This window comes from Leopardus geoffroyi, chromosome D1 (assembly GCF_018350155.1).
Source record: "Leopardus geoffroyi isolate Oge1 chromosome D1, O.geoffroyi_Oge1_pat1.0, whole genome shotgun sequence".
Lineage (NCBI taxonomy): Eukaryota > Metazoa > Chordata > Mammalia > Carnivora > Felidae > Leopardus > Leopardus geoffroyi.
Window position 1 is genome coordinate 12,331,816 of NC_059329.1, and position 72,089 is coordinate 12,403,904.

The 72,089-nt window shown below is 37.0% G+C and overlaps 1 protein-coding gene and 1 long non-coding RNA gene across 2 annotated transcripts; one reads left to right on the top strand and one right to left on the bottom strand.

Moving 5' to 3' along the window:
- Positions 1-6,748: 6,748 nt before the first annotated feature.
- Positions 6,749-16,148, bottom strand: NXPE1 (neurexophilin and PC-esterase domain family member 1). Its single transcript, XM_045486550.1, is given in 12 exon segments — positions 6,749-6,870; positions 6,873-7,179; positions 7,181-7,258; positions 7,596-7,811; positions 10,091-10,164; positions 11,791-11,852; positions 14,070-14,253; positions 14,256-14,395; positions 14,397-14,503; positions 14,505-14,597; positions 14,599-14,826; positions 16,095-16,148. Coding segments are annotated over 12 exon segments (1,665 nt in total).
- A 4,023-nt stretch (positions 16,149-20,171) lies between these two features.
- Positions 20,172-26,787, top strand: LOC123600688. The gene is made up of 3 exons (XR_006713740.1): positions 20,172-20,276; positions 20,590-20,682; positions 26,743-26,787. It is a non-coding gene; the product is annotated as an uncharacterized LOC123600688 (long non-coding RNA).
- Positions 26,788-72,089: the final 45,302 nt, after the last annotated feature.

Consider the following 72,089-nt stretch of genomic DNA (forward strand, 5'->3'; position numbering starts at 1 on the left):
AACATATTTCTGTATGTTGATTTCACATTCTGTGAACTTACTGAATTCATTTATCAGTTCTATAGTTTTTTTTTGGTGGAATATTTAGGGTTTTCTCTATGTAGTATCATGTCATGATAAAATTTTCCTTTTTCCTTACCAATCTGGATGCATTTTGTTTCTTGTTCTTGTCTGATTGCTGTGGCTAAGAATTCCAGTACTGTGTTGGAAAAAAGTGGTATGAGTATAAATCTTTATCTCATTCCTGACCTTAGAGAAAAAGCTCTGTTTTTCGCCATTAAGGATGATATTAGCTGTGGGTTTCTCATATATGGTTTTTATTATGTTGAGGTTTATTTCCTCTAAGCCTACTTTGTTGAAAGTTTTTATCTTGAAAGAATATTGAATTTCATCAGATGATTTATCTGCATCTATTAAGATAACCATATGGTTTTTATCCTTTTCTTGTTGATGTGAGGTGTCATGTTTGTTGGTCTGCACATAAATCCCACTTCATTGTAGTGAATGATTTTTTAATGTATTTTTGAATTCAGTTTGCTAATAATTTTGTTGAGAATTTTTGTATCTATGTTCATTAGAGATATTGGCCTGTAATTCTCTTTTTTTGTAGTATCTTTATCTGGTTTTGGCATCAGGATAATGTTGACCTCATAGAATGAATTTGGATGTTTTCCCTCCTCTCGTTTTTTGAATAGTTTGAGAAGAAAAGCTATTAACTCTTCTTTACCTTCTTGGTAGAATTCACCTGTGAAGCTGTCTCTTCTTGGACTTTTGTTTGTTGTGAGTTTTTTGAAAATTGATTCAATTTCATTGCTAGTACTTGGTGTGTTCAAATTGTCTTTTTCTTTGTGATTCAGTTTTTGGAGGTTATATGTTTTTAGGAATGTATTCATTTCTTCTAAGTCATCCAGTTTGCTGGCTTATAATTTTTCATAATCTCTGATAATCCTTTGTATTTCTGTGATGTTCGTTGTTAATACTGCTCTTTGATTTGTGATTTTGAGTGCTCTTCTTTTTTCTTTTAAGTCTGTTTATTTATTTTTGAGAGAGAACTTGAACAGAGGGGAAGGGCAGAGAGAGTGGGAGACAGAGAACTTCCCAAGCAGGCTCTGTGCCATCAGCATGGAGCTTGATGAGAGGCTCAAACATATGAATTGTGAGATCATGACCTTGCCGTTTACTTAATTGACCGAGTCACCCAGATGCCCCTTTCCTTTTTTTTTGATGAGTGTGGCTTAAGGCTTATTAGTTTTATCTTTTCAAAGAACAAGCTCCTGGCTTCGTTGATTTGTTCTTTTTTTTTTTTTAATTTCTATTTCATTTGTGTTTTAATCTTTGCTATTTCATTCTTTCTCCTGCTTTTGGGTTTTGCTTCTTCTCTTTCTAGCTTTAGGTATAAGGATTGGATTTTTATTTGAGACTTTTCTTCTTGAGGTAGGCCTGTATTGTTATAACCTTCCTTTTAGAACAACTTGCTGCATCCTAAAGATTTCACACCATTGTCTTTTTATGTTCATTTATCTCCATGTATTTTTATTTGTTTTAATTTTATTTATTTTTTTAGATGTTTTCTTTATTTTTGAGAGAGAGACACACACAGAATCCGAAGCAGGCTCCCTACTCAGCGCTGTCAGCACAGAGCCTGATGCAGGGCTCGCACTCATGAACTGCAAGATCATGACCTGAGCCAAAGTCAGATGCTTAACCAACTGAGCCACCCAGGGGCCCCTCCATGTATTTTTAAAATTTCCTCTTTGATTTCTTCATTCATCAGTTGGTTTTTTAAAAATTTTATTTTAAAATCTATTTTTTCTTCCACATTTTAATGTAAATATCAGTTAACATACAGTATAATATTAGTTTTAGGCATAGAATTTAGTGATTCAACACTTAAATACAACACCTGGTGCTCATCAAGAGTGCCCTCCTTAGTTCCCATTACCTATTTAACCCATAACCCCTGTCTACCTCTTCTCTGGTAACCATCAGTTTGTTCTGTATAGTTACGAGTCTGTTTCTTGGTTTTCCTGTCTTTCCACCTCTGCCACCATGTTTTGTTTTTGTTTTTGTTTTTGTTTTTGTTTTTTGTCTTGTTTCTTAAATTCCACATATGAGTGAAATCATATGGTATTTGTCTTTCTCTGACTTATTTCACTTAGCTTAATACATTCTAGCTCCATCCATGTCATTGCAAATGGCAACATTTCATTCTTTTTGATGGCTGAGTAATAATATTCCATTGTACGTATATACCACATCTCTCCTTTATTCATCAAATGTTGATGGACATTTGGACTCTTTCCATAATTTAGTGATTGTTGATAATGCTGCTGTACACATCAGGGTGCATGTATTCTTTCAAAATAGTATTTTTGTATCTTTGACCCATTGATTGTTTTGTATCTTTGACCCATTGATTGTTTTGTATCTTTGACCCATTGATGTTGATAGCATGTTCTTTAACCTCCATGTGTTTGTGTTCTCTCCAGATTTTTCCATGCAGTTGATTTCTAGTTCATACCATTGTGGTTGGAAATTATGCATGAAAAGATTTCAATCTTTTTAAATTTGTTGAGACTGTTTTTTTTTTTGCCAGTATATGATCTATTCTGGACAATGTTCCATGTGTACTTGAATGTGTATTCTGTTTTTGGGTGGATGGAATGTTCTGAATATATATCTGTTAGCTCCATCTAGTACAATGTGTAATTCAAAACCATTGTTTCCTTGTTGATTTTCTGTTTGGATGATCTATCCACTGATATAGGTGAGGTGTTAAATTCCCCTACTATTATTGTATTACTACCTGTTTCTTTATGTTTGTTAACAGCTGCTTTATATGTTTAGGTGCTCTCATATTGAATGCACAAATATTTACAATTGTTATATCTTGTTGGCTTGTTCTCTTATGATTATGTAATGTCCTTCTTTGGCTCTTGACAGTGTTTGTTTTAAAGTCTCTTTTGTCTGATACGAGTTTTGCTACCCCAGGTTTTGTTTTCACTTCCATTTGCATGATAAATGTTTTATCATCCCTTCACTTTCAATCTACATGTATCTTTAGGTCTGAAATTAGGCTGTTGTAGACAGTACATGAATGGGTCTTGTTTTTTATTAAGTCACCCTATGTCTTTTGATTGGAGCATTTAACCCATTTATATTCAAAATAATTGTTAGGTATTACTTATTGCCATTTTGTCACTTGTTTTTTCGTTGTTTTTGTACTTTTTCTCTGCCCCTTTTTTCTCTTGCTCTCTTGTGGTTTGATGGCTTTTTTAAGTGACATACTTGGATTCCTTTTTATTTTTTGCAGGTTTTTTGATTTGTGGTCACCATTAGGTTTATATATAATATCTTGTGCATATAGCAGTCTATATTAGGATGATGGTCACTTATGATTGAACCCATTCTAAAAGTGCTCTAAAAGAGAGAAGTTTTACTCTCCCCCTACCATGTTTTAGGTATATGGTGTCATACTTTATGTTCTTTTATTTTGTGAATCCCATGACTGATTTTTACAGATGTACTTGATTGTACTCTTTTTGTGCTTTAACTTCCATATGGGATTTGTAAGTGATTAATCTACTACCTTTTATGTTCATGTGTACCTGTGAATTTTTTTTCCTTACTTCTGCATATGGTACTTTCTTTCCACTCAAAGAATCCCCCCTTTAACATTTCTTATAAGGCTGGTTCAATGGTGATGAATTCTTTTAAGTTTTGTTTGTCTGGGAAACTCTTTATCTTGCCTTTTATTTTCAATGATAGCCTTGCTGGATAGAGTATTCTTGGTTGCAGATTTTTTCCTTTTAGCACTTTGACAGTATCTTGCCACTCCCTTCTGGCCTGCAAAACTCTGCTGAAAGATCAGTGTATAGCCTTATGGGGTTTCCCTTGTATGTAACTGTTTTCTTTTGCTGCGTTTAAAATTCTTTATGATGACTTCTTGCCATTTTAATTACTATGTGTTGTGTGGTGTAGACCTCCTTGGGTTGATTTTTTTGGGTTTCTCTGTGCTTTCTGGATCTGGATGTCTGTTTCTTTTTCCAGTTTAGGGAAGTTTTGAGCTACTATTACTTCAAATAAATTTTCTGCTCCCTTTTCTCTTTCTTCTTCATCTGGGATCCCTGTAATGCAAATGTTATTATGCTTGATGGTGTTGCAGAGTTCCCTTAACCTATTCTCATTTATTATTGTTCTTTTTTCTTTTCCCTGTTTAGCTTGGTTGCTTTCCATTATTCTGTCTTCCAGCTTGCTGTTATGATCTGCTTCCTTTACTCTACCATTTATTACCTGCAGTGTATTGTAAATTTCAGCTATTGAGTTCTTCAACTCTGGTTGGTTCTCTTTCATATTTTCCGTCTCTTTGTTGAAGGTCTTACTGAGATCCTCCACTCTTAAGTCCAGTGAGTACCTTTATGACCATTACTTTAAATTCTCTATCAGGTGTATTGCTCATCTCTGTTTTATTTAGCTGTTTTGCTGTGATTTTGTTCTATTCTTTCATTTAAGACATGTTTGTCTATCTCCTCGTTTTTTTTTCATTTTTTTTTAACGTTTATTTATTTTTGAGACAGAGAGAGACAGAGCATGAACAGGGGAGGGGCAGAGAGAGGGGGAGACACAGAATCCGAAACAGGCTCCAGGCTCTGAGCTGTCAGCACAGATCCCCACGCGGGGCTCGAACTCACGGACCGTGAGATCATGACGTGAGCCGAAGTCGGACGCTTAACCGACCAAGCCACCCAGGCGCCCCGCTCCTCCTCGTTTCTTCTAATTCACTGTTTCTGTTTCTATGTGTTAGGGAAGTCAGCTACATTCTCTTGCTCTTGAAAGTAGTGGCCTTAATAAAAAAGACAGTGTCCTGCAGTGCAGTGTTCCCCTGTTCACCAGAACCTGGCACTCAGTCATGTTTCCTGTGTGTGTTGTGTGTACCTTACTGTTGGGCTGGTGTATGTTTGCCTTTAGTCCAGTTATCTGCAATTGTTCTCTTTGCTCATTGTAAGCAGAGTTTAGTCCTTGTGTTATTAGTGGGCCAGTCTGGGGCTGCCTTGGGCTTGAGTTGAGTCAGACCAGGCATTTGCCAGAGCTGAGGTAGAACCAAAATGCAGTGTGTTGTTCCTGTGTCATCCTCCTATGAAGCTTTTGTTGGTGGGTGGGGCCTGTAGTGAGACCAGATGTCTACCCCCAGCCCACTACTGGGTCCATAGCTGGAGAGGTGTGTGTGGTTATCTTCCCCCCTTGCTGGGGCAGGAATCACTTTGGTGTTGTGCTAGCTCCTTCTTGGGGCTGCTTGCACACTGCCATGTTTGTAGCACTGCTTTGGATGGACTCCTGCCAAGGGCACATTGGAGGAGATGGATCCACAAGAGAACACAGGGGCAGACCACAAGGTACCAACAGGGCCTGCCTGTTCTGCCACAAGAGGCGATCTGCAGCCACCTGGGAAAACTCCCACTGATGCTGGATTGTACGGGGTGAGTCCACAGAAGAGTGTGGGCATAGGGCATGCTGTTAGCAAGCTAGGTGGAGGGTTTTCATGCTGGGCTGTTTCTGGCAGATGTCTGTGTATCTAAGCTGGGAGGTGGGAGACGGAATGGCATCTCCCAGCTCTTTTGTCTTAGAGAAGTCTCCCAAAGATCTCTACCCCTTCAGCACATACTCTGAGTTTAGTAAACAAATTTCCCTCCTGTATACCCCAGGCATTTTTCAAACTGCTGCTTGTCTATTGTATCTCAAAAGGGCTGTTTGTTGTGCTGCCTCTTTAAAGGCAGGGACTCCCTTTCCTGTCACCCTTTGGCTCTCCCTGAGCTGAGCCTGCTGATTTTTAAAGTTCCAGGTGTTAACACCACTGATTGAGGGGGCTCACAAAGTTAGGCCTTTCTGGTTTTTAAAGCCAAATATGGAGATTCATCTTCCCAGTGTAGTTCCCCATGCCTGGGTACCCGGTGTGGGGTCTGTTCTTTTCCCCTCTCCCATTGGTGAGTTTGGCTCCTGTGTTTCCACCCTTCTTACCCTCTTTGATGTGGCCTTTTTTATACATTTAGCTGTGGAGAGTCTGTTCTGCCAGTCCTTGGGTCCTTTTCTGGGTTATTTATACTGATGTGGGCGTTACTTAGATGTATCCATGGGACAAGGTGAGCCTAGGATCTTTCTACTTTGCCATTTTCCCTGGAAGTTGAAGAATGGTTTTGTATTTTTTTTTAAGCTGGGAGAAAATCTAAAGAAGAATAAAACTATACGAAATTTGGCTATCATTGTCATAAAGTTTTATTGGAATATAGCCATACTCATTCATTTACATGTCTATGGCTGTTTTCACCCTACAATGGAAGAATTGAGCAGTTGTGAGAGAGATGAATGGACTACAAAGTGTAAAACATTTATTTTCTAGTCCTTTACAGAAAATGTTAGATAATGTATGTTTTAGACCATCAAGACGATCACATGTTTATTCTCTTTTACCCTAAGAAAGTGTCAAGTTAGGATGCTTTCAGCCACAAGTAACAGAAAGTATGACCCAAACCTGCTTAAGGAATATGAACATTTATTATCACATGTAGACAATCTCCAGGGACGGTATAATCATTCTTCATGTCTGATTTTCTTGGCTTTGCATCCTACATTGTTTGTGTTTGTTCTTAAATGCCCTTCCCCTGTCCAGATGGATTCTTTGAAATACAAATCAAATTATTTGTAGAGATTGGTTCTAGGGGTTTTGTATATTTATGCTTTAGCAAATGGAGTTTTAAAACATGTTGATCTGATTGCTAATTACATAGTCATGTAGGTAGACACTATTAGTGCCTTGTGTAATAGTCATGTCCCAGGCATCAGTGACATACACACCGAGATCTTTGAAAATGTCCTCATGGTACGATATTGAATGCAACCACGGAAGTTTCCAAACCTGACTGTGTGTATGTGCATCTTCTTGTTTTCTGTCTTAAAGATCACTTTAGTGGCTGGGCTTCTTAGGAATAGTAGTGTAATAGCTTCTCGAGCATTCATGGCCCTGCAAATGAAAATGTCAATGGGGAGGGGCCTGAAGTGTTGGCCACGTGTGATGACGATGGCTGTGCTTTTGTCATCTGATATCCCATCAGTTTCCTGAGGAATATAACCCTCGTCTATCCCAGAGTAGAGCTGAAGGGTGACAAAAGAGTACCTATATTTTTTGCCACTGAATCTGAATGTGTCTTTCTGCACCCAAGAATAAATGCTTCTTAAAAATTCCAGTTCCGGGAAGATGAAAAAAGTTTATAAAAAAATAAAATTTTAACTTGAAGGCAATGATTATTCTATCATTTAAAATAGTCATCCATCTAGATTATTTCTTACTGGAACATCCTACGCTTTGGGGTAGATTATCTGTTCGTATGTGTGAAATATCAATCAAAATGTAAAGTTTTCATTGGAATTCATAAGGAGAAACACCATTTCTTGTGAAAATGGGAATAAAACGTTTTAAATTAAAAGGCTCAAACCTAGAAAGTGAAATGAAGTTGAAAATAAGACAATCAAAGTGAGAGAATAGAGATCTCATTAATAGTACTTTAATATCAGCCTGAATTTCTAAAATAATATAACATAATTACATACTTTTTTACAAGTTTGGATAAGTATTCGATCCAGTGATGCAAGGTAGAGTCTCCCAGGAGATAAATGAATGTTCCTTTCAAAGAGCCATTTATCTCCATTGTATTTAACTGAATCTGGTTACAAAATGTAATCCACCTTCCTTCTGAAGTATAACCACTGGGGACAGGAGTCTTCATTCTGACTTCGCATTATCCTTTTAATTTTTCACTCTAATAACAGAGACACTTGTGGTAAGTGATTTTATTGGCGTAAGTTAAATATCTAATCTTTCTCTGTCCTTCACTTTTTGATTTCTTTCTCATACTCCTGTTTCCTAATTCCTTCCTCCTACTATTCTTTGATCACCAGCTTTGTTTTAGCCACTTCTATGTATTTCTTTGAGATTTTGAGTCATCTTGACTCCTCCTTGTTGGTTTTCTCCCAAATCTGGTTGTTAGCTAAGTTTTGAAGTTTTGCCATTACTGCAGACTGTTTAGTGACTTAGGCTTTTGTCTCTAACCTGAATATTAGTGATCTGACAGTTGGTGTCCTTGTACCAAATTACTTACCTTTGCTCCATTAGTGAAGCAGTGGTCTTATTTTTTCTATGAAATTTTTATAGGAATATTTTTTTTGTTAAAAAAATAGCTTAAAATATAGTATGTCCGCATTTTAAAAAGTCCAAACACTATGAAATACGTAGCTTGAATGGATATATTTAGATAGGATTTCACAAAAACTAACATACAGCCGACAGTGCAAAGCAATATTCTGAGATTTTCCAGCAAGTTCCATTAGATTTAGAGGCTCTGTTGGCACAGAGTCTGCTTTCCAAGGCATTGCTGGTAGCAGTGCACCGAAAGTTTTGCTATGGCATAATGAAAATCCTCAGATATTTTACCTGTCTTGTTTCCTTTTCACTCAGTACATGGCCCCCTCCCCTACCACTGAGTTCATGCCTTGTATTTTAGGTTTGTTACAAAACATTTCTATACTGATATCATATTCTGTATTATCTAGAAAGCAAATAATAATGACTTAAGCATATACATTTATTTATCCCTCACAAAACAGTCCTAACTTGAGCAAGCCAGGGCTGATATGATATTACATGCTTTCAAGGACACTTTCTGTCTTGTTCTGCTACCTTTTTTTTTTTTTTTTTTTTGAGAAGGTATGATAATCTTAACTTTTTAATTTTTTATAGCTATATTGAGATATACTTGGCATACAAATTACTGCATGTATTTAATGTATACAGTTGAATGAGTTTGAACATATGCATGCACCCATGATACCACCGTCACAATGGAGGTGCTATTCTTAACTTATGACTTCAGCCTCATGGTCTAACATGGATCTTTCATCTCTCAGCATTACATCGAGAGTTCAGCCGGTAGGAAGCAGAGGTCAAGGTGTTTTACTTTTAAAGGCATGACCCAGAAGTTTCCCCTATCACTTCCACTCATAATCCAGTCAAAAACCTAGTTATGGCTACCACCAGCTTCAAGGAAGACAGCCTGTAGTTGGGTGATCACGGGCCTAGCTAAAATTGCAGTGTTTTATTACCACAGAAGGAAGGGAGAATGGGTCCTGGAGGACCACACCCAGTCTTTGCTTTACTCTGCATGCTTAGCACCCCCAGAGGCCTTGCAGTCTCTGGCTGTCTGTCTCCACAGAATATTCATAAGCATGGTTGTACTGTGTTTGTAACCTACAGACAAAGTGGAAAAATGGTGCTAGTGGAAGAATTGGAAAATTCTGAACTAGCTATTCCAGGATTACCTGAAAGAATTGTTAAGTCGTAGTGATTAGGCTTGCTCATGAGAGTTTCCATAATCCTATAAATATATGAAAACTTCAGTGTGACATGTTTGGGGTTCTATGAGGTTTGATAGCATTGCGCCTGGATGACTGACGATCATAACCCTGGAATCTTAATAATCCTAATGTACTGGCATACTTTGGTAGGAAGATAGCCTTTGTGCTTATTATTGTAAACCATATCTTGTACAATATACATGTGTCAGAGTATTCATTTTGCCATGTGTCAAACTAAGTGCTTTGAAAGACTATCTCAAATATATAACAAATTTTTTTAATTAAAATTAAAATTTTTTTTCATTTTATTTATTTTAGAGGAAGTACAAGCAGGAGAGGGACAGAAAGGGAGATAGATTCCTAAGAAGGCTCCATGCTCAGGGTAGACCTGTTGTGGGGCTCTGTCCCACCACCCTGGGATCATGACGTGAGCCAAAATCAAGAGTCAGATGCTCAACTGACTCTTGAAGGTCCAATGAGGTCCTAGGTGCCCCTATGACAAATTTTCTTATGATTAGTCTTAATGTTTATTTTGCTTAACATTATTATCAATATACTGTTAAGCCTACTCCAGAATTATTAAGATTCCATTAGACTTGTTGATTAAAGATTATGGCAGGGAGACTAGCATCCCCCCCCTCTGCTAAGATATCTGCATTCTAATTCCTGGGACCTGTGAATGTGTTACCTTCCATGGCAAAAGGGAGTTTCCAAATGTGATGAAAGGCATGGATTTTGGGATGAGAGATAATCCTGGATGATCTAGGGGGGACCAACCTAAATCTCATTAGTCTTCAAAAGTGGGAGAGGGAGGGCAGAAGACTGGATCCGAAAGATGTTATGGGGGACTTGGCCTGCTGTCGTAGCTCTGGAAAATGGAGGAAGGAGGCTGTGCGGAACAAGGGCACCTCTAGAAGCTGGAAAAGGTGAGGAAGCTGATTCTGCCCTACAGCCTCCAGAAAGGAATGCTGCCCTGCTCAACTTTTATTTTAGCTCAGTGAGACAGATATTTGAATTCTGAACTACAGAACTGCAAGATGAGATATTTGTATTATTTTAAGCCATTATGACACCTTTTCAACATCACATCATCCCGTCCAACAACAAAATGTATATAAATAGAAGAAAAAAACACCCTTATTTTATATCCCTTAGTAACATTAAAACATTTTTTCTGTAGGTCATACACATTTTGTCAAATTTGTGAAATGGCCCTTTAAAGCACAAAGTGGATTGTATCACTTTCTTCCTTAGTTGATTTTTGTAGCTTTCAAAAGCCTTCTGAATGAACCCTCAAATTCTCAGCATAGTATATGAGAACCTCCATGATTTAGTTTCTTTTTTCTAGTCTCTTCCTTTGCTGTATTTCCTCAAATACTTCCACTCCATTGGCCTATTGATACCAAATTAAACTTGAATTATTTCTAACAATAAATTTTTTTAGTAATTTCCCATGCAGTGTTTACCCTTTGTCTCATGTAATATGCATAAAAAATTAAAAATTACTCAAATCTAAATTATACCCTAGATTATTATTTGCTAAGCCTGGCAATCCTACTCATGATCCTTATGAGTTTTCTCTTTTGCCTCATTCTTTGTCTACAGATATCCTTCAGGGCTAAGTCAAATATAAACTTAAACATAAGCCCTCTACCTTTTACTTTCTTTATAGAATTGCTACATTGAATGTCTTTCAGACTGCAACCTTGCTGAACATTTATTTTTCTCCATTTGCCCATAATGCCTCATATCTATTAGAACCTTGATAAACATTTGCAGAATACATGAATAAATATTAGGCAATAAATCATTAGTTGAAATAAATCTCAAAATGAATGTTATTGGTAAACTCAGATAAGCTTTAAAGAAAGTTATTTTAAAGCCTAGTCTAAACATTATTCTAAGTAACATGGCTTTACAGTTGCCACTAAAACCCATTTAATAAAATGGAAACTCCATATAAAATTGCTAAGTGCATAAACTAAAGGTTAGGAAGTTATGCCAACAGAGAATTCGGCCAACCAAACCAAAATGTTCCAACTCTGAAGCCGTGGGTAACCATCAAAGACATTTGCACAGTGCCCCAGACAGAATCACCAACTCTAGGAGATGCACTACCATGTTTAAATATGAATGTAGAATATTGATACTTTCCCTTTAGGAACAATGGCTATGAAATCTGCTATAAAACGAGTTGGAAATAATTTCTTTGAACTGATTTCTCTCTTTAAAATACAAGGTGATTGATACCACAGACACCTGCTAGGACTTGAGCTCCAGGAAATCCATGATTACTAGGACTGGTACTGATCACCATCCCCCTGTGTAAGAATGACTCTTGGAAGATCCAGGACAAGCACCACCTACCATAGGACAGAGCAAACTTACTGTTACACTGGGAGATGTCAATGACTTTAGGAGGTTTCATCATTTCACCTGCCACATTGCACCTTCAAAAAATAAGATCATAAATTGGCCTTCTGTCTGTCCGCACAATACAGGTAATAGAACTCTTTTGCTTGTAAGAAATAACTTAAAATTTTCTACAACTGGCAACTATTATTGTTGTGAGTTTTGCATATATTGGGCATTGTACGTGGATTCGCATTTTGGAAAACTCTCTCCCTTTCTGAGAGCACGTCAAGTCCAGGGCCACTCTGCTCATCTGCCACATGCAATCAGTGTGTCCTCGAAATTTGGGATTCAAAATATTTACCTGATATGCAAGTTGTCTTCTCTCGTTTCCACATCATTTTTTGAAGTTCATGTACTATTTTTCTTGGATTAATGTGGGCCTCTAAATAACCAAGCTGTCTCAGTTTTACCCCACCTAAATTTTTCAACACAACTTCCAGAACACCCTTTCTAGTTGCAAATGTAACTATTCATTACTCTTTAAAATCCCAACCGCTTCCTTGAGGAGTTCAGGCTCTTCAGCATGGTCCGCAGACCTTTTGTCACAGGGTTGCCGCTTATTTCTTTGTACATGTTTCTTGCTGTGCTTACCTCCCATTTTTTCCTAGAAATTTGCCTTCTGACAATTGTAAACCTTATCAAGGAAGGTAATGCATTTTTCTGATCTGCTATTTCCCTATTATCTATCGAAGTGGCTGGCAGAAAGTGGTGTTGAGTCTGATGCATGAATCCATGTTCATTGTATTTCTTTCCTCCAGCTGATGAAAGACTACCTTCCTGCTTCAAAGCTCTTATCCTCCCTTTGACTCACTGTTTCAAACCTGTGTACATGTGTATGTAAGTGATAGCAAGCAGAGAGGGGATAAAGGGGGAACGGGGATCCAGGTGCTAGGTACAACGGATAGAAGTGGTAGTTAATTTCCTGCTGTGGATGACTCCTTAGGTTCAAGTCAGAAGAAGGAAGAGATCACATTTTCATCCATTACTGTGACTTTAGGCCTCAGGATGGTTAGTGGGTAGGAAAAGATTTGGTGAGGTGCACCATCAGAGATAAAAGGGAAAGACCAGAAACCCAACTGAATTTTTACTTCTTTCAGAGACCACAGATCAACACCTGGAAAAGTACGTAAGACCCGAAATGTGTGCTGTTTTTCCGTGTTTGCTATCCATACTTTACTTCCTCTCAGCATATTTTTTGAAAGTGTAAGGGAGGAAGACTGCAAACTTGACTTTGAAAACCACCAAGAAAGGTGTTGAGAAGCTAACATTACAGTCTGTCATCAACCTTAGGAAAAGTGAATCCCCAGGAATGAAAAGAGGAAATGGACTGAGCCCTTGAAACTTACAGGAAGTTATTAAAGGAGCAAAGGAGTCTGGAACTGACAGGTTTTCTCAGGGCTCGGACCGTAAGTTCAAGGATTTGTGGTGGTACCTAGTTACCCTTCGCAAAGTGGCTTATGAAGAGACCCTGATACTTCATTCTAAGCAATGAAATTTTCCAGCTTACTAGAGATCCAGGAGGCCAGGAAGTGAGCATCTGTTTGTGAGTAAGGGAAGAAAGGCATGGCCTTGATGCAGCTCTGATAGGAGAAATATGCTTTCAACCCAGTTTGTGGAGGACTGTTAGGGGGATTTTAAGAATCACTACATCGCAACCTGGGGAGTATGGACTCCTTCAGCCTGAGCAGTACATGCTGAGGAATATCTGATCTTGAGATCAAATGGAGATGACCAGTAGAAGTTGGATTTTTGGAAAGGTTATTTAGGATGCAGTATAGACAACAGATTAGGGAGGGTAAAGTTGGTGGGAGGAAAGCTGTGACAAGTAATCTAGATGAGATGATGATGATCTGAACTCAGCAGCACTAGGCTTGGAGAGAAGTGGATAAATGCAAAAGATATTTAAGAGGTAGAATTTACACAATTTGATATAGGGGATGAACGTACATGGACGTTCCATACTTCATCAAAGGATCCTTTTTTTTGGCATAACATTTTAAACACATATCAGAATACCTTTACACTGAGCATATTTTGTAAGACCTAGGTCTGTGGTAAAGGATGTGTGTTTTCACGGGAAAGTACAGGTACATATGATACGGAGTTCCACTTTGGGCAGGAACATTTTGGTGAGAATGCCAACCTTGGGAGTGGAAATCATAAAAAGGGGTCTCCTAAACACTCCACATATCGAGTAGGACAGCTATCTGAAAGTGTTGTGTTCAATATTAATTGAATGTAGCTCTGCCCACAGAACTTCCCGGGTATCTAAAAGTATATTGATGTGTACAAAAAGGCTTTTTTCCTTCACAGCAAGATAAGACATTTCTCAATTCCTGGTGGCCCTGTGAGTCAGAGCCTCACAGTGTGTGTGCTGAGGTTTCAGGTAGTAGAAGGCTTCTTGGTCTTGGGTATACAAGTACTCCCACAGCTCATACGTGAGTTTGGGGTCAGGCCAAATTCAATGAAGACATGAGTAGTTCCATTAACAAATTTACCATTGAAAATAACCCTATCGTAGCCTTGGCTCCTTGCCCTCCAGAATACTCCTTCACTGGGGTGGATGATCAGGAGAGATGGAGACCTGGCCTTCCCAGAACAGACTGAAGCTGACAAGGTAGGTGCTGTTGTTGAAGTCTGCCTCCATTCGTGTCGTGCCTGCTTTTTGAGATGGGGAGCACATCCCAGATCCCAGCCCTCAGGGAATCACCACCAATTTCCTTCCTGCATCCCAAGGGGCCCCTCACCTCCGTTAGGATGTCTAACTGCCCCCCCTCCCCCGCCTACTGTGGAGAATGGTGCTGTGCTGTGTGCAGCACTAGGGGTGGTGTTCATGCGGGTGAAAGATCTGGGTGGGGTCAGCGGGTCTGGTTTCTGTCTGATTCCCTTTATTCTTTGCTCAGTCTCTGTTGGTGACTTTAACGGGATCAGTGATAGTTCAGAGTATAAGGATTTCATTGAAGTGTTCCATTGATAGAATGAGATCGGTAAGTTTAGACCAGACCCAAGCTGACATTACCAGGTATGTGACATAATGAAATGAACCTCTTCAAGTCATTTTAGTTATGAATTGTAATGTTTATTTGCCTATTATCATCAGTATTATTGAAACTGATAATTTTGAAAGACATGTAAATAACTTAAAAATTTATTTTCAACTTTAGTTGATATACAATGTTATATTTCTGTCAGGTATATGACATAGCGAATTTGCCATTTCTGTACATTACAAAATGTTCACCACAGTCCATGTAACCATGTGTCACTATACAAAGTTGTTATTTATTTATAAACTATTATTTATAAATGAAAGATGGTACTTCTTAGTCCCCTTTATGTGTTATGCTTATCCCTACTCTGCTCTCTCCTCAGGCAACCAATAGTTCTGAGTCGATTTCTGTTTTTATTTGTTTATATTTTAGATTCCACATATAAATGAAATCATACGGTATTTGCCTTAATTCACTTAGCATAATATCCTCTAGTTCCATCCATGTTGATGCAAATGGCAATATTCCATTCTTTTTCATGGCTGAGTAATCTTCTATTTTGTATGTACCTTGTATCTTCTTTATCCATTCTTCAATTGATGGACACTTAGCCATATCTTGGCTCATGTAAGTAATGTTTCAGTAAACATAAGGGTGCATATGTCTTTCTGAATGAGGGTTTTCATTTTCTACAGGTAAATACCCAGAAGTACAGTTACTGGATGGCTTGTCTATGTTTTTTTAAAGCTTATTTGAGAGAGAGGGTACAAATGGTGGGAGAGGCAAGACAGCTCCACGGTGACACCCGTGAGCCTGATGCAGTGCCCACACCCATAAATTGCGAGATCATGACCTATACCGACTGAGCCACTCAGGTGACCCAAGGTATTACTATTTTTAACCTTCAAGGAATCTTCCTATTGTTTTTGCCTACAGGGGGCATTTATATTCCCACCAGTAGTGCACTAGAGTTCCTTTTTCTCCACATATTTGCTAACACTTGTCATTTCTTGTCTCGGTGCCGTTCTGACAGCTGTGAGGTGATAGCTCATTGTGCTTTTGATTTGCATTTCTCTGATGATGAGTGACGTTGAGCATCTTTTCATGTGTCTGATGGTCATGTGTATGACTTATTTGAAAAATGACTATTCAGGTCCTCTGCCCATTTTTTAAATAAGGTTAGTATTATTTTTGGTGTTGAGTTGTGTGAGTTCTGTATATATTTTGAATATTAATACCTTATTGGATATATCATTTGCTAATACTGTCTCCCATTGAATAGGTTGCCTTTTCATTTTGTTGAAAATTCCCATCACTGGGCAAAATCTTCTGGTTTGACATAATTCCAGTAGTTCATTTTTGCTGTGTTTCCCTTACCTGAGGAGATGTCCATAAAATGTTGCTAAGGCTAGGGTCCAGGTTATTTTTTAAGTGTTTTATGGTTTCAGATCTTCCATTTTGAGTTTATGGTGTAAGAAAGTGGTCCAGTTTTTGCAACACTATTTATTGAAGAGACTATGTTTTCTCCTTTGTATATTCTTGCCTCTTCTGTCATATATTAATTGACCATAAATGCGTAGATTCCTGGAATCTCTACCCTGTTCCCTTGATATGTGTTGATATTTTTGACCACTGTAGCTTTGTAGTATACATTTAAATATGGGATTCTGAGATCTCTTGTTTTATTCTTTTTCAAAATTGCTTTTGCAATTTGGGGACTTTTGTAATTCCATGAGTATTTTAGGAGTGTATGTTCTAGTTCTGTGGGAAAAGAAACTGTTGGTATTTTGATCAGGATTGCATGGAACCTGTAGATTGCTTTGGGTAGAATGCACAGTTTAACAATATTCTTCCAATCCATGAGCATGGTTTCCTTCCTCTGGGTCTTAGAGTTTTCAAGTATAGGTCTTCCACCAACTTGGTTATATTTATTCCTAGGTTTTTTATTCTTTTTAATGCAATTTTAAGTGGGATTATATTCTTAATTTTGTATCCTGAATTTTGATGAATTCATTAGTTCTAACAGTGTGTTGAAATCTTTAGGGTTTCCATATATGGTATCATGTCATCTAGAAATAGTAACAGTTTTGCATCTTCCTTACCAATTTTAGATAACTTTATTTCTTAGTCTTCTCCAGTTGCTGCAGCTAGTACTTCTAGTAGTATGTTGAATACAAGAGATGAAGCTGGACATCCTTTTCTTGTTCCTGATCTTAGAAGAAAGGCTTTAGTTTTTCATCACTGAGTATGATGTTGGCTGAGGATGTGTCATGTACTGCCTTTCTTATGTTGAGGTATATTCCCTCTACACATACTTTGTTAAGAGTTTTTATCATAAATGAATGCTGAGTTTTGTCAAGTGCTTTATATGGTTTCAGGAGTAGAATCCAGTGACTGATCTCTTCCATATGATACCTAGTGCTCATCCTGAAAAGTGCCCATGGTAATGCCCGCCACCCATTTAACCCACCCTCCCTTCCAGCAACCCTCTGTTTGTTCTCTGTATTTAAGAGTCTTAGGGTTTGCCTCCCTGTTTTTATCTTATTCTTACTACCCTTCCCCCATGTTCATCTGTGGAGTTTCTCAAATTCCACATATGAGTGAAATCATATGATAATCTTTCTCTTATTTTGCTTAGCATAATACCCTCCAGTTCCATCCACGTTGTTGTAAATGGCAAGACTTCTTTTTCATCATTTGTCAGTGTGTGTGTGTGAAATATACATGTGTATATACGTATATTACATCTTCTTAATCCATCACTTGATGGACATTTGGGCTCTTACCATAATTTGGATAGTGCTGCTATGAACATTGGCATGAGTGTGCCCCTTCAAATCAGTATTTTGTATCCTTTGGATGAATGCCTAGTAGTGCAATTGCTGGGAACAACACTAAAAGGCAACCAACGGAATTGGAGAAGATATTTGCAAATGCCACATTGGATAAAGGGTTAGTAACCAAAATCTATAAAGATCTTACCAAACTCAACACCCCCAAAGCCCAAATAATCCAGTTAAGTGATGGGCAGAAGACATGAATGGACATTTCCAGATGGCAAACAGACCTATAAAACATGCTTAATATCACTCATCATCAGAGAAATACAAATCAAAACCAATTCTGACCACCTCACACTGGTCAGAATGGCTAAAATTAACAACTCAGGGAACAGTAGAGAAAGGGGAACCCTTGTGCACTGTTGATGGGAATGCAAACTGGTGCAGCCACTCTGGAAAACAGTCTGAAGTTTCCTCAAAAAATTAAAAAAGTGACCTCTTTTCATGTCCATGACTCATTTAGCCCATCCTTCCCCCCACCTCCCCTCCAGCAACCCTCAGTTTATTCTGTATATTTAAAAGACTCTTATGGTGTGCCTCTCTCTCTGTTATTATTTTTCCTTCCCTTCCCGTATGTTCATCTGTTGTTTTTAAATTCCACACATGAGTGAAATCATCTGTTATTTGTCTTTCTCTGCCTGACTTATTTTGCTTAGCATAATACTTTCTAGTTCCATCCACATTGTTGCAAATGGTAAGAGTTCATTTTTTTTTATCCCCAGTTTCTTTTTTCAAATAATGAACTCTGTTTTAAAGTATTTATTTCATTGTTTTTTTCCTTTTATTAATTTTGGGTGTGTTTTTTATTTTTCTGACTCCATTAAGTGTTGCTTCTGATGGCTCTATTGTCATATATGTCCCTCTAGGAACTGCTTTTGTGTCTCAAAGATGTTTGACCATGATATTTCCAGTTTTATTTGTGTCCTCATGTTTAAGTTCCTTCTTGTTTTCTCCATTAATTAACCCATTGGTTGTTCAGTAGTATGTTGTTTCACATCCATGTTTTCTTGTTTTTCTAGTTTTATTTTTGTAATTGATTTCTAGTTTCATACCATTGTGTTTGGAAAAGATCCGTCTTTTTGAATTTATTTAAATTTGTGTTCTTACATGTGATGTATCCTGGAGAGTGTTTCATGTGCATATAAAGAACGTGTGTTCTGCTATTTGTGGATGGCATGTTATGTGTATATTTTAAGTTCATTTGGTCTAATGTATCATTTAAAGCCACTCTTTCTTATTGACTGTCTGCGTGGATGATCTTTCTATTGCTGTAAGTGGGGTGTTCAAGTTCCCTACTATCAGTGTATTATTGTCAATTTCTCCCCTATGTCTGTTAATTTTTTTTTTATATATTCAGGTGCGCCTATGGTAAGTGCACAGATATTTACAATTGTTGTATCCTCTTGCTATCACTTATTATTCATTGCCCTTGTATATTGCTATAGTCTTTTTCTTAGTTGATTATGTCTGATATAAGTATAGCTACACTGGCTTTCCCCCCCTGCTTCTATTTGCATGGAATATTTTTATATATTCCTTAACTTTCAGTTTGTATGTGTCTTTAGGTCTGAAGTGGGTCTCTTGTAAACAACATATAGGTGGATCTTTTGTTTTCTTTTTGAAATCCATTCAGTCTCTCTATTTTGGTTGGAACATTGTCTATTTAATTTAAAGTAATTATTTAATATATATGTGCTTGTTCCCATTTTGTTAATTTTATTTTCCTTTTTTCTTCTCTTTCTTCCCTTGTGATTCCTTTCTTTTATAGTTTGATTTGTGGTTACCATGATGTTCATATATAACATCCTATGCATATAGCACTTCATGTAAAGGTGACTGTTGCTTAAGTTTGAACACATTCTAAAAGAATTATGTTTTTACTCCCTCTTCCATGTATATGAAATATTTCCTATCTTTTTTGTATCTCTTAACTAACTGTATATAAAATTGATATTAGTATTTTTGTAAAGTTTTGGTCTGCTTTTTCTCTATTGGCTCTTTTTTCTTTCAAAGAAGTCTAATATGTCTTATATGGCCATTTTAGTGGTGATACACTCTAACTTTTGTTCATCTGGAAACTTCTTTATGTGTCCTTCAATTCTGAATGCTAACCTTGCTGGTTTCAGTATACTTGGTTGTAGGTTTTTTCCTTTCAGTACTTCAAATATACCATACCACTGCATTCTGGCCTGCAAAGTTTCTGCTCAAGAATCAACTTAAAGCTTTAAATGGGTTTTCTTGCAAGTAAGCAATTGCTTTTCTTTTGCTCCTTTAAAAATTCTGTTTAATTTTTATGTTCATAATTAGTATCTGTCCTGATGTGGGCCTTTTTGGGTGCACGCTGGAGCTCGATGTCTGTTTCATTCCCCAGTGTAGGGAAGTTTTCAATGTGAATTGCATTATCTTTGATGTTGTCCTAGAGGTTTCTTCTTTTAGATCACTGATCTGTCCTGCATCTTGTTATCTGCTATTGATTCTCTGTACTATATTTTTCATTTCAGTTGTTGTACTTTACAGCTCTGATTGGTTATATTTTCTGCTTCCTTGCTGAAGTTGTCAAGCTGCTCATCCACTCTTCTCTCAAGTATGGTGGTCATCTTCATGGCTATTGCTTTGAACTCTTGATCAGGTAGGTCATTTATCTCCATATTGTTAATTCTTTTTCTGAAGTTGTGTTGTTCTTTCATTTGGAACATACTCCTCTTTTTCCTCATTTTGTCTGACTCTGTTTGTCTCTATGTATTAGGTCAGCTACGTCTCCTGGTCTTAAAGTTACTGGCCCTATATAGAAGAAATCTTGGGGTTTCCTTTAGTGCAGTACTTACTGTTTAGTAGAACCAGATGTTCCAGTGGTGTCTCCTATGTTTGCAGCTGGGTGAAAGTCCTGGGTACAACTTGCCACGGGGTTGGTGGTAAGCAGGGCTGCCTCCTTCTCTCACTAGGGCAAGACTTGCTTTGGAGTGGTGCTGGTTCTGGATGGGGTTGACCACAAGGCATGGCAGGGTAATAGTCGCTATACAGGAACACCTGCAATGGTAAGTCCACAGGATAGATGTCGAATGACCAACTGGCACCTACCTGTGTCAGGCCAGCTAGGCTCAAGAGGGGCAAGAAAAGTGGTACCTGCCAGCACTTCTGTACCCAGAGATAGTTCCTGCCCCCCTGGCACATGTCCTAGTCTATAAATGTCCTATATGTGTAGCTTGGGCACTTTTCAAACTGCTGCCTCTGTGGTCTCATTGTACTTGAGCGCTTTAAGGGTGTATCCCTCTTTCTGATAGCCCTCCACTCTTACTGAAGTTAACCCCCTGCTTATTTTCAAAGCCTGATGTTATGGGGCTCATCGAGCCAATGCAGATCCTGTGACTGAGCGTGCCCAATGAGGGACTTCAAACCCTCATCCTTCAGGGAGGACCTCCACCCCTGTGATATCCTTCCTGCTGGTTGGTCACTGAGGGTTTTGTCAGGACTGCATCTCTGCCCATCGTACCTTTCTAGATGTAGCTTTGTCTTCGTATCTTTAACTGTGGAAAAGCTGTCCTGCCAGTCTTCGAGTTGTTTTCAGAATGAGGTGTACTATATGCCGTTGCAGCCTTGTGTCTGCAGGAGGAATTGAGCTCAGATTCTTCACCTCTCTTCTTGACCAGTAAAAGACTATTAGACATAGGTAAAAAAAAAAAAAAAAAACTAGATTGAGGTAGAACAGAACTTAGTTATGGCAGGATATGAGTTGTATAAGTAAAGGAAGAGTAAATGCACCTGAGTCGATTAATTATTCATCAGTATTCTCTGTGGTATATATTTTAACTTCCATATTTTATGGAAGGCTTGAAGAGTTGTGGGTAAATATATTGAATCTAAAAGATTATTGGTCTGGCTGAGTTCCCTTCCTCCCAGGGACACACTGAGGCAATAACTACATATAATGCAACTCACTCTGAAAATGACCTGTGACTGGCAGAATAGATCTCCACAACTGAAGGTATAAAGAGAAGGTCACGTTGACAAGAATAGGAGGGGGAGGGAGGTGGTCGTGAACCAAACTCCCAATGTGGTGACCCCTTGCAGTAGAAATATCCCAGGTGTGCAGTTACTCCCTGAAGAACAAGGGGATCAAGCTCCACATTAGGTGCCCGCAGCCCTGGAAAGCTTTCACTAAAAAGATAAGCACCCATCATGTCTGGCTTTGGCAGATCCTGAGGGGGCTATAGGAAATAAAGACTCCTCTTTTAAAGGACAAGCACACTCTATCTCTTGCACAGAAGCAGCACTTTGAAACCCGTCTGGATTATATGTGAAGGAGGCTCACTGACTAATTTTAGGGCGTGTGCTGGAGGGGCAGAAATCTGTAGGAGCTTTTTTGGGAGTATCAGGGGGTGCCATTTTTCTTGCCTTCCTTCAGCCTAGCCTTGCAGGAGGCAGTTCAGGCACTTTCCATCTACCTTGCTACCAGTTCTCACCCCACCCTGGTATTTTTGGGCAGATCTACATCACCCAAGCTGCCCCCCACCGCAGGTGTCCCTTCGTAATAACTCCTGCCATAGTGGTGGGGGAAGGGAGCTAACCCCACCTCCTGGCAAGCTGATAGCCATGACTACTGGGGGCATGCTGGTGGGCTGGACTGGTCGCCTAGGGGGCTGGCTGGCAGCCACCCCCCAATAGTTGCTGAATTACAACAGGAGGGCACATGCAGCCCATGCAGGAGTCACCCCTGGTGATCAGAAACTACTGAGCCTCCCAGGACATTTTCTACATAAGGCTGCTACTTTCAAGAACAGGAAATAGAGCTGACCTACTTAATACAGAGAGGCAGACGAAATTGCTTCAAACAAACAACTGAGGTAATCTACCTGAGAAAGAATTCAAAATAACCGTCAAGAAGATGCTCACAGAACTCGAGTGAGAAAGTTAGTATAGAGATAGAAATAAAAGCCCAACCCATCAGAGCAGAATAGAATAATAACTGAAACAAAAACAGAGTAGAGGATGAAGAATGGATCAGTGATCTAGAAGACAGGAAATTGCCCAAGCTGAATAACAAAAAGAAAACAATGGGAATAGGTTCAGGGATCTGGGACAGCATCAAGTATAGTAGCATTCACATTACACACCCCTCTGGAGAAAGAGAGGGGCATACAATTTACTTGAAAACCTGGGCAATGAAACAGATATTAAGGACCAGAAAACTCAACAAGATGAACACACAGATGTCCACACAAAGACACATAATAAAGTGTCAAAAAACAAAAAAAGGTGCAGGGAGATCTTAAAAAGAGCAAAACAACAAACTAGTGTCTTACAGAGAGCCCTAGAAGGGATTCAACAGAAATGTTTCAGACCCGACTAGACTGACATGGTATATTCAACATGATGAAAATACCTACAAGCAAAAATACTCTAACCAGCAAAATGATTCAGAATTGTAGGAAAGTTTATCACCATTAAACTGACCTTACAAGAATTAGTAATGACACTTTTCAAAGGGGAAAATAAAGGGCCATAAGTACAGTAAGAAAATTATGACAAAAATATTTCACTGGCAAAAGGAAACATAATGAAGATAGATCAATAACATATGAATGTTGATAGCATGAAATACCCATAATAACTAGCTAAGAGCTACAGAAAATAAGATGTGAAATATATATTAAACTTTCAGAGACATAGAAAAATATAGTGCTTTTAAGTTGGAACACATTTTAAGTGGCCATCCACTTAAAATGGATTGCTATTCACTTAGGGGCTGTATATGAACTATATTATAAACATAAAAGCTTCTAATAGATATAGAATAAAGAAAACGGAATCCATAATAATAAAGAAAGCCTTCAAATCACAAGGGAAGGAAGCAAGAGAAGGACCAGAGAAGAGCTACAAAAATGACAATTAACAAAAAAGCAGGAAGTTCATACCTATCAATAACTACTGTAAATGGACTAAATGTTCCAATCAAAAGACAAAGGGAGACTAAAGAGATTAAAAAATAAAACCAAAACCCAAAGACCCATTTATATGCTGCCTACAAGAAGCTCATTTCAGTCTTAAAGACATACAGAAAGAAAGTGAAGGAATGGAAAAATATATTCCAGGCAAATGGAAACAAAAAGTCAGGGTAGCAATATTAATAGGCAAAATAGACTTTAAAACAAAGACTGTAACAAGAGGTAGAAGAAAATTACCTAATGATAAAGGGATCAATTCAACAAGATTATAAATAGTTGTAAATATTTATGCACCAAACATGGACTCACCTAAATATATAAAGTGATATTACAGACATAAAAGGAGACATTGACCAGAATACAATAATAGTCGGGTACTATAACACCCCAGCATCAATGGATAGATCATCAAGGCAGCAAGTCACTTAAAATCAACACTGACTTTGAATGACACATTAGACCAGATACACTTAACAATTATATACAAAACATCCCAATCCCCACACAGCAGAGTACAGTTTTCAAATGCATATGGAACAATGCTCTAGGATAGATCACATGTTAGGCTACAAAGTAATTCTCAGTAAATTCAAGAAGATAAACCATTGGCCAGATTCATCAGGAAAAAAGAGGACTTAAAGCAGAAGTTAAAGAGGAGTATAAAGGTCTACTATGAAAAACTACATGCTGAGAAACTGGAATAAATGGAAAAATTTCTAGAAAAATACAATTTTCCAAGACGCAATCAGGAAGAAATAGACAATCAGAACAGACTGGTTACTAGTAACAGAATTGAATCAGTAATCCAAAAATCTCCCCAAAAAACAAAAGTCCAAGACCAGATGGCTTCACAGACTAATTCTACCAAATATTTTAAGAAGGGTTAATAGTTATTCTTTACAAAATGTTCCACAAACTTAAAGAGGAAGGAATTTTCCAAATTTATTCTGTGATGCCAAATTTATTCTCTGATACCACAGCTAAAGACACTATAAAAAAAATCCGCCAAACTACATAATATCCCTAATAAACATAGATGCCAAAATTCTCAACAAGTAATTGAGTCCAGTAGTATATTAAAAGCATCATTCACCATGAACAAGTTGGATTTACTCCAGGGATGCAAGGATGAGTTAACATCCAAAATTGATCCATGTAATATACCACATTAACAATAACAAAAACATTAAAAATTATATGATCTCAACAGATGGAGAAAAAGCATTTGACAAAATTCAACTTGTGTTCACAATAAGAACTCTCAACTAAGTGGATGTCGAGAGTACGTACCTCAGCGTAATAAAGGTCATATATGACACACCCACATCTAACATCATAATCAGTGGTAAAAACGTGAAAGCTTTTCCTCTAAGATCTGGAACAAGACACACATGTCCACTTTCACCACTTCTATTGGAAGTTCTAGCATCAACAATCAGAAAAGAAATAAAATGCATCCAAATTGGTAAGGGAGAAGTAAAACCTTAACTAATTCCAGATGACATATGACTGTATAGAGGAAATAGACCCTGTAAAGAAAAAAGCCCAAACAGAAGAAATGAATTCATTAAAGTTGCAGGGCAGAAAATTACATAAATCTTTACATTTCTGTACACTAATAACAAACCAGAAGAAAAAAAGTTAACACACATAAAGCTTAACCAAAATATGTCCCCACTGCACCCCAGCAACAATCAATAAAATCCTTGTGGCTGGTAGAAAACAGTAGAGCAAACCAAGAGGGACAAAAACAAACAAACAAACAAACAAAAACCCAAGGAGATGAGATGTTATAAAAAAATAAAGCTTAAAGGAAACCAAGATTCAACCTCTGACAAGATCAGTGAAGAAATAGAGATGCAAATAAATAAAACCCCAAACAAGAATCTTTTCATGTACTTCTGGAAAATTTTAAAAACCTTAATTTGCACAAAAGGGAATAGAAAAATTGGATAGAGAATAACCATTCAATACACATAAATAATAATCACAGTAATAATGTAATTGTCATAATGATAAACATGTTACCATTTTCCCCACTTCTAGAAGTCACAGGCTGAGATTGTTTTATCAGCGGGTGCAGATATCCCTAGGTTACATAATGAGAAAAAATTGTCCAATTAATATTATGAGTTAGAAATATGTTTTATGCTAAGACTTCACAAGCACAATATAAGAAAAATATAGGCCTATTTCCTTCCCTTCTAAATATGTTGAACATGGCTTTAAGATTCTTTTATATCTATCAATGTAGATACAGATGTAGCCTGAGTATGTATGTGTGTTTATTCATCATGGTCAATTATGTATTAATTTAGGATTAACAAATGGCCCCAGAGAGAAAAATCTTACAGTATAATTTATTCTTAGTGGTTTAAAGACAAACATTTCATGTTTTTTACTGTTCTCAAATTAGGAGTACAGTTGCCAAAATAACATTTGCTATATTTCGAAACTAATGTAACATTAAAATTCAATTTAAGAAGTTAAATATTTTTAAAAAATTAAAAATAATGTTTATTTTTGAGAGAGCGTGAGTGGGGTAGGGGAGGGGAAGAGAGAGGGAGACACGGAATCTGAAGCTGGCTCTGAGCTGTCAACACCGAGCTTGATGTGGGGCTCCAATTACATTACTGTGTTATCATGACCTGAGCCCAAGTTGCACACTTAACCGACTGACCCACCCACGCAGCCCTAAATACCTTCTTTTTGAGGTCAGAAGAAGACAAAGAGGTTAGCAATTTTAGAAACCCTGAATCAAACAAAAAATCAGAGGTATGAGAATTTTAAGGGAAAAAGCAAACTGTCCTTATTTTTGCAGATGTTGTGATTGTCCACAAAGAAGACCAAACGTAGCAAATTATGTGCATTAAGAGAGTCAGTAAGGAACTGGATACAAAATAAACTTGCAAAAATCAATAGCACTTACCTATACCAGTAATAATCACCAAAACAATATAATAGAAGGTAAGTTCTGAACTTGATGGAGGCATTTTGAAAAGACCTGAGTGAAAAACTCTAACACTTTTAATATTATAAATTTGTTAATTTTCCCTTAAATAACTTTAAAATTCTATGTGTTTCTCTTGATGTATTTAGTTCTCAAACTGTTGATGGCTTTCTACTTAAAGTTTTTTTATGTTTATTTTTAAGAGAGATCACGAGTTGGGGAGACACAGAATCTGAAGCACCCACCACGCTCTCAGCTGTCATCACAGAGCTGGATGCGGGGCTCAAACCTATGAACGGTGAGTGAGATCATGACCTGAGCCGAAGTCAGACACGTAATTGACTGAGACGCCCAGGTGCCCCTTTCTACTTACAGTTTTTGATTTCTGGTCTAATTTCACTATATCAGAAAGCATACGCTGAACAATTTTAACCTTTAGAAATTGAGACTTGCATTATGTGAAGGCTATGGTCTAATTTCAGAAATGATCTAGGGGCACCTACAAGAATGTGCAGTTCACAATTGTATTTCACATAGGTTTCATTTGTTAAAAATTACTTAGAGAGGTTAATGTCTATTAATATGGCTGTAGATTTGTCTCTATTTTTTATCAATTTTTGCTTTATATATTTTGAGGAGATAGTATTAGTACATGCATCATTATAACTTCTTGGTGGATTATCTGAGTATATTATCTTCCTGATTATATTTTCCTGGTATATTATCATTAAGAAGGTCTGTTTGGGGGCGCCTAGGTGGTTCAGTTGATTAAGCAGGTAACTCTTGATTTCAGCTCCGGTCATGATCTCATGGTTCCTGGGCTTGAGCCCCATGTCGGGCTCTCCACTGACAGCATGGAGCCTGCTTGGGATTCTCTCTCTCCCTGCTCCTATCCTGCACGCATGCACATGTGCTCTCTCCCTCTCTGTCGAAATAAACTAAAAAAAAGCTTGTGTAGTTACAATAACGAAAGGCAAAAGAGGCTTTGAGAAAAGAAGCATTTTTTTAACGTTACTGTTTAAATTCCAGTCCGTTGGCATACAGTATCATATTGGTTTCAAGTGTGCAGTATAGTGCTCATCCCCACAAGTGCACTCCTTGATCCCCATCTCCCACCACCCCCTCCCATCTGGTAACTATCTGTTCTCCATAGTTAAGAGTCTGTTTCTTGGTTTGCCTCTCTTTTTGGTTAGTGTTTGGTTTATTTTGGGGGTTGAGGAGAAATGGTAAATACTCCCCTCTTTTACTTTCAAACATTAAGTTCTTTATAATATGGCACTTGTAATCAACATAAAAGTTTTATTGTTTTAATATGGTGAGACAAATCTTGGTTTTTAGTATATTTAATCTTTTTTTTTCCCTACAGGACCCGCCTATCTTACTGTCTCCTTTTGGATTTATCAAGTATTTTTTTAAATTAAAAAAGGTTTATTTTTGAGAGAGAGGGAGAGCATACGAGTGGGGGAGGAGAAGAGGAAGAGGGATAAGAGGATCCAAAGTGGGCTCTGTGCTGACAGCCCTGTGAAGGGCTCCAACTCATGAACCGTGAGATCATGACCTCAGCTGGTGTTGGATAGTTAACCAACTGAGCCACCCAGGCACCTGATTAATCAAATAGTTTAAATTATTCCATTTATTCCTCTATTTAACTAAGGGTTTTACATTATCTTAGTATCTTTTATTGGCTATCTTAAAAATTACACCTTGCATCCTTGATTATGATAGAAACTTAGAATTCTTTAACACTACTTACCTTTTTTGTATTTTGTTATTTTTTTCTAGTATTTTAATTCTATGTATATTTTAAAAACAACAGCATATTGTTTTTTGAAGCAATCATTCACTTATATCTACCAACTTTTTTTCCATTTTGAGTTAAATTTTATGGTGTGAGGGAATGTGGATCATTTTTTGCAGATGGATATACATATGTGTTCTAGCAACTTATTAAAAAGATTATTCACCACTGAATTTCTTTGGCACTTAAATTGAAAATCAATTGGTCCTGTATATTAATGTTTATTTCTGACCTATTTGTTCTGCTCGATTTATTTTTATGTCTGCCTTTGTGCCAATACCACACTGTGTTAATTACTGTGGCTTTATAAGAAGGTTTTAAAAAAAAACCACGTTTATTTATTTTGAGAGGGAGAGAGAATCCCAAGCAGCCTCCGCACTATAAGCACAGAGCCTGATGCAGGGATCTATCTTATGGGATCGTGACCTGAGCCACCTAGGCGCCACTATATAACTCTTGAAACCAGAAAGAATAAATCTGCCAACTGTGTCCATGTTTAAAAAAAAAAATTCTATGTATTTCGAATTAAGTTCCCAAGAGGATTTTCTTGGGTTGGGAGAGAAAACCTGATTGTGAATACCTGGGAAACATTTAAAAAATATGACTACCCCTACCATAAATTATAGTAATAAAACAGTATTGTAGTATCAAATAAACCAATCAAATTGAATAGGTCTCTGGAAACAGACCTGCTTATAGATGGCAGTTTGCCATATGGCATTGGTAACATCACAAATCAGAAAATTATATTTAGTGAACCATAATGGAAAAGTTGTCTCACTTGTGACAAATTGGAAAAAACAAAGATTCCTATCTCATGCTGCATACACAGAAGCTCAAATGAAATAAAAACCTAACTATGAATGAAAATGCAATATAAAGAAGTTTATAGTTTCTTTATGATCTCAAATTAGGAAGTATTTCTTAAAAAGATCTCAAAACAGAAACTATAAGTATTTATATATTCAGTTACTCAAAGTTAAAAGTTTTTTTCACTGATGACAGACTGGGATAATATATATGGAACATTTAAAAGTAATGAAGAATTAGTATGTAGAGTGTAAGAGTTACTACTGAAAATAAAGAAACATGTCAGTAAGCTCAGCAGAAAAATAGACACATGTTTATCACCTTATTGGGCACATTAGGAAAGAGATGCATTTCATTTAGGAGAATAGATAAGTTACACTTTGTATGTTCATTCAGTAGAATACATGCAGCTCTCAGAGATCATGAATTATATTTACATGTAGCAATGTGATTAGACATCAAAGAATAATTTTGAATGAAAAAATTAAAGCATTTATGTAAGTAAAATAAAAATACTAACACAATACTGTATGCCTTTCAAGGTCACATACATGCCTAAATGTATGTGTTGAATAAAAACTGGAATGCTATGAGGAATAATAGTATGTAATGGGAGAGTATGGAGAATGAATGAAAAAAGTACAACAAAAAAATCATATATGGCCATGTACCTTGTGATAGATTGACTTTCCTTCAGATAACAATCATCAACTCTGAGAAAATACTAAAAACAAGTACCTGAAGGCTAGGTAGAGTGAACAGGGGCAGGCAAATTTTGATAGATGAAACTTGGAAGAAGGAGCCACGAAAAGGCAAGTTTTCTGTTTCTGAAGCTTTCACCTGAGAACAGTTTACAGAGAAGCATGGAGTACTAAAATGCAATAGAAACCTACTATTTTTTAAAATGGCTTCAACAATTTGAGAGCAGAGTCTGCAGCAACCACAGTCACTGAAAGAGAATGAAATCCCAGAACAGTAAGAACCAGAGAAGGGCATGCCCCAAATTGTGAGTATGAATGGTACTCCAATCTCTACTGATCCCTGAAGCATGCCTTTGGGGTAGACACAAAGCAATTTATTGCTAAAGCCAAAAAACTCACCTGAGATTTGAGTTACTTCCAACCACAGGTGAAACAGTATTTGCAGTTTCAGTTGAACCAAGTTACTTGATTGCCAGAACAAAAATTTCAACCCAATCTGAGGAGTAAAATAGAATCTAGGTCTCCATAAAGTAACTATCACAATGTCCAAGATACAATTCAAAATTACTCAGCACTGAAGGAACCAGAAAAAATGTAATCATTCTGAAAAGAAAAGACAATTAATGGAAGCCAACCCTTAGATAATCTAGATGTTGGCATGATCAGACAAGGACTTTGAGACAGCTATTATAACTATGCTCAATGAAGTAAAGATGCTGTAATGAATGGAAAAATAAGGAATCTCGGCAAAGACAGAAATATTAAAGAACCAAACAGAATTACAACAAAAAACAGTATCTGAAATAAAAATACACTCCTTAATCCACTTTACTAAATTGCCTCCCCACTTCTCAGTGTTTCTCTATTAGATCAAGGTTATGCATATCAATTGTATTCAGACTTTATATACATTTATTAACTTCAGGTCTGTTTGGTTTATAAGTTTCTGAAAGATATAATACAATTTCCCACTATGGCTGTGGTGATATCAATTTGAGCTTATAATTCTGTTTTTGCTAGGATCATCCAAATGTGTGATTATTATACATTTTTTGTAGATTGTTCCTTATGTAGCATCTCATTTTATGATTATTTATGTCTTTTCTTTGCTCTTTAACATCAACAATTTACACCAGAAGTCATTGGTGTAAAATGTTTAAGAAACTCAAAGGAAGGAAATATGAGCCAGAAATTTTAAAGTAAAACAATTTGACTTTCAATTTAAAAAGCACAATTTCTTTTAACACATTAAAATCTAGGAACTATTTCCCTTAAGGTCTTTCCTAAGGAATTTATTGAACAGAGTGAACTTCAAATAACCAAAATGACTGGACAATTTGATATAACAATTTGTGTTAAGAAAAAATATATATTTACTCACAGACATAAATCTAATGATTACATGATATAGGGTATGGTATGCAATGGCTATGTATTCTAACGTAATTGCAGTAAAACTATAAAAAAGTTGGAGAATGGGAAGAGATGGAAAAAGCAGAATTAGGTAGCTGACAGAGTCATTAGCTGAAGTAAAAGGATATTACTTCAAGTCAGATAAGGAAGAGTCAGGGTTGGGAAAAAATGATGTTACTAGCTCATTTCAATATTGCTGATGGTAAGGGACCAATAGACATTAACCAAGTGACAAAAAGGGTTATACACAAGGATTGGAATAAAAGTAACCATTAGAACAAAAATAGAAACATCTCTAAGTAACAGAAAAATATTCAAAAATAAAAGAGCAAATAGATATTATAAAGATGTAAATATATATAATTATACCATAAAACAATGCCAAAATTAGCACCAAACATATCAATTGCATCAGTAAATATAAATGGATTTGTCCTAACAACAATTTTCAGATTGTTCAATATTTGCAAAAGATATATCCAAGAAGGAGTTAATATCCAAAATATATGAAGAACTTCAACTCAACACTAAAAACAATCTGATTCAAAAATAGGCAGAAGACCTGAACAGACATTTTTCCAAGAAGACATCCAGATGGCCAATAGACCCATGAAAAGGTGATATCACTATCACAGAAATGCAAATTACAACCACAATGAGATATCACCTTACACTTGTCAGAATGGCTAAAGTAAAAAAACAACAACAAAAAAACAAACACCTTGGCAAGGATGTAGAAAAAAGAACCCTCATGCATGTTGGTGGGAATGTAAATTGGTACAGATGCGGTGGAAAGTAGTATGGGGGTTTCTCAACAAGTCAAAAATAGAAATACCATATGATCCAACAATTCCACTGCTGAGTATTTACCCAAAGAAAATGAAAATATTAATTCAACAAGATATATGCACCCCTATGTTTATGGCAGCATTATTGACAATAGCCAAGATATGGAAGCAACCAAAGCGTCAATAGATAGATGAATGGATACATCTATCCACACACGTTAGAATATTAGGCAGCATAAAACAGGAGAAGATCTTGCCATTTGCAACAACATGGGTGGACCTAGGACTTATGCTAAGTGAAGTATGTCAGACTCAGACAAGTAACATGATTTCAATTATATGTGAAATCTAAAAAATCAATAAACAAAAAGCAGAATCAGTTGTATAAATACAGAGAACTGATGGCTGCCAGAGGGAAGGGGGTAGCGGAATGAGCAAAAGGGTAAAGGGGAGTGGGAGATACACTCTCCAGTTGTGGAATGAATAGAAGTTACAACATAGAGAATATAGTCAATGATATCGTAATAGCATTGCATGGTGACAGTTGCTAACTACACTTGTGAAAAGTATAGCATAATGTATAGAGATGCTGAATCACTGTGGCATACACCTGAAACTAATCTAACATTGTGTGTCAACTAAAATAAAAAAAACCCCCAAAAACCTATTTTCAGATTGTTTAACAAAGCAAAATTCAACACTATGGTCTATATAAGACCCACCTGAAACGAAAATTCAGAAAGAGTAAAAAAAATAAGAGTGATACTTAATAATGAGAGATTGAACATTTTCTTTCAAAACTGAAAACAGGAAAGAGTGCTCTCTTTCAGGTCCAAGAGTGCAGAAATAAATAAATAAACACACACACACACACACACACACACACACACACACACACACAAATTGCAAAGGAATAAATAAAACTGTTTACAAATGACATGGTTATTCTATGTAAAAAAACAATACCTAAACAATCTACATAAATATTGGAACAAGTGAATATAGCATAGTGGGAGAATATGAAAGATATAAAATTCATTTGTTTTTCTATATACTAGCATTAACAATTGGAATTTGAAATAAAAAAAATACCATTTACAATAGCACCAAAAAAATGTGAAGTACTTGGGTATAAAGCTAAAAAATATGTACACGATCTATATGAGGAACTACAATACACAGATGGAAGAAATAAAAAGACGTTCCAAGTTAATGGGTTGAAAGGCTCAATATTGTTACATCAATTCTTTCCAGCTTGATCTATTGATTCAGTGCAATCTTAAATCTCAGAAAGTTGCTTTGTATATAGTGACAAACTGATTCTAAGATTTATATAGAAAGACAAAGGTGTTAGCATAGACAGCACAATTTTGAAAAAAAAAGTTGAAAGACTCACATTACCCTATTTCAAGTCCTAGTATAAAGCTACGGTTATCAAACAATGTGGTATTGGTAAGGAATGGAAACACTGAAGGGAACAGAATAGAGAGCCCAAAAGTAAACCTATATAGGAATTCTGGGGAAGATGGTGTAGGAGAACCCTAGGCTCACTTTGCCTCATGGATACAACTAGGTAACTCTCATATCAGTGTAAATAAGCCAGAAAATGACCCAAAGACTGGCAAAACAAACTACACTACTGAAGGCAGAGAAGAGGCCACATTGAAGAGAGTAGGAAGAGTGGAGACATGGTGGAAAGCTAAATCAACAGTGGCCATCTACAAGTGGGAGGGAGCTGGGGACACAGGAAAAAGAAACAGATTATCACACTGGGAAGCCCTCATGGGGAAGAAGAATCCCCATAGCATTTGGCTTGGAAAAGTAGAGGGGCCGAATTTTCTGAGTTCTTAAAACCAGTGGGACTGAAAGCCTGGTACATTAAAAGTCAGTAGGCTTGGGGCGCCTGAGTGGTGCAGTCGGTTAAGCATCCGACTTCAGCCAGGTCACGATCTCACGGTCCGGGAGTTTGAGCCCCGCGTCGGGCTCTGGGCTGATGGCTCGGAGCCTGGAGCCTGTTTCCGATTCTGTGTCTCCCTCTCTCTCTGCCCCTCCCCCATTCATGCTCTGTCTCTCTCTGTCCCAAAAAAAAAAAAAAAAAAAAAAGTCAGTGGGCTTGTCTCTTGGAGAGCCAGGGTGGCCATAGAAAGCTGAGTCCCCACGCTTGCAGAGACAGCAGGACAAACTGCCTCTAACTATATAGATTAAAAGCAGAAGTTTGAAAAATTTCTGAGGTACATGGGAGAGAAAGAGTTATTTACTCATCTCAGAGCATGTCCTGGGAGGGCAGCATTCTCTGAGGGACTTGACTAGGAACAAAGGAGCTGGCAATTGTCATCTCTCTCCCCTGCCCCTCAGCATAAATACATGGCCACCTTCAGGAACCATAATGGCATGGACATTCACCACTTGTTTACATCTTGCCATGTCCCTTCACGCCAGGACTGCCTCAGTTCTGGGGCTGTGGGTCCCCTTCCCCAGAAGACTGGTGGTGCAAGCCAACGCTGTGCCTTCTGACTTTGTACTTTGTGGGACCTTGGTCTGTGTTGGTGGCCAGTCAACTGTGGAGGATACCTCATCAAAAGGGTATGCCCTGCCTACTACTTTCAAGAGCAGGAGATGTGGTTGACTTTTCTAAGTCACAGAAACATCAGAGAATTAGACAAAATGAAGAGACAGTGGAATATGTCTCAAAGGAAAGAACAGGAAAAAAATTACAGCAAGAAACCTAAGCAAAATGGAAAATGTAATATGCCTGATAGAGAATTTGAAGTAATAATCATAAAGATATTCAACTTGAGAAAGGAGTAGAAGGCATCAGTGAAATTCTTAACAAAGAGATTAAAAAAGAACCAGAGATGAACACAGTAATTGAAATTAAAAATACACTAGATGGAATAAATAGCAGACTAGAAGAAGCAGAAGAATGAATTGGTGACCTGGAGGACAGAGTAATGGAAAGTAATCAAGCTGAGCAGGTGAGGAAAAAAAAAAGTATGCAAAATGAGAGTAGACTTCGGGAACACAGTGACTACATCAAAGGTAATAACATTTGTATAATAAGGATCTCAGAAGAAGAGAAAAAGGGGCAGAAATTTTATGTGAAGAAATAATAGCTGAAAATTCCCAAGTCTGGAGAAGGAAATGGAAATTCAAATGCAGGAGGTAGAGAGATCCCCCTACAAAACAACCCAAGGAGGTCCATACAAAGACACACAATAATTAAAATGGCAAAAAGTAAGTAATTTTAAAATCAGCTAGAGGGAAGAAAACAGTTACATACAAGGGAACCCCATAAATCCATCAGATTTTTGAACAGAAACTTTGCAGGCCAGAGGGAGTAGCATAATATAGTCAAAGTATTGAAAGGAAAAAAACGTGCAGCCAAGAATGCTCTATCAAGAAAGACTATCACTTAGATTAGAGAGATAAAGAGTTTCTCAGAAAAATAAAAACTAGAGGAGCTCATGACCAATAAAATACTCCTGTAAAAAATGTCAAAGGAGACTACATGAGTGGAAAGGGAAAACCATAAGTAAGACTAAGAAAAACAGGAAGCACAAAAGAAGTAAAAATAACCAAGGAACTCACAATATAAAAGCATGTAAAATATAACACTATATACCTATAATGTGGGGAGGAGTAAACTTAAGTGACCATCTACTTGATATAGACTGCTATATGCTGAAGATGTTATATACAAATGTAGTGGTAACCACAAATCAAAAACCAGTAAGAGATATGCAAAAAATATAGAGAAAGGGATCTAAATACACCCCTAAAGAAAGCCAACTTATGGTGAGAAAAGTGATCAAGGGAAGAAAGGAACAGAGAAGACCTAAAAAAAAAAATGACAATATATATATACCTATTGATATTTACTTTGAGTGTAAATGGACTAAATGCTCCAATCCAAATATGTAAGATGATGGCATGGATAAAACAAAAAACAAAAAACAAAACAACACTCATCTATATGCTGCCTCTAAGAGATTCATTTCATACCTAAAGACACATGCAAATTGAAAATAGGGGCATGGAGAAACATTGATCATACCAATGGATCTGAAAAGAATGTTGGAGTAGCAATAATTACATAAGACAAAATACACTTTAAAACAAAGACTTCAAGAGAAACAAAACGCTATATAATCATTAAGGGGATAATACAACAAGAGGACATAACAAGTGTAAATGTTTATACATCCAACGTGAAAGCACCCAAATACATAAAATAGTTAATAGCAACCGTAAAGGAAATCACTGATAATAATACAGTAATAGCAGGGAACTTTCACACCCCGCTTACATCAATGGATAGATCATCTAAACAGAGTATCAACAAAGAAACAGTGGCTTTGAATGACATATTGGACCAGAAGGATTTAATAGACATATTCAGAAGATCCATCCTAATGCAGCAGAATACACATTCGTTTCTTGACATTCTTCAGAATAGATTACATATTAGGCCACAAAACATGTCTTAACAAATTCCGAAGATCCAAGTTATACCATGCATCTTTTATGACCACAATACCATGAAACTAGAAATCATCAATAAGAAAAAATCTGGAAAGAGCACAAATACATGGAAGTTAAGTAACATGCTACTAAACAATGAATGGTCAACCAAGAAATCAAAGAACAAATAAAAAATACATGGAGACAAAGGAAAATAAAACACAATAATCTAAAATCTTTAGGAGGCAGCAAACATAGTTCTTTTTTTTTAATTTTTTTTTCTTAACGTTTATTTATTATTGAGAGACAGAGAGAGACTAAGCATGAGCAGGGGAGGAGCAGAGAGAGAGGGAGACACAGAATCTGAAGCAGGCTCCAGGCTCTGAGCTGTCAGCGCAGAGCCCGATGCGGGGCTCGAACTCACAGACCGCGAGATCATGACCTGAGCCGAAGTCAGACCCTCAACCGACTGAGCCACCCAGGCGCCCCAGCAAACATAGTTCTAAGAGAACAATTTATAGCAATACTGGCCTACCTGAAGAAGAAAAATCTCAAATACCTTAACCTTGTATGTAAAAGAGCTAGAAGAATATCAAACAAAACTCAGAACCAAGAGAAGAAATGAAATAATAAATATTAGAGCAGAAATAAATGATATAGAAACAAACAATAAAATAGAATAGCCTAGGAGCTTGTTCTTTGAAAAGATAAGCAAAATTCATAAACCTCTATCCAGACTCTTCAAAAAAGCAGAGACAGGACTCAAAGAAATGAAAGTGGAGAGACAACCACCAACACCAAAGAAATACAAAGGATTTCAAGAGAACATTGTGAAAATTAAATGCCAACAAATTGGACAAGCTTGAAGAAAATAAATTCCTAGAAACATACAACCTACCCAAACTGAAGCAGGAGAAAATACAAAATTTGAATAGCGTGATTACCAGCAATAATATTGAATCAATAATAAACAAAACTCCCAACAAACAAGAGTCCAGGACCAGAGGGCTTCACAGGCGAATTCTACCAAACATTTAAAGAAGAATTAATAGATATTCTTCTTGAACTTTTCCAAAGAACAGAAGAGGAAGGAAAACTTCCAAATTCATTCTATGAGGTCAGCATTACCCTGATACCAAAACCAGGTAAAGACACCATGGAAAAAGAGAAACACAGGCCAGTATCTCTGAAGAACATAAATGCAAAAATCCTCATCAAAATCTTAGCCAACTGAATCTAGCAATACATTGAAAAAATCATTCACCATGATCAAGTGGGATTTATTCCTAGGAGGCAAGGATGGTTCAATATTCACAAAGAAATCAACGTGATACATCACATTAATAAGAGGGTAAAAACTTTATGATCATTTCTATAGATGCAGAAAAAGTGTTTGACAAAGTACAACATCCATTCATGATAAAAAACCCTCAACAAAGTAGGTTTGGAGGGAACATACCTCAACATAATAAAGACCTTATATGATAAACCCTCAGCTAACATCATACTCACCAGGGAAAACTAAGAGCATTTCCTCTAAGGTCAGGAACAAGAGAATGGGGTTCACTCTTACCACTTTTATTCAACATAGTACTGGAAGTCCTAGCCACAGAAATCAAACAAAAATAAATAAAAGGAATGCAAATTGGTAAGAAGTAAAACATTCACTATTTGCAGATGACATGATAATATACATAGAAACTCCAAATCTATTAGAACTAAGGTCTCAGGATACAAAATCAATATATAGAAATCTGCTGCATTTCTGTACACGAATAATGAAGCAGAAGGAGAAATTGAGAAAAGAATCCCATTTACAATGGCACCAAAAATAAAATACCTAGAAATAAACATAACCAAAGAGATGAATGACCTATACTCTGAAAACTATAAAACACTGATAAAAGAAATTGAGCGTGACACAAAGAAATGGATAGATATTTCGTACATGGACTGGAACAACAAATATTAAAATATCCATACCAGCCCAAGAAATGTACAGATTTAATGCAATTCCTATCAAAATATCAACAGCATTTTTCATAGAATTAGAACAAATAATCCTAAATTTTAAAGTTTTTTTTTTTTGAGAGAGGGGGAGGCAGAGAGAGAGACAGAGAGAGAACCAGTGCGGGGAGGGGCAGAGGGAGAGGGAGACAGAATCTTAGGCTCCATGCCCAGTGCAGAGCCCGACTCAAGGCTCAATCTATTATGAGATCATGACCTGAGCCGAAATCAAGTCAAATGCTTAACCAACTAAGCCGCCCAGGTGCCGCTAAAGTTTTTATTTAAATTCCATTTAGTTAACATACAGTATAATAATAGTTTCATCAATCCTATAATTTGTATGAAACTAAAAAAGACCCCAAATAACCAAAGCAATCTTGATAAAGAAAAACAAAACTGGAGTTAGCAGAATTCCAGACTTCAAGTTCTATTACTGAGCTGTAGTAATCAAAACAATATGGTACTGGTACAAAAACAGACCCATAGATCAATGGAACAGAATAGAAATCCAAGAAATAAACCCAAATTATATGGTCAATTAATCTTCAACAAAAGAGGCAAGAGTATACAATGGGAAAAAGACAATCTCTCTGGGAAAACTGAACAGCTACCTGCAAAAGAATGAAACTCAACCTCTTTCTTAGGCCACACACAAAAATTAACTCAAAATGGACTAAAGACCTAAATGTGAGACCTGAAACTATAAAAATCCTAGAAGAAGAGCACAGGCAGAAATTTCTCTGACATTGGCTATAACGTCTTTCTACATATGAATACTGAGGCAAAGGAACCAAAAGTAAACTATTGGTACTTTATGAAAATAAAAAGCTTCTGCACAGCAAAGGAACACCAACAAAACTAAAAGACAACCTATTGAGTGAAAGAAGATATTTGCAAATTACATAACCAGTAAAGGGTTAGTGTATCCAAAATATATAAAAAAAAACTTATATAACTCAACATCAAAAACCAAATAATCCAATTATGAAATGGGGAGAATACATGAACAGATATTTTGCCAAAGAATTCATACAGATGGCCAACAGACATAGGAAATGATGCTCAATATCACTCATCATCAGGGAAATGAAAATCAAAACCACAATGAGGTATCATCTTACACCTATCAGAATGGTTAAAATCAACAACCCAAGAGAGAACAAGTGTTAGCAAGGCTATGATGAGGAAGGAACCCTGGTGCACTGTTGGTGGGAATGCAAATTGGGTCGTTGCTGTGGAAGACAGAATGGAGGCTCCTCAAAAAATTAAAAATAGAACTCCCCTATGATTTAGCAATCACATTACTGGCTATTTACCCAAAGAACATGGAAACACTAATTCGAAGGGATATATGCCTCCCTATGTTTATTGCAGCACTATTTACAATAGCCATATTATGGAGGTAGCCCAAGGGTCCATCCATAGATGGATGGATAAAGAAGTGGTTTATGCGTACACACACACACACACACACACACACACACAAACACACACACACTCACACAATGGAATATTACGGAATATTATTCAGTTGGGAAAAAGAATGAAATATTGCCATTTGTGACATGTATGGATCTAAAGAGTGTTAACAGTAAGCAAAGTAAATCAGAGAAAGACAAATACCATATGATTTCATTCATATGTAGAATTTAAGAAACAAAAACTAACAAAGGAAAAAAAAAAAAAAGAAACCAAAAAACAGACTCTTAACTATAGAGAACATAGGGTTACCAGAGGGGAGGTGGGTGGTGGGATGGGTACAATGGGAAATGGGATTAAGAATATACTTATCTTGGGGCACCTGGGTGGCTCAGTTGGTTAAGCATCTGACTTTGGCTCAGGTCATGATCTCACAGTTTGTGAGTTCGAGTCCCAGGTTGGGCTCTGTGCTGACAGCTCAGAGCCTGGAGCCTGCTTTGGATTCTCTGTCTCTCTCTCTCTCTGCCACTTCCCCACTCTTTTCTTCTCTCAAAAATAAACAACAAAAAAGAGTATACTTATCTTGATGAAGACTGGCTAATATATGGAAATGTTGAATTGTTATATGATATACCTGAAAGTAATGTAACACTCTATGTTAACTACATTGGAATTAAAAAAAAAGAGTAAAGAAATTAACTTATACAAATATCATCAACGAATGTTTGACCAAGGCAATTTAATGGGAAAATGATAGGCTTTTCAACAAGTAGCACTAAAACTTAGATGTCCACCAGCAAGTAATGAGCCTAGACACAGACCTCATAATTTACATATTTATCTGATTTGAAAACTTACATCCACATGAATATCTCCACATTAACGTTTATTGCAGCTTTATTCAAGATTGCCAAAAAACTGGAAGCAACCAAGAAGTCCTTCAATAGGTGAAAAGATAAAAAAATTGTAGTGCAGTCATACAGTGAAATATTACTCAGCAATAAAAAAAGATGGATCAGCTCATGCAAGAACATGGATGAAACTTAAATAAATATTGCTAAGTGAAAAAAAGGCTACATACTGGATGGTTGCATTAATAAAACATTCTGGAAGAAAGACTGTAAAGATGGAAAACTAATCAGTGATTTACAAGGGTTAGGGGAAGGGTTAAATAGGTGAAGCACAGGAATTTTTTGGTGTTTTTGGAAAATTTTAACACTTTTTTAAGAGCAATGTTAAATTCACAGCAAATTTGAAAGGAAGGTATAGATCCTTCCCATATGCCCCCTGCCACCACACATGCACAACTTTCCTCATTATAAACTTCCTTCTTGGTCAGAGTGGTCCATTTGTTAGACTTGGTTGACCTACATGTATACAACATAATCACACTGTCTATAGTTTATATCACAGTTCAGTCTTAGTGTTATTTGCTCTGTGGATTTGGACAAATGTATGATGACACGTATCCATCATTACAATATCATACAGAATTGTTTTACTGCCCTAAAAATTCTAAGCACAGGGGATTTTTTTTAGGGAAGTAAGATTGATTATTCTGTATGATAGCGTAGGGGTAGATACACGGCACTATGCAAAATCCCAGGCAACATTATAGCACAAACAACAAATCCTAATGTATGGAAAATGTAAAAACAAATCAATTAGGAGACTGAGGGACCTAAGGATGGAATGCAGAGTGTGACAAAATCTAACTATATTACAAATGTATGATGTAACTTCACCGAGGGGATGGGGCTGGGGCTGACCTTATTAATTTTGAAAATGAGTTGTAGAGACTTTAATACTAAAGACACAAGGAATTGCTTATAAGCACTGTACTATTTGCTAACAATTCAGAAACCATTGTATATGTATAATGCAATTGAACAAATAAGCAAATGGATGGTGGCTGGTAAAAACCAGATTTTTCATTGTTGGAATGGAGAGTTACACATAAGCAAGAGAGAAAGGATCGAGTGAACCAAATGATAATGGGTAAGAGAAATATTAGTATGAATTCATGTTTAACTTAGTGTTCAGATTATATATATGTGTGTGTGTGTCTACATATAAATATATATGTATGTATATATGCATGTGTTGTTGGTTAGTATCCTATGTATTTCTGAGTTTTGTTTTCTGAGAGGGGCTAGGAGCAAAGACACTCCAATAGTAACAAATATACTGAGTGCCCAGATCTTGATTTATAATACCATTGTCCAATAAAAGAAACCAGGGCTCCTTGAGTAAATGGCTGATTCTGGGACAGGGCAAGGAATGTACAAGATGAACCTGAAGCATATTATGGTGCCAGAAAATAAGTTAAGTACTAAAAAACAAAGAGGAGCCAACTGAAAGAGCTCCCAATGGTCAAAGCTATAACAACTGGAACAACAAAATAATGTAGTGTTGGATTATAACCCAAGGTATGAAATAAATGGTCAAAATAGACCTACCGGCTAGGTCTGGCTACTGGCTAATTGAATTAACACAAAGGGAAGAAATATACATATATACACAAATATACACAACTTAGAAATCTTACGAGGAAAACCTCCAAAAGTCACAAGAGACTTTTTCCACAATTGTAAGCAAATATATATATGAGATTCTGGATAAAATGGATATTTAAGAAAATACAACTTACTGGGGCCCCTGGGTGGCTCGGTGGGTTAAGCATCCGACTTCGGCTCAGGTCATGATCTCACGGTCAGAGGGGTTCGAGCCCCGCGTCGGGCTCTGTGCTGACAGCTCAGAGCCTGGAGCCTGTTTCAGATTCTGTGTCTCCCTCTCTCTGTGACCCTCCCCCATTCATGCTCTGTCTCTCTCTGTCTCAAAAATAAATAAACGTTAAAAAAATTAAAAAAAAAAAAAGAAAATACAACTTACCAACATTGATTTTAGTGGAGAAAGAGTCTAAATAGATAAATTCATCATAGAAAAAATAGACACAAGTAAAGGAGCACTCCTACAGCAAAAGCACAAAACTGAATTGGAGGAATTCTACCAAACTTTAAACATCAGTCAATTCCAAAATTACTTAAACACTTTCAGCATGCTGGAACAAAAAACAAACACTCCCAAGTTCATTTTATGAAGTAAGTATAATGTATCTTCCCCAACTTGATAAAATGTGTATCAAAGAAAACTATAGATTTATAAATATGTATGTATAAATATCAAAATATTAGCCAACAAAATCCAAATGAATACTAGAAGAAATATCATAACCTATAGAGTTTTATTCCTGGAATATAAATTTGAATCCGTTATAGCATGTCCTTTAATATAATCTATCATATTCATATAGCTAATGAGAAAAGTTATGCAATTAATCTCCATAAATGCATAGTAGGACTTTGACAAAATTATCACTGATTCACATTACAAACACTCAACAAAAAGACATTGATGGATTTTCTTTGCACATAAGGTATATACTTTAGCTCAAAAGCTAGCATCTTACATATGGGAAAGCATTAGTAGCTTTGCCACCAAAACCAGGAATAAGAGAAGAATATCAACTATTCCACTACCTTTTAACACTGGGTTGGAGATATAGCTAATGCATTTATGTAATAGAAAGCAACTAGAAACATTAGAATTAGAAGAGTTAAACAACTTTTGTTTTCAGGTGCAATGGTTATTTATCATAAAAACTCCAAAATATCAATGGAAAAATTACTTTAAACAGTAAAAGCATTTAGTAAAACAGCAGTGAGTAAAATTAACGCATAAAAACCCCACAACCTTTGAAAACAAGTCCACACACACACACACACACACACACACACACACACACACACACCCCAAACCGCACGTGGGGGTATTTATGTCAGCTTAATAATTTCCAGAACTTGGAACCAATCAAAATGTCCTATAGTAGGTAAGTAGATAAATAAATGGTGGTATGACCATGGAATATTTTTCGGCACTAAAAAGAAATGAGCTTATCAAGCCATGACAAGTCTTGGGGAGGGCACTTAAATTCATACTACTAAATGAAAGAAGTCCATCTGAAAATGCTATACATTCTGTGATTCCAATTATATGACGTTCTGAAAAAGGCAGAGCTATAGAGACAAAAGATCACTGGTTTCTGGAGTAAGGGGAGGGATGAATAGGCAGAGCACAGAGGATTTTGGGGGAAGTGAAAATATTCTGTATGTTATTATAAGGATGGCTATATCTACACATTTGTCCAAATCTGTAGAACTTATAACATCAGAAGGGAACCCTAAGGTAAACTATGGATTCTGGGTGATTAGGACGTCTCAGTATAGGTTTATATTTGGTGACGAGTGTACCATTCTGGTGAGTGATGTTGAGAATGCGGGAGGCTGTGCATGAATGGGTGCAGGGGATCTCTGGGAAATCTCTGTACCTGCCTCTCCATTTTCCTGTGAACCTAAAACTGCTATGAAAAATAAAGCCTTTAAAAACAAATCAAAACAAAACACTCCATAGCCTTTATATACAGACAAACAGCAGAGAGAAGACAAAGTGAACCAGGTAAGATGGCCTGATATAGGATAACAAAATAACAGTAAAGCACTTAGGTACAAATTTAATATCAATGCTCCAGACTTTGGAGAAAACTCACAGAATACTACTAAAGGTAACAAAATTAGACTTGAGCAAATGGATATGCAACCTTGTTTTTGGATAGAAAAATTTAACATTAAAGAGATATTATTTCTTCTGTAGTTAATTTATACATTTGATGAAATTACAATAAAAGAAGAATCTTTTTTTTTCCTGGAGCTGGAAAGATCATTAGACTACTAATTTAAAAGGAAAATAAGAATAGCAGGAAATATATGGGAGATAAAAAAAAAAATCCAAGGGTGTAGGTATGGGGAGGGTTGGACCCACGAGATCTTAAAACTTGTCCATCAAATCTCTGTAATTAAAATAGAGTTGTATTGGCTCATGAATAAAAAGACAATGGAACAGAATAGAAAATCAGAAATAGACATAATATATACAAATTTAGGGTGCTATTGAGGCAGCACTCAAAATCAGTAGAGGTAAGATGGAATTTTTAATAAGGAGATTCAGATAACTGAACAGCCTTATAGAAAAAGGTAAAGTGAGACCAATAATTCATGCCATTCAACAGGATCAATTCCAAGTGAATCATATATTTAAAGAATGAAACGATGCAAGTAAAAAAAAAAAACAGGTAAATTCCTGTATAACCTTAGAGTAGGAAAAACTTTTCTATGACTCAACATCAAGAAACGATAAGGGAAACTTTAAAAATCATTTCTGTATGAAAAAGAAATCAGAGATGAAAAGAAAAACCAAATTTTTATGTAACAGTAGTACATACACCTGGATTTAGTAACAAGGAAGTCAAGGCCTTCTCAAGGGCTATGTAGAACTCTGATTAGCATGGATTGAAGAGGGATGGAAAGAAAGGAAATGGAGACGGCAGAGAAGGGGAGAAGACAGAGCAGAGTTGAAGGAAAAGGAAGCGAGGACTGGACTGGCTGTCTGCAACTGACTTGAGTGAGACATGTCACACAGAAGGGACCTGCAGGTCAAACCGGAGAAAACTCTTCCTACCTTTGTGGAGTTTTGGGAAATTATAAAAATATCCAGGATCCAGGCAGCTACTAAAAAAGACACCAACATCAGCAGCATTTTCCAAAGCATCATATTTAAAGACATGATGAGTGCCTTAGGAGGGGTGACGGAAGAGAAGAAATGATGTAAGAAGTGAATCTCTGTACATTGTTCTGTTCTTAATGTGTAATTCACCTGAGACTTTGTTCCTCCTTTGTGAACCACTTTCTTCTTATTCTCTTAACCTACAACTCATACCTTCAACTATTTTGCCCACCTATTGTCTACCCATCAAATTTTTTTTTTTTTTTAATTTTTTTTTCAACGTTTATTTATTTTTGGGACAGAGAGAGACAGAGCATGAACGGGGGAGGGGCAGAGAGAGAGGGAGACACAGAATCGGAAACAGGCTCCAGGCTCTGAGCCATCAGCCCAGAGCCTGACGCGGGGCTCGAACTCACGGACCGCGAGATCGTGACCTGGCTGAAGTCGGACGCTTAACCGACTGCGCCACCCAGGCGCCCCTACCCATCAAATTTTTAAGTGAGGATTATTGCTTCTGCCTTTCACTATTCTGAAATAGGAGTCAGATACCCCTCATACACTATTTTCTCGCTACGCTCTATTTTCTCAATTCTAGCACTTATCACAATTACAACAAGAAGCAGAAAAAATTAATTCATCAGCTTCTCTTTTGGGGAGGACAGGATAGCTGATGGGCTTATCAGAATATGCTTATGTTGTAAAACGTTATATATTAAGTGCCCTTAAAGAAAGTTGGTAATGTTAACTGAGTGGGGAGGTGGAGCTTGTAGCTTTTGTTTTGCTGAGCACTGAATATGAATTTTGGAAGGAGAAACTCCTTCAGGATTGAATTGCTCTGCACAATAAGGAGGAGCTGACCTGACAAAACTAGGTACTGTGGAAGGGAAAGAGAAGAAGGAGGTATAGAGGAGAAAGAGGTAAGGGAGAGAAAGGGAGAGAGCACAGCTCTATCTGTATGTTTATGGTAGTGTGGTCAGAGACAACAGAAATCAGATTACATGCATTTTAAATAGCTTGCATTGGGATACACAATGTAAAGCCCCTCCTACCTGTCCCTTGCCAAATTCTCAGTGAAATCCAGATAGTGCGAAAAGCTTTTGCGTGAATGGATTCCTTTGGTGGAACTCAGAGAGGTTCTATGTTTGAATCTGGTTGGCGCAGATCAGAAACAAGGACTGCACATGCAAAACAGAAGATAGATAACAAAGGGTCAGCTTCTATCTGGTTAATCTTCGGGCAGCCCAAGGTGAAATTGTTTGTTTTATTTTTATGTTTAAAAAATTTTATTAATTTTGAGAGAGCAAGCAAGCAGGGGAGGGGCAGAGAGAGGGAGAGAATCCTGAGTAGCATCCTCACTGTCAGCACAGAGACTGACTTGGGGCTCAATCCCATGAAATGTGACCTGAGATGAAATCAAGAGCTGGACGCTTAACTGACTTAGCCCCCCAGGCTCCACCACCCACGAAGATGAAATTGTTTTAAATAAGGTGCAATACACAGTTGCAGCCCATATTAAATTACCACCTGTAAGACTGAACTATGGCTTCTTCCAAACTACTGAAGCATGGTTAGAGGGAATGTGTATAGATATTGAATTCTGGGTCTAGATTAGTGTGGAGGGAAAAATAAATCAATGCAAGAGAGAGGAGAAGGGGACGGTTAGAACTGTCACATATTACACTGCAGCAGTTTACTTTCTGATCACCAAAACTGTCAATTACTGGAGAATGGGAATAATGTCACTCTCATTATTGTATTCCTAGTGCCTAACAGTGTTAGACAAACACGTTCATTTAACGAATTCCTTTTAAAACCATATCTTGCTTTCCACACCAACTTCAATTTTTATTCACTCAAGCTGGATTTTCTCAGAATGTACAGATAGCATATTTAAACAGGGCAGAAAAATCAGAGTCAAGGGCTATTCGAAGTCCCCTTCCTCACCACCACTCCAGAAGTTGACCCAGGTCTTCTTGCTTTTAAGTGAATTCAGCAATGTGTGAGTTTCACTGTTTGGTCTGATTTATTATATTTTTTCTGACCAGTAAATTAGTGGGTGTGGATGTTTCATCCATCTTAAACAAAAAAAGTACAATTAAATTGCACTTACGAATCTAACACTCTGAACTTCCTTTTCATAGATCTTCAAGCTTATTCTGCTTATTTTAAAATATTTTTTAATATTTTTAAATATTCAGTACTTAGTGAATAGCATCAGGTACCATGGAATGTACTGTATAAAGAGAGTCAACAAAATAAACACTGATAGCGGTTTAGCATTCAGTAGTGGAAATACCAAGTTCTTGTTGGTCTCTGAATAAATCTTATTCTCCCATGTCTTTGCCTGAAAGTCTCATCACTTCTTCCCTCTTTTATAGAAAGATTATTTTCTGCTGATTATTTTGACAAACTGCAGATACAGGAGAAGCTAGAAGGATTATGTGAGAAAGAGGGGTATTACCAGAGATAACTTTTTCATCTCCAAGATTTATCTGCATGGCAGGGCAAACTCTGTTTACCATACATTTCCTTTGCTTACCTTTCTGTGAATCCCTTCCCTACTTGGAAGCTCCAGACCCCTATCTCTTTCCTTAGCTATATAAACCTCAATTGTCTGGCTGCCTTTTGAGTCTCCTATCTTTGTGGAACTTTGGTACATATGTAATTAAATTTTTTGTGTGTTAGTTTGTCTTTTTATTATAGAGGGATCTCTGCCAACAACTTAGATAGGTAGAGGGAAAATTACGTTTCCTCCTCTAAAATTTGGTGACCACGAAAGAATCTCCTGAGAGTCCATGAACAGACTCCATATACTTGCTCTGGAGCCAGTATATGGGATCCTGGAAAACTGGAAGGAGTCAGCAAAGGGTAAGAATTCCTACCAAAGTTAGCACTTCTGGATCTCTAGCTGTAGTGCCTAGTCAAGAAAGTATGGTATAAGTTTAGTGTTGTCCCTTCCTTTCCAAATTCAGATTACCAGGAGAAAATCATTTGTGAGAATTTATTCTTTATATTGTGAGTCTGGTTAAAATTTGGTTTTGGGTATTCAGTGGTTATTGATTCTTTCCCTCCCACGGATAGCTGTTATTTTCCTGTTTGCCTTGTTCTATGTTCTGAGAACTTGTTGGCCTTCTGCCTGGGGCATGCAGGTTGTTGGAGCAGTATGTGTCATTGTTGGCTGTGTTGTTGGCAGCTTTACTGTCAGGTTGGGGGACCTGAAAATATGGGTAGACAGAAATGTAGGTTGCACATCATTTACAGTTAGCATCTTACCGACTGTTGCCGGCTCTTAAGGGAACTAAATCTTTCTTTTGGCTACTTTTGGGAATGGCTCTGGATCTTGAGAGAGCTGTGTCTCTTGTGCCCTTTTTGGGGATGCCTCTTTTTAGTCGGTGGTTAAGTCCTAAAAGGCTGAGTCATCTGAGGTATGTCTTTGGTTTAAAAGAAAAAGGTAGGGGGTGGGGGTAGGGAAGCACTTCAATACTGCCAGAAACATTTCTGCGTGTCCTAGTTAAATCTTAATAAGATGTTTGAAAAGATTTTTTTATAGAGCTGTATAGTCAGAAATTGGCCAAATTAGAGGCAAATATCCAGAGTATGATAGGAACACTTTTAAAAGTCCTTCTCTTCTAAGCTAAAACAAAACTATGTACTCAGAAGAGAAAAAGATTCTGCAAGTTTTATAGGAGGATTTATCAAAATATTCTAAAGACACATAGCTCTAAATCTAGAACATGGGAATCTTTTAATTTCTTAGTTGGAAATCTTCTCCCTCATACAAAGAAGAGGAAAAAAATCTATTTGAATGGGTAGGTCAGCCCTCCGGTATCATCCAAGCTGCAATCCAATTCTTTGAGGATTAAAAATAACTGTCCTTAGCTTACAAACAGAGTCTTTATATAACCAGAAATGTGGCTCTAGAAGCAATTCAAAGTCCTCCTAGGCTTACCAACCCAAACCTCCCTTATTAATCTCAAAATGTTGTAAATATTTTAAAAGATCAGACACTAAAAACAGAACTTTCCAACACTTAAGAAAAAGAAAGACAACTTTAAATAGTAATTATCATACATTTCTGATAGTACACAAATATACCCCAAATACCCTAGGATAAAACATATTCTTTCCCTGTCCTTTAAAGATCTAAGTCTTACCATGTCTTCCAAATGTAAACATTCCATGAGATAACTAAAACGCTGCCTGCAATTGCCTGAGATTAAAGGGGAAGAAAAAAAGGAAAAAGAGGGTTTTTAAAATCTAAACTTCTATAAAAGTTCCTTTGTCCCAAATCTAGTTCACAGCCTAAGATTACTTGTCAAGGGTGAATACAAATCTTAAAAGTCTTTTCCATAAACATAAGTAAAAAAGCTTTAACCATCTGAGCAGGTAAATGTGTTCCACCTGTTAGAAACACCATGTGGATTCAACTGTTGTTTATAAAGTAGTGAGTTTTGTATTATTATACCTGACTCATAGCTATTTTTTTTTTGAGAGAGAGGGCGCAAGTGAGCGAGGGAGAGAGAGAGAGAGCGGGAGAGAAGGGGGCTCACCCAGAGCTCGTATTTTACACAAAGTGGGGCTCGTGCTCACCTGAAGCAGGGCTCAGACTCATGAACTGTGACATCATGACCTGAGTCTAAGTCAGATGCTTAATGACTGAGCTATCCAGACACCCCACATGGCTAACATTTTAGAATGAATGCTACAAGGTCTCAATATCTGTCTCTCTGTTTATATATGTCTATGGACGTGTGTTATGGATACATGATATTTTTCTAACTTTGGATGATATAGCCAAAATTAATTTATAAAGGGCTCTAACGACACAAAGAAAAGGGCTTATATAAACTAAGTATTCCTAAAACTCCCAGAAATAAGAAATTAACCCAAATGTTCTTCAAGTTCACATGATTTGGGATAGTCTTCAGTAAAAAAGCTACTTTATATTAGTTGGCTCGATTAAAATAGGCATGTCTTCAGAGTTATCAGCATTAAATATAATGCAGATATACAATTTTATTCTAACTCAGTTTACTAATCAAACCCATACTATCTCTGCTACAAAATTTGTCAGCAAGAAAAATTTATGGTTTATGGCTTCATGTAATATCTCATAAAATTTTCGTGAGTAACCTAAACATAACTGTAAAGAGCAAGTGAATTAAATAAAAGTAAAATAAAAACATAAACTTTTCAACAATACATCTACTTAAGTATTTCCCCAAATGTCTTTCATGACTTACACCAATAGAGTTTTGCTAAGTTAAATGATAAAAATTCACTGAAAGTCTAGACTTTTAAAATACAGACACATTATTTATTGAATATAAATGTACCACTTTGGGCTTCCGATTACAGAGGAACTAAAGATATGTGAATCTGTTAGTAGACATGTCATGTGCCACACTAAAAAAATTATACTATGAGGAAGCATATGCTTCTATAAATTGTAAAATGTATTCATATATTTGTCAATCTAAAGAATGCTGATGTAACAGAGACAGTTCACAATTAGTTTCACTAGAAATTTTTTTGAAAGTGAAGCGTTCTAATTAATATATGCAATTAAAACTAAAATTTATAAGAGGAACAACTTTGTATGCAAGGAATGTAGGATGTGTTTTTAGCTGAGAAAATGTATGAGGTATGGAGATGTGTTTTTTTTTTATTATTATTTTTTTTTATTTTTTTTATAATATATGAAATTTATTGTCAAATTGGTTTCCATAAAACACCCAGTGCTCATCCCAAAAGGTGCCCTCCTCAATACCCATCACCCACCCTCCCCTCCCTCCCACCCCCCATCAACCCTCAGTTTGCTCTCAGTTTTTAACAGTCTCTTATGCTTTGGCTCTCTACCACTCTAACCTCTTTTTTTTTTTTTTTTTTCTTTTTTCCTCCCCCTCCCCCATGGGTTCCTGTTAGATTCTCAGGATCCACATAAGAGTGAAACCATATGGTATCTGTCTTTCTCTGTATGGCTTATTTCACTTAGCATCACACTCTCCAGTTCCATCCACGTTGCTACAAAAGGCCATATTTCATTTTTTCTCATTGCCACGTAGTATTCCATTGTGTATATAAACCACAATTTCTTTATCCATTCATCAGTTGATGGACATTTAGGCTCTTTCCATAATTTGGCTATTGTTGAGAGTGCTGCTATGAACATTGGGGTACAAGTGCCCCTATGCATCAGTACTCCTGTATCCCTTGGATAAATTCCTAGCAGTGCTATTGCTGGGTCATAGGGTAGGTCTATTTTTAATTTTCTGAGGAACCTCCACACTGCTTTCCAGAGCGGCTGCACCAATTTGCATTCCCACCAACAGTGCAAGAGGGTTCCCGTTTCTCCACATCCTCTCCAGCATCTATAGTCTCCTGATTTGTTCATTTTGGCCACTCTGACTGGCGTGAGGTGATACCTGAGTGTGGTTTTGATTTGTATTTCCCTGATAAGGAGCGACGCTGAACATCTTTTCATGTGCCTGTTGGCCATCCGGATGTCTTCTTTAGAGAAGTGTCTATTCATGTTTTCTGCCCATTTCTTCACTGGGTTATTTGTTTTTCGGGGGTGGAGTTTGGTGAGCTCTTTATAGATTTTGGATACTAGCCCTTTGTCCGATATGTCATTTGCAAATATCTTTTCCCATTCCGTTGGTTGCCTTTTAGTTTTGTTGGTTGTTTCCTTTGCTGTGCAGAAGCTTTTTATCTTCATAAGGTCCCAGTAATTCACTTTTGCTTTTAGTTCACTTGCCTTTGGGGATGTGTCGAGTAAGAGATTGCTACGGCTGAGGTCAGAGAGGTCTTTTCCTGCTTTCTCCTCTAAGGTTTTGATGGTTTCCTGTCTCACATTCAGGTCCTTTATCCATTTTGAGTTTATTTTTGTGAATGGTGTGAGAAAGTGGTCTAGTTTCAATCTTCTGCATGTTGCTGTCCAGTTCTCCCAGCACCATTTGTTAAAGAGGCTGTCTTTTTTCCATTGGATGTTCTTTCCTGCTTTGTCAAAGATGAGTTGGCCATACGTTTGTGGGTCTAGTTCTGGGGTTTCTATTCTATTCCATTGGTCTATGTGTCTGTTTTTGTGCCAATACCATGCTGTCTTGATAATGACAGCTTTGTAGTAGAGGCTAAAGTCTGGGATTGTGATGCCTCCTGCTTTGGTCTTCTTCTTCAAAATTCCTTTGGCTATTCGGGGCCTTTTGTGGTTCCATATGAATTTTAGGATTGCTTGTTCTAGTTTCGAGAAGAATGCTGGTGCAATTTTGATTGGGATTGCATTGAATGTGTAGATAGCTTTGGGTAGTATTGACATTTTGACAATATTTATTTTTCCAATCCATGAGCAGGGAATGTCTTTCCATTTCTTTAAATCTTCTTCAATTTCCTTCGTAAGCTTTCTATAGTTTTCAGCATACAGATCCTTTACATCTTTGGTTAGATTTATTCCTAGGTATTTTATGCTTCTTGGTGCAATTGTGAATGGGATCAGTTTCTTTATTTGTCTTTCTGTTGCTTCATTGTTAGTGTATAAGAATGCAACTGATTTCTGTACATTGATTTTGTATCCTGCGACTTTGCTGAATTCATGTATCAGTTCTAGCAGACTTTTGGTGGAGTCTATCGGATTTTCCATGTATAATATCATGTCATCTGCAAAAAGCGAAAGCTTGACTTCATCTTTGCCAATTTGGATGCCTTTGATTTCCTTTTGTTGTCTGATTGCTGATGCTAGAACTTCCAGCACTATGTTAAACAACAGCGGTGAGAGTGGGCATCCCTGTCGTGTTCCTGATCTCAGGGAAAAAGCTCTCAGTTTTTCCCCATTGAGGATGATGTTAGCTGTGGGCTTTTCATAAATGGCTTTTATGATCTTTAAGTATGTTCCTTCTATCCCGACTTTCTCAAGGGTTTTTATTAAGAAACGGTGCTGGATTTTGTCAAAGGCCTTTTCTGCATCGATTGACAGGATCATATGGTTCTTCTCTTTTTTTTTGTTAATGTGATGTATCACGTTGATGGATTTGCGAATGTTGAACCAGCCCTGCATCCCAGGAATGAATCCCACTTGATCATGGTGAATAATTCTTTTTATATGCCGTTGAATTCGATTTGCTAGTATCTTATTGAGAATTTTTGCATCCATATTCATCAGGGATATTGGCCGGTAGTTCTCTTTTTTAACTGGGTCTCTGTCTGGTTTAGGAATCAAAGTAATACTGGCTTCATAGAATGAGTCTGGAAGTTTTCCTTCCCTTTCTATTTCTTGGAATAGCTTGAGAAGGATAGGTATTATCTCTGCTTTAAACGTCTGGTAGAACTCCCCTGGGAAGCCATCTGGTCCTGGACTCTTATTTGTTGGGAGATTTTTGATAACCGATTCAATTTCTTCGCTGGTTATGGGTCTGTTCAAGCTTTCTATTTCCTCCTGATTGAGTTTTGGAAGAGTGTGGGTGTTCAGGAATTTGTCCATTTCTTCCACGTTGTCCAATTTGTTGGCATATAATTTTTCATAGTATTCCCTGATAATTGTTTGTATCTCTGAGGGATTGGTTGTAATAATTCCATTTTCATTCATGATTTTATCTATTTGGGTTATCTCCCTTTTCTTTTTGAGAAGCCTGGCTAGAGGTTTGTCAATTTTGTTTATTTTTTCAAAAAACCAACTCTTGGTTTCGTTGATCTGCTCTACAGTTTTTTTAGACTCTATATTGTTTATTTCTGCTCTGATCTTTATTATTTCTCTTCTTCTGCTGGGTTTAGGCTGCCTTTGCTGTTCTGCTTCTATTTCCTTTAGGTGTGCTGTTAGATTTTGTATTTGGGATTTTTCTTGTTTCTTGAGATAGGCCTGGATTGCAATGTATTTTCCTCTCAGGACTGCCTTCGCTGCATCCCAAAGCGTTTGGATTGTTGTATTTTCATTTTCGTTTGTTTCCATATATTTTTTAATTTCTTCTCTAATTGCCTGGTTGACCCACTCATTCGTTAGTAGGGTGTTCTTTAACCTCCATGCTTTTGGAGGTTTTCCAGACTTTTTTCTGTGGTTGATTTCAAGCTTCATAGCATTGTGGTCTGAAAGTATGCATGGTATAATTTCAATTCTGGTAAACTTATGGAGGGCTGTTTTGTGACCCAGTATATGATCTATCTTGGAGAATGTTCCATGTGCACTCGAGAAGAAAGTATATTCTGTTGCTTTGGGATGCAGAGTTCTAAATATATCTGTCAAGTCCATCTGATCCAATGTCTCATTCAGGGCCCTTGTTTCTTTATTGACCATGTGTCTAGATGATCTATCCATTTCTGTAAGTGGGGTGTTAAAGTCCCCTGCAATTACCACATTCTTATCAATAAGGTTGCTTATGTTTATGAGTAGTTGTTTTATATACTTGGGGGCTCCGGTATTCGGCGCATAGACATTTATAATTGTTAGCTCTTCCTGATGGATAGACCCTGTAACTATTATATAATGTCCTTCTTCATCTCTTGTTACAGCCTTTAATTTAAAGTCTAGTTTGTCTGATATAAGTATGGCTACTCCAGCTTTCTTTTGGCTTCCAGTAGCATGATAAATAGTTCTCCATCCCCTCACTCTCAATCTAAAGGTGTCCTCAGGTCTAAAATGAGTCTCTTGTAGACAGCAAATAGATGGGTCTTGTTTTTTTATCCATTCTGATACCCTATGTCTTTTGGTTGGCGCATTTAATCCATTTACATTCAGTGTTATTATAGAAAGATACGGGTTTAGAGTCATTGTGATGTCTGTACGTTTTATGCTTGTAGTGTTGCCTCTGGTATTTTGTCTCACAGGGTCCCCCTTAGGATCTCTTGTAGGGCTGGTTTAGTGGTGACAAATTCCTTCAATTTTTGTTTGTTTGGGAAGACCTTTATCTCTCCTTCTATTCTAAATGACAGACTTGCTGGATAAAGGATTCTCGGCTGCATATTTTTTCTGTCTAGCACACTGAAAATCTCGTGCCAATTCTTTCTGGCCTGCCAAGTTTCAAAAGAGAGATCAGTCACGAGTCTTATAGGTCTCCCTTTATATGTGAGGGCACGTTTACCCCTTGCTGCTTTCAGAATTTTCTCTTTATCCTTGTATTTTGCCAGTTTCACTATGATATGTCGTGCAGAAGATCGATTCAAGTTACGTCTGAAGGGAGTTCTCTGTGCCTCTTGGATTTCAATGCCTTTTTCCTTCCCCAGTTCAGGGAGGTTCTCAGCTATTATTTCTTCAAGTACCCCTTCAGCACCTTTCCCTCTCTCTTCCTCCTCTGGGATACCAATTATGCGTATATTATTTCTTTTTAGTGTATCACTTAGTTCTCTAATTTTCCCCTCATACTCCTGGATTCTTTTATCTCTCTTCTTCTCAGCTTCCTCTTTTTCCATAACTTTATCTTCTAGTTCACCTATTCTCTCCTCTGCCTCTTCAATCCGAGCTGTGGTGGTTTCCATTTTGTTTTGCATTTCATTTAAAGCGTTTTTCAGCTCCTCGTGACTGTTCCTTAGTCCCTTGATCTCTGTAGCAAGGGATTCTCTGCTGTCCTGTATACTGTTTTCAAGCCCGGCAATTAATTTTATGACTATTATTCTAAATTCACTTTCTGTTATATTATTTAAATCCTTTTTGATCAGCTCATTAGCTGTTGTTATTTCCTGGAGATTCTTCTGAGGGGAATTCTTCCACTTGGTCATTTTGGATAGTCCCTGGCGTGGTGAGGACCTGCAGGGCACTTCCCCTGTGCTGTGGTGTATAACTGGAGTTGGTGGGCGGGGCCGCAGTCCGACCTGATGTCTGCCCCCAGCCCACCGCTGGGGCCACAGTCAAACTGGTGTGTGCCTTCTCTTCCCCTCTCCTAGGGGCGGGATTCACTGTGGGGTGGCATGGCCCGTCTGGGCTACTTGCACACTGCCAGGCTTGTGATGCTGGGGATCTGGCGTATTAGCTGGGGTGGGTAGGCAAGGTGCACAGGGGCAGGAGGGGCAGGCTTAGGTCGCTTCTCCTTAGGTGATCCACTTCAGGAGGGGCCCTGTGGCAGCGGGAGGGAGTCAGATCCGCTGCCGGAGGTTTGGCTCCGCAGAAGCACAGAGTTGGGTGTTTGCGCGGAGCGAGCAAGTTCCCTGGCAGGAACTGGTTCTCTTTGGGATTTTGGCTGAGGGATGGGCGGGGGAGATGGCGCTGGCGAGCGCCTTTGTTCCCCACCAAAATGAGCTCTGTCTTCCGGGGGGCTCAGCAGCTCTCCCTCCCTTTGTCCTCCAGCCTTCCCGCTTTCCGAGCAGAGCTGTTACCTTATGACCTCCCAGACGCTAAGTCGCGCTTGCTGTCGGAACACAGTCCGTCAGGCCCCTCCGCTTTTGCCCGCCAGACTCCAGGGCTCTGCTTGGCCGGCGAGCCGCCCCTCCGCCCCGGCTCCCTCCCGCCAGTCCGTGGAGCGCGCACTGCCTCGCCGCCCTTCCTACCCTCTTCCGTGGGCCTCTCGTCTGCGCTTGGCTCCGGCGACTCCGTTCTGCTAATCCTCTGGCAGTTTTCTGGGTTATTTAGGCAGGTGTAGGTGGAATCTAATTGATCAGCAGGACGCGCGGTGAGCCCAGCGTCCTCCTACGCCGCCATCTTCCCCGGGCTCCTGGAGATGTGTTTTTGTAAGTGAAAAAAAAATGTTCTTCTAAAGTTCAATAACTGGTTGTTTCAGAATGAGAAAGAGGAGAATAAATGATAATAAATGGATGTAGTGAGTTGGGAAGAGAGGCATTCTTGTGTAGTCAAGCTGGGTGTAACTGAATAATTTTATTGTAAGGTTTTTAATACCAAGATTTAATACGAACAGTGTACTTTTGTAAAACTAAAAATTATCTTACATCTCCTAAAAGGGCAAAGCTTTCTTGAACTATTGGTGCATTCTTGATAAGAGACTGTGAAAGCTCTTCTATGCCTTTTAAGGAATCCATCGAGAAAGCAAAACATTTATGTCTTCCTTAAATGAGTTCCTACACTTCATGTTGTCTTTATCAGGTCTTCGATTACTTAAAAAAAACAAACAACCCCAAACTAAGTCTGCTCAATATTAAAAGAGCTGAGTTTTGCACTGAACTATGTCACCTTCAATATCTACATTTAAATTATATGTTACTTTTGGGGTGCCTGGGTGGCTCAGTCAGTTGGGTGTCTGACTTTGGCTCAGGTCATGATCTCATGGTTCGATTCATGAGTTCGAGCCCTGCATCGGCCTCTGTGCTAACGGCTCAGAGCCTGGAGCCTGTTTTGGATTCCGTGTCTCCCTCTCTCCCTCTCTGCCCCTTCCCTGTTTGTGCTCTCTCAAAAACAAATGAACATTAAAAAAATTTTTCATTGCATGTTACTTCGGTTAAGTACACAGTTAAGTATTGTTTCATGGTGATCTGTCGTCTTATTTGGTCAAGTGTCCAAAATCTTTTGATATTTTGACAAATACCTCAAATTAAAATTCGTTTTATCATTTTGGTTTCTGGACAAATTTTGGGATTTTTAACAGGATCCCTTAATCTCAAACTATTCGTTATTTCTCTTTATAAAAAATAAAAAGAAAGTTGTTACACACTTAGGTTTATTTGTTATGTTAAATTACATGGGAAGCATCATCAAAGAAGTGATACTATTTAAGGTTAGATTTGTATGGATTACTAATATTAGCATGCCAGAAATCATATAAAATTCCGAGAAATCCGATATGTCTTGCTATATAATATTATCAGATATAATTCTAGTTATTATCTTAAAACATATGTGACAAAAGAACCAAATTCCCTCATCAACTGCATTAATATAACCTCTCATCAGATCTTTAACCATGGCTGTTTTTAAAAATTGAAATATAGTCGACATACAATTTTATGTTAATTTCAGGTATAAAACATGGTGATTTGACAATTATATACATTATGTTACACTCACCTCCATAGGTGTATTTATCATCTGTCAACATACAATTTTGTTAAAATACTATTGTCTATATTCCTTGTGTACTTTTTATCCCTATGACTTATTTTATAACTTAAATTGGTACTTCTTAACCCCCTTTACCTATTTTGCTCATCCCCCAGACTCCTCCCTGCTGGTAACCACCAGTTTTTTCTCTGTATTTATTCTTTTTTTCGTCTTTTAATTTTTTTTTTTAAATTTTTTTTCAACGTTTATTTATTTTTGGGACAGAGAGAGACAGAGCATGAACGGGGGAGGGGCAGAGAGAGAGGGAGACACAGAATCGGAAACAGGCTCCAGGCTCTGAGCCATCAGCCCAGAGCCCGACGCGGGGCTCGAACTCACGGACCGCGAGATCGTGACCTGGCTGAAGTCGGACGCTTAACCGACTGCGCCACCTAGGCGCCCCTCCTCTTTTAATTTTTAAATTTACATCCAAGTTAGTTAGCATACAGTGCAACAATGATTTCAGGAGTAGATTCCTTAATGCCCCTTACCCATTTAGCCCATCCCCCCCCCCCCCGAAATCCTCCAGCAACCCTCTGTTTGGTCTCCGTATTTAAGAATCTCTTAGGTTTTGTCCCCCTCCCTGTTTTGTACTCTTTTTGCTTCCCTTCCCTTATGTTCATCTGTTTCGTATCTTAAATTCCTCATATGAGTGAAGTCATATGATATTTGTCTTTCTCTAATTTTGCTTAGTATAATAACCCTCTAGTTCCATCCATGTACTCGCAAATGGCAAGATTTCATTCTTTTTGATTGTTGAGTAGTACTCCATTGTATGTACATATACCACATTTTCTTCATCCATTCATCCACCAATGGAAATTTGGGTCCTTTTCATACTTTGGCCATTGTTGATAGTGCTGCTATAAATATTGGGGTGCATGTGCCCCTTTGAAACAGCATACCTAGTATAAGTACCTAGTAGTGTAATTGCTGAGTCATAGGGTAGTTCTATTTTTAATTTTTTGAAGAACCTCCATATTGTCTTCCAGACTGGGTGAACCAGTTTGCATTCACACCAGCGGTGCAAAAGTGTTCCTCTTTCTCAGCATTGTCACCAACATCTGTTTTTGCCTGAGCTGTTGATGTTAGCCATTCTGAGGTAGTATCTCATTGTGATTTTGATTTGTATTTCCTGATGATGAGTGATGTTGAGCATCTTTTCATCTGTCAGCCATCTGGATGTCTTCTTTGGAGAAGTGTCTATTCATGTCTTTTGTCCATTTCTTCACTGGATTATTTGTGTTTTGTGTATTGAGTTTGATAAATTCTTTATACATTTTGGATACTAACCCTTTATCAGATATGTTGTTTGCAAATATCTTCTCCCATTATGTCAGTTGCCTTTTAGTTTTGCTCATTGTTTCCTTTGCTGTGCAGAAGCTTTTTATTTTGATGAGGTCCCAATACTTCATTTTTGCTTTTGTTTCCCTTGCCTCCTGACATGTGTTGAGTAAGAAGTTGCTGTAGCCAAGGACAAAGAGGTTTAGCCTGCTTTCTCCTTGAGGATTTTGATGGCTTTCTTACATTGAGGTCTTTCATCCATTTTGAGTTTATTTTTGTGTATGGTGTAAGAAAGTGGTCCAAGTTCATTCTTCTGCATGTCGCTGGCCAGTTTTCCCAGCACCACTTGCTGAAGAGACTGTCTTTATTCCATTGGATATTCTTTCCTGCTTTGCCAAAGGTAAGTTGGTCATGTTTGTGGGTCCATTTGTGGGTTCTCTATTTTGTTCCATTGATCTGAATGTCTGTTTTTGTGCCATTTTTCTCTGTATTTATAATTCTGTTTCTGGTTTACTCATTGGTTCATTTGTTTTGTTTTTAGATTTCCACAGTTAAGAGATAACATAGGTTATTTGTCTTTCCTTGTGTGACTGATTTCATGTAGCATAATAGATATACTTAGGTTCATCTAAGTTTTTGGAAATGGCAAGACTCCATACTTTTTTCTAATACTCCTTTATGTGTGTGTGTGTGTGTGTGTGTGTGTGTGTGTGTGTGTTAGATTCCACATAGGTGTAAACATATGGTATTTGTCTTTGATTTATTTTGCTTAGTATAACACCCTCTAAGTCCATCCATGTTGTTTCAAATGGCAAGATCTCATTCTTTTTAATGGTTGGGTAATATTCCTGCATGTGTTTGTATATATATCACATCACATCTTCTTTATTAACGGACAGTTGGGTTGCTTCAATATCTTGGCTATTGAAGATGATGCTGCAAAATATAGGGGTGCATATATCTTTTTAAATTAGTGTTTTCGTTTTCCTTAGGTAAATACCCAGAAATGGATTATCAGATATGGTATTTCTATTTTTAATTTTTGAAGAACTCTTTTGTGTAGTGGAGGTACAAACTTATATTCCTACCAAAAGTATGTGAAGAATCTTTCTCCACATCCTTGCCAACACTTATTGTCTTTTTGATACTAGGCATTTGGACAGGTGAGACATAGTATCTCATTGTGGTTTTGATTTGTATTTCCCTGATGATTAGTGATGTTGAGCATCTTTTCATCTGTCTGCTGGCCACGTGTATATCTTTGGTAAAGTGTCTATTCAATGCCTCTTCCCATTTAAAAAATCATATATTAGGTAGTATGAGTTCTTTATATATTTTGGAAATTACCCCTTTGACATATTATTTGCAAATATCATCTCCCATTCAGTAGATTGCCTCTTCTTTTTGTTGATGGCTTCCTTCATTGTGCCAAAGCCTTTTATTTTGGTTTAGTCCCAGTAAGTTTTTGATTTTGTTTCCTTGGCTTGAGGACACATATCTAGAAAAAAGATTTCTAATGCTGATGTCCAAGAGATTCCTACCTATGTTACCATTAAGGAATATTATGGTTTCAGGTCTCACATTTAGGTGTTAAATCCATTTTGTATTTACTTTTGTGTATAGTGTAAAAAAGTGGTCCAATTACAGTGTTTTGCATGGAGATAGTTTTCCCAGCACCAGTTTTTAAAAGACTGTCATTTCTCTATTGTATATTTTCCCACCTTTATTATAGATTAATTGCCAGTGTAAGCATAGGTTTATTTCTGGGCTATTCTGTTCCATTTATATGTGTGTCTGTGTTTATGCCAGTACCATACTGTTTTGAATACTATAACTTTGTAGTATATCTTGAAATCTGGAATTGTAGTACCTTCAGCTTTGTTTTTATTTTTCATGACTGCTTTAGCAACTCAGGTACTTTTGGGGTTCCAAACAAATGTTAGGACTATTTGTGCTAGTTCTGTATTTTATTGTTTTTGTTGTAATTGTAAATTGGATTATCTTACTTTATTTTTGCTACTTCATTACAGTATAGAAATGCCACAGATTTCCATATATTAATTTCATGTCCTGCAAATTTACCAAATTCATTTATTAGTTCGAATAGTTTTTTGGTGGATTCTTAAGGGTTTTCTCTATATAGTATCATGTCATCTGTAAATAGTGCAGTTTAATATTAGTGCAACTAATAGTGCACTAGTTTAATAGTGATAAGTTGTTTCTTATCAGTTTGGATGCCTTTTATTTCTTTTTCTTATCTGATTGTTGTGGTTAGGACTTCCAGTACTATGTTGAACAAAAGTGGTAATGGTGGACATCCTTGTTTTGTTTCTGATCTTAGAGGAAAGGCTATTAGTTTATCACCATTGAGTATGATGTTAACTGTGGTGGTTCATATATAGCTTTTATTATGTTAAGGTGTGTTCTCTCTAAAACTACTTTGGTGAGAGTTTTTATCATAATGGTTGTATTTTGTCAAATGCTTTCATCCTGCATTTCATTGATGTCATATATCACACTGTTTGATTTGTGGATGTTGAACCATCCTTGCATCCCTGGAAGAAAATCTCACTTGATTGTGGTGAGTGGTTCTTTTAATGTATTATTGAATTCAGTTTGTTAATATTTTGTTGAGTATTTTTGCATCTATGTTAACTAGGAATATTAGCCTCCATTTTTTTTTTTTTTTTTGCAGTGTCTTTGGTTTTCATAGCATGGTAATGGTAACATAAAATGAATTTGAAACTCTTCTTTCCTCTTCCATTTTTTTTTGAAATGTGAAAAACTAAGTATTAACTCTTCTTTAAATGTTTGGTAGAATTCACCTGTGAATCTGGTCCTGCTTTTGTATGTTTGTCTGTTAGGAGTTTTTTGATCACCTATTTAATATTGTTACTAGTAATTGGTCTGTTCAGATTTTCTATTTCTTTCTTATTCAGTTTTGGAAGATCGTATGTTTCTAAAAATGTATCCAGTACTTGTAGGTTGTCCAATATGTTAACATACAATTTTTCATAATAATCTCCTGTAATCCTTTCTATTTCTGTGATGTCAGTTGTTACTTTTCCTTTTTCATTTCTCATTATATTTGAGTCCTCTCTGTTTTTATTGATGAGTCTGGCTAAATGTTAACAAGTGTCTATTTTATTTCTTTTTTCAAACTACTTCTTGGTTTCATCTTTTGTTTTTGTTTTTTGTTTTGTTTTTTTACTATCTTTCATTCATTTCTGCTTTGATCTTTATTACTGTCTTCCATTTAATAACTTTGGGGTTGTTTGTTATTTTTCTAGTTCCCTTGAGTGTAAAGTCAGATTGAGATTTCTTTTGTGTTTCTTGAGGTAGGCCTGTATCACTCTAAACTTCCCACTTAGAAATGCTTTTGCTGTATCTCAAAGATTTTAGACTCTTCTGTTTTTGTCTTCATGAAGTTTTCCTCTTGACTTCTTCATTGACTCATTGGTTATGTAGCATGTTGTTTAGCCTCCATGTGTTTGTGTTTTTTTCCAGTTTTATTCTTGTAATTGATTTCTACCTTCAAACATTGTGTTCAGAAAGTATTTGGTATCATTTCAGTCTTCTTAAATTTATCAAGATCTGTCTTGTTGCCTAACATATGATCGGTCTTGAAGAATTTTACATGTGTACTTGAAAAGATTGTGTATTCTGATGTTTTTGGATGCAGTGTTCTGTGTGTGTGTGTGTGTGTGTGTGTGTGTGTGTGTGTGTGTGTGTGCATATGTGTATTTGTTAAGTTTATCTGGTCTAATGTGTTGTTCAAAGCCATTGTTTCCTTATTGGTTTTCTATGTGTGTAATCTTTTCATTGATGTAAGTTGGGTGTTAAAGTTTCCTACTATTATTATATTAATGTCAATTTCTCTCTCCCTTTATGTCTGCTAATATTTGGTTTATGTGTTTAGGTGCTCGTGTTGGATGCATAGATATTTATAACTATTACATTCCCTTGTTGGATTAATCCTTTATCATTACGTAGTGCCCTTATCTCTTGCTACAGTCTGTCTTTTAAAGTATGCATTATCTGTTATAGATATTGCTACCCTGGAATTTTTAAAATTTTACTTCCATTTGGGCGAAGTATCTTTTTCCATCCCTTCATTTTTGGTCTGTAAGTGTCTTTAAGTCTGAAGTGAGTCTCTTAGCAATTTTGTTTTAATCCATTTGGTCAGTCTATGTTTTGATTAGAGCATTTAGACCATTGAAAGTAATTAATGATAGTTATGTACTTATTTCCATTTTGCTGTTTCTTTTTGTTTTGCCCAGCTTCTTTGCGATAGATGACCATATATAGTGTTATGCTTGGATTCATTTTTCTTTACTATTATCATTTTTGTATATCTATTGTAAGATTTGGTTTGTGGTTGCCATGAGGTTTATATTTAACATCTTGCATATATTCCAATCTATTTTAAGTTGATGGTCACTTAAATTAGAACACATCGTAAAAGAACTACATTTTAACCTCCCTTCCTTGTTTTATTTGTGTTGTCATATTTTATATCTTTTTATTGAGTCCTCTTATCTTTTTTATGATATAATTAATTTTACTTTTGTCTCGTAACCTTCATATCAACTTTACAAGTGATTGATCTAGTATCTTTACTGTATGTTTGCTTTACTCACAAAATTTTTTAAAATAATTTTCTTACTTGTAATTTTTTTTTTCCCCTTGAAAAAACTCCTTTTCTTTTCAGTCTGGTTTAGTGGTGATGAACTCCTTTAGCTTTCATTCGGGAAAATCTTTCTCCTTCAATTCTGTGATATTCTTGCTGGGCAGAGTATTCTTGGTTATAGGTTTTTCCCTTTTGGCACTTTGATGTCATGTCAATGCCTTCTGGCCTACAAAGCTTCTGTTGAAAAATCAGCTGATAGTCTTGTGGGAGTTTAGCCGTGTCCATTTTTTTTTTTCTTTTGGCATTAAAGACAGATTTGTTTTACTCTGATATTTTTTTCCAGGAGATTCATGGAAAGGTCTCTAACAAGTACATTGTTCTGATAACTTTCCAATTGTACTACTGAACTGGATAAGAATTTACAGAACTCTAATGTTGGAAACCTGCTAACAAAAGATCAAGATCAACATAAATTAATTACATGGAACTGAATATACTGATGAGGATAATTGTAATTATTTATGACTTTTTCTTTGAAACATTTGCTGGTTTGTAACGCTTTGCTTTTCCAGATACAAGGAAACATTTTTCCCTTTTTTCTCAAGCTTTCTATGACTTACAGTAATTTGGTAAATTATACCTTGGAGAACAAAAATGAAACAGTTGCTTTTTCTCCGTTTCCCCCAGAATTCAGAAACTCTTAGAGTGTTCTCATTTTTGTGGCAATATAGTTATAAGTCTTTGACTGTTATCTTTGAGAATAATGGCCATAGGATCATATATGACCAGACAATTTTAAGGAACTACAATTGACTTTATAGAGCCAATAAATACACTTTGGAAAATTGGCCTGTTTTCTTGCTTAGTTGGTTCCTGACATCCTTACCAGGTGAGAAGGGAAGGTCACTTCCTGGTAGCCTCAGGTACCTCAGGATATTTTGGGCACCTTGAGAAGAATCAGCCCAAATCTATAGACATTATAGGCAAATTCTAATGGTAAGCCCTTGAATTGGATTCCTAGCCTTAAGAGGCTTTTAAAAGCCCAATCTGAGATTACAAGTTCCAGAAAAGCCTATATGGTTATTTTCTATTTCAAAGAGCCTATATTCACTATTCTTGCTGTACTTTCCTAAATAGTCAGGCCAAGTGTAATGAGACTAGAATAATTTGTTTGCAAAATCAGTCTTAGATTATCTCTGGTAGAAATAGGGGTGACTACAGAAAGAAAAAATTATGTTTCAATGGGAAACTATAGCACACATTTGTGGATATTAGATTCTAGACCTATTCATTGTTTTTAAGATTTTCTTATCCATCCATAAGCTGGACTGGATCCTAAATTCTTCTAGCTTCTTCAAATATCTGGCAACATCTCTCCAAACCAACATTTTCAATTTTTTCCCTACCCATCTGACTTGAGGTCACTAAGAACAAAGACTGCTTTTTTTCCCTGCAAAGAGAAACTGGACAACTTTATATAAACTTCAGTGAAATCACCACAGCAGCTCATGTATGGGGGAATTTTTGTGCTTTTGCAGTGTGAGACACTCACAAAGATCACCAGAGACATTCAAACTGCAAACCAAGAAAATCTCTCCAATTGCCACTGCCTGCCTTCATTTCATTTGAAGAGGCTTTCAACCCAACTTCTAGAAATCTTACTATCTTTCCTCTGTACTCAGAGTAGATTTATAGTCTGCTCCAACCATTAAGCATTGTTTTTCTCTTGTTCTCAGAGAAATGCCTCTTTTTAAATACTATTTGCTGGCACCATATAGGCCTAACTTTGGGAGCCCACTTGCATCACCAATTTCTAATGAGATAAAGCTCTGTAACTGAACTGACCTATTCTCACGACTATTGAAATGACCTGTTCTCAGGAGTTAGAGACTGATTCAATGAGATAGGGAGCAGTCTGCCGACTGATCTTCTGAACGGTGAAAATTCTTGAAAGTTTCAAAGATGGGAATAAAGAGTATGAGAATATGACACTCCCAAATATACTTTTTTTGGCATAATTCCCAGACCCTTTATTTCTTTCCTTAGCCTAGAAGTATAAATCCACATACTGCAAGTGGTATTGGCATAGTAAAAACTTGCTCAATGAAAAAAGAATCATGAGCAACTTTGGCCATAGAGTCCAAGGCTTTTGTTGGGCACCTGTTGCTTTAGCAGCAGGTTCTGCAGTATCTTTAAGAATTAAGGAAAAGCCTTAATTAAAAGAATTAAAAGAATTAAGGATCATAGCCTCATTTGCACTTACTCCTAGTGAGGGGCATCCATATGTGCCAAAGGAAGCACATTTTGAATTACAAATGCCTCCTGGTAATTCCCATTTGAATCTGTGGCTTGAGACTAAAAAGGTGACAGCTGTGGGGGCCAGTAAAACTTTAGGAGATGTAAACTACGTAGATGGTTTTATTCTGGTCATCCTGGCCTTATGTCCTTTATGTACAGAGCCTTGATGCAAGTTTCTCTGTGTTTGGGTTGTTAACCAGTGACAGGGAAATTGATCTCAAGGTTTAGGGAACCTAACATGGTGGATAGAGGGCTGAGTTTGTTCCAGAGAAACAAGGTTTTTGAAAATCAGGGAGACATCTGTGACAGGCAGAACTACAGGATCAACAGCATTGTGGCAAATCCAACAGTTATTTGGAGATTAACTTACCCCCTTGCAATGGCCTGAGAGGTGTTAAATGTGGACAAAAGAATCATGAAGATCTTCATGGTGTTAGAATTTGGAAAACGGTGGTTAGAGAGTGAAGAAGGAATGACAAGAAGCATTTTGATATCACATCATGGGAGGAGGCTGTCTACTTCAGTGTCAACTATTTCTCTTCCTAGTCAATGTGATTTTTGAGGTCTCCAGCATTTGCACAGGACCAGATATCAGGAAGAGCATTCTTCAGTTGTGAAATATGCACCTAAAGTTTAACACATTGTAATTTAGCAGCATTGTCAGTGGTCAAAAATACTTGGTAGGGTCCTTTCCATGAATCTCACTTTTGCAAAAGCATCAGAATAAAGCAAAACTGTTTGTAAATGACAAGACTTAAACGTGTCTATGGTGAAAGACCTGATAAAAGTTCATTATAATGGAACTGACAAGGAAATTTGGTTATTTCTGTGACATACAACATTTTAAGGTAATAACTCGAATTATGAGTGATAACATTATACTAGGGCATATCAGATTTTTAGGAATTTCACACAGTTTTTAGAACAATTATAACATGCATCCATGTAAATATAACCTAAGTGTTTATCACCACTCGTTTGACAATGCTTCTCATGTAGCTTCACATAACAAATAAACCTAAATAATTTAACATCTCTTTTATAATGTGAAATATAAATCTTTTGAGATTGTCCAGGGACTCTGTGGAAATCCCAAAGTTACTTTGAGGTCAAAAAGACTGCATTTAGAATTTAATTTGGGAGAGCTGTCAAAATGTCAAAAGATTAGGACATTTGGCTAACAGGATCAAAGAACATTATAAAATAATAGATAATTATCTATTTAATTCATGTGAAAACAGATTTTAAAGACAGATACAGAAGGTTACACAGTAGTGAACAAAAGTTAGCTCTTTTAATACCGTAAAGACTGAGTTTTCTTAAGTAATCAAAGCCCTGATAAAAACAACACAAAGCACAGTAAATTATTTTGGTAAGACCAAAATCATTGCTTTCCAAGTAGATTACCCAAAAGGTTTAAAAAACACACACAACTTTTCCAATATCTTATCTAGATTAGACCAACAGGCCAAGAAAACTTTGTGCTATTAACAGAGAATAAAACAAATCCTAATTTTGCACTAGCGTATTCTGATACTAAAACTCATTTAAAAAAAAACCTTTAAGTCCATTCTAATCTTAGCCAGCTTGACCACATATAACACTCCTTTCCCAAGATTCTTTTTCTACAAAACTTACACAACTTTTTAGATCCATTCATAATTTGTCTTATGTCTTTTTCCTTTTTATACTTCTGGAACAATCAATTTTACTTATCTTACCTATTTTTCATACACAGTTGTTTCCCTTCACCCATATTATTTCTTTTGTTTTTAGTGTTTATTTGAGAGAGACAGAGACAGAAAGAAAGAAAGAAAGAAAGAAAGAATGAATGTAAGAAAGGAAGAAAGAAGATCCAAAGCAGGCTTTGCAGTGTGAGCACAGAGCCCCGTGCAAGGCTCAAACCCAAAAACTGTGAGGTCATGACCTGAGCTGAAGTCAGACACTTAACAGATTGAGCCACCCAGGAGCCCCACACCCTTATTATTTCTAAATAGTTTCAGTTACATATATTGATTAGCATTCTTAACCCTTAGAATGCTTAATTCCCGGTTCAAACTAAGAAGTAAATGTGGACTATTACACCGCATTCTGTGGACGGGTAAATTTATAAATACATTTTCTAATATCTAGAAAGAAATTCTTCCTCATACTACATTTTTTAATGTGGCACAAAAATGTTTCCTAACAGACCCAAATATCTGTAGTTCTTCTGTAAAAGGAAGCCAAAGTGGACAAACCTATCTTCAGTGATATTTCAATATCTTGTATTTGGAAATGATCTAGGTATTTAATGACTATATCATTTAACTTACCTCCATGTAACTTAAAAATTTCAAGTTACTAAAAAGATTTGGAAACTATTTATAGGTAGACGTACCATAAAACCTAACCATTGTCGAAAAGTTCACATAAACTTTTATCTTACTTACATCTACTTACTTATTCTTAACAATGATGTTTACGTTACTGCAAGATTTATGAGATATTAAACAGCTAATCATCATCTTAAGTTATTTTTCTTGTTGATAAGTTCTGTAACAGAGATCATGAAGTAATTTAATCATTAGTAAACTTAAGTAGAAGCTGTATGTCTGCATTATATTTAATGCTGATAACTCTAAAGACACACCTATTTTGATGAAACCAACAAAAACTAGCCTTTATTTATTGAAGATTATCCTGGATCACATGAACTTGAACAACATTTGGGTAGTTTCTATGTTCCTGAGAGAATATTTAATTTAAGCCAATCAAATAGAGTTCACAAATTAATTTTGGCAGTATCATCCAGAGGTTAAAAAAAAAAAAAAAAGTCATGGCTATGTAACATACATTGATATGCGTATTTAACAGACATACCTAAAACATAGAGATACCAACATAGATCTTATAGCTTTTGTTTTAAAATTTTAGCCATGCGTGAGACAGGTATAATCATGGGAAGTTAACTAGTTTATTTTTTAAAAAAACAAAACAGTTGTATCTAAATTATGTTTCTGGCAGATGGAATAAGTTCAGGTTAATTGCTCAGATGGCTTAACCTTTTCACTATTTGTGTTGAAGATTTTTAAGATTTTTATTTGCTTACTTTCCCAATAGCCTTACCTTTCCTTCCCTTTCTTTTCCTTCTGATAAAAATTACTTCTCTGAAGTCTGCATTTCAAAGCGTTGGCCCTCATTTCTGAGAGAAAGCGGGGTAGAATATTTATATCTCAAAGGCACACAAAAAAGAATGAAAGTTCCTCCAAGAAGGACTTTTGTTTCCTAAGACCAGAACTTTTACAGTATCTACAAGCCTTTTGAGATAAATAGGGGAAGTTTGGGGGCCGGTGAAAAGGACAGGTAGGCTTTTTTTGTGTGTATTCTTGTAAAGACTCAATTTGTAAGACAAGTTGTACAAGTTGTCCTCAATTTTTAGGACAGTTATTTTTAATTCCTCAAAGAACTGGGTTGCAACCTGAATGATAAGATGGAAATCAAAAGATTCCTATGTTCTAGATTTAGGGCTGTTTGGGGAATGTTTTCCTAAGTCCTCCCACAAAGGTTTCAGAATATTGTTCTTTCCCTCTGGGGTCACAGCTTCATCTTGGCTGAGGGGAGAAGGCCTTTAAAAAAAAGTTCCTATCAGGTCCTATCAGCTGCCAGTTTGGCCAACTTTTGACCAGAAAGCTACTGAAGAGAAATCCTTTGGAATATCTTGCAAGGTTTCGGCCACTGCAACAGTAAATATTCCTGGCAGTGTTAAATAACTTCATAGACACGAGAAGTGTCCCCAAAGAGGCTGCAAAATATACTACTGTCCCAAGACCAAAGATAACCAAAAGAAAGACAGTCAGTTCCCCCTTCGAGCTGCAGCAGCTGGTAGGAACCTACCCAAATCTCTGCTCAGCCATATCTAGCTAGAAGTGGGGTGTGACCCACATTTCCATCCATCCATATCTGTGGGCCCCTCAACCTGATGGTTGTCAAGCTAAATCCTCAGGACATAAAATGAGACAGACAAGAAGGCAATAGCTGTCTCTGAAGCAGAAAATGTATACAACCAGTGGGTACCAAAAAGCAAATTCCTAAGTCCCAACTCAAGATCTAATTCTTCCAAATACTTTTTACCTGCAAATCTGAATTTGGAAAAGAAAAGATCATGTGAAATGTGACCATTCTCTCTCAATCAGGCACTATCGGTAGAGATCTGGCAGAGCTGACTTTGGTAAGAATTACTCTTTGCAGGCTTCTGCCAGTTTTCGCAGGATCCCACATGCAGACTCTGCAGTGAGTAAGGTTGTCCCGGCAAGTCTCATTCTGGGCACCAGAAACTTAGAAGAGGAAAAATAATTTTCCTTCTACCCTTTATGGTAAGTGCTTCCCTGAGACTCCTTTTTTCCTAGGGTAGCTTCTAAATGTTTAAAAGTTCTCCACTGTGGCTACTGTAATTTGTGATTATTTTTGATAAGGTTAACTTGTTGGTTCAGCCTTAAAATTGTATTCACCTAAGACCTCATGCTAGACCCAGTCCAGCCCCAGCCCCAAGTTCAGTTTCTAAGTCAGAGCCGATCCAACTCCAGCCTGTTTCTGTAACCAGTGAGGAAAGAAATGCTCAAATAAAGTCTGAAAGTTCATAAATAACTGCAGAACTAGGATGAGAAAGGGACTTACCTACGACCACTAGTGGCAGCAAGAAAGAAGGCAGTGAGTTCCAGGGGCTCTGTGGGTACTTTTGCTTGTTTGCGCCTGAGGGCTCTCAGAGGTCTCATTCAGTTGCTTCTTCTGACACTAGAACTGTTAAAGGTAAACTGAGGCATGTTACAATACTTGAGAGTTTATCTGAGCCAAAAATTAATTTGAATCTGGCAGTATCCAATGTAGCAGACAGAAAAGGGCTCCGAGGAACTGTATAAAATGAAAAACTTTTATAGGCAGAAAGGAGTGGGAATGAGGAAGTTACTATAGTAGACACAAAAGAAGATTGGTTTTTGCAAGGTTACTTTTCTTTCAGGGATGGCAAGGGTCTATCAGGCAGATTGCCAAAATTGAGCTGATGAGGCAATTACTAATTGATTTATTTAAGATTCCATTTCTGGGAGAGCTGAAACTTTAAGTCTGGGTTTGGTGACATAGGGCTTAGCATAAACGATTCCATTTTGGGCCCAATGTCATTTTTGTTTTTTAAAAAGAAACTTGTTTGTAGATAATTTCATTGATTCCAAAAATCAATGACTCACCCAGATTCTACTCCTGAACTTGAGCTCTGCATATGTGAATTTCATCAGAATGTTTCCACGTGGAAATCCTCACCTTCACCAGCAGGTGTGTGCAGGCTCATACTAGCTTGTGAGAGCTTATTGTGCTCATCTTTTC